We start from the raw sequence: 68,601 nt of genomic DNA, 5'->3' as shown, positions 1-68,601 counted from the left end.
GAGTGACTCTAGATCCAAGCCTCTGTATCTTGCAGCGCCTGACTCTCCTCCAAAGCCTCTTTCTCCAGTCCTACTTGACTATCGTCAAAAGCCTTTCTCCCCTGTCTTTCTAGACTCTAGTCCCAAGCCTCTCTCTCCTGTCCTGGTTGACTCTAGGACCAAGCCTAACTCTCCTCTTGTGCCTGAGTCTCATCCTAAGCACCTCTCTCCTTTCCTGCATGACTCTCCTCATAAGCCTCTCTCTCCTGTCCTGCCTGACTCTCGTCCGAAGTACCTCTCTCCTGTCCTTCCTGGCCCTCGTGCCAAGCCCCTCTCTCCTGTCCTGCTTGACTCTCGTCCCAAGTCTCTCTCTCCAAAACTGCCTGACTCTCTTCCCAAGCGTCTCTCTCCTTTTCAGCCTGACTCTTCTCTCCATCCAATCTCTCCTGTTATACACGAGTCTCCTCCAAAGCCCCTCTCTCCTGTCCTGCCTGACTCTCGTCCCAAGCTTCTCTCTCCTCTCCTGCCTGACTCAATCCTCAAAACTCTCTCTCCTCTCATGCGTTACTCTCGTCTAATGCCTCTCTCTCGTGTCCTGCCCGACTCTCGTCCCAAGCCTCTCTCCTGTCCTGCCTGACTCTCGTCCCAAGCCTCTCTCTCCTGTCCTACCTGACTCTCGTCCTAAGACTCTCTCTCCTTTCCAGCCTGACTCTCGTCCCAAGACTCTCTCTCCTGCCCTGCCTTACTCTCATCCCAAGCCTCTCTCTCCTGTCCTGCCTGACTCTCGTCCCAAGCCTCTCTCTCCTCTCCAACCTGACTCTCGTCCAAACGGTCTATTTCCTGTCCCGCCAGACTCTCGTCCCAAGCCTTTCTCTCCTGTCATGTCTGACTCCAGGACCAAGCTTCACTCTCCTCTCCTGCCTGAGTCTCATCTCAAGCCCCTCTCTCCTCTCCTGCCTGACTCTCGTCATAAGCCTCTGTCTCCTGCCTGTCCTGAATCTCGTCCCAATCACCTCTGTCCTGTCAGGCCTGACTCTCGTCCCAAGTCCCTCTCTCCTGTCCTTCATGGCTCTCGTGCCAAGCCCCTCTCTCCTGTCCTGCCTGACTCTCGTCCCATGTCTCTCTCTCCTGTCCTGCCTGACTCTCGTCCCAATCCTCTCTCTCCTGTCTTGCCCGACTCTCGTCCCAAGGCCTTATCTGTTGTCCTGCCTAACTCTCCTTCCAAGACCCTCTTTCCTGTCGTGCCTGCCTCTAGTCCCAAGACTTTCTCTCCTTTCCTACCTGACTCTCTCCTCAAGACTTTCTCTCCTCCCATGCCTGACTCTCGTCCCAAGCTTCTATCTCCTGTCTTGTCTGACTCTCGTCCCAAGCCTCTCTCTCCTGTGCTGCCTGACTCTCCTCCGAAACCCCTCTCTCCTGTCCTGCCTGATTCTTGTCAAAAACCCCTCTCTCATGCCCTGCCTGACTCTCATCCTAAGACTATCTCTACTGTTCTGCCTGACTCTCGTCCTAAGCTTTACTCTCCTGTCCTACCTGACTCTCGATCCAAGCCTCTGTATCTTGCCCTGACTGACTCTCTTCCCAAGACTCTTTTTCCTGTTCTACCTGACTCTCATCACAAGCTTGTCTCTCCTGTCTGGCCAGACTCTCGTACCAATTCTCTCTCTCTCCTGTCCCTTCTGACTCTCGTCCCAATTCTCTCTCTCCTGTCCTGCCTGACTCTCGTCCCAAGCTTCTATCTCCTGTCCTGACTGACTCTCTCCTCAAACCTCTCTCTCCTCTCATGCGTGACTCTCGTCCCAAGCCTCTCTCTCCTGTCCTGCCCGACTCTCGTCACAATTTCTCTCTCCAGCACAGCCTGACTTTCATCCCAAGACTCTCACTCCTGTACTCACTGACTCTTATCCCAAGCCTTTCTCTCCTGTCCTGCCCGAATCTCGTCTCAAGCCTCTCTCTCCTGTCCTGTTTGATTCTCGTTCCCTGTCTCTCTCTCCTGAACTGCCTGACTTTCGTCCCACGACTTTCACTCCTGTCCTGAATGAATATCATCCCAAGCCTCTGTCTTCAGAAGTGCAAGACTCTCGTCGCAAGCGTCTCTCTCCCTTTCAGCCTGACTCTTCACACCATCCGCTCTCTCCTGTTATACATGAGTCTCCTCAAAAGCCCCTCTCTCCTGTCCTGCCTGACTCTCGTTCCAATTCCCTCTATGCTGTCCTGCCTGACTCTCGAGTGAAGTCCCTCTCTCCTGTCCTGCTTGAATCTCGTCGCAAGCTTCTCTCTCTGTTCTGCCTGAATCTCTCCTCAAACCTCTCTCTCCTCTCATGCGTGATTCTCCTCATAAGCCTCTCTCTCCTGTCCGGCCAGAATCTCGTCCCAAGCCCATCTCTCCTGTCCTGCCTGACTCTCGTCCCAAGTCCCTCTCTCCTGTCCTTCCTGGCTCTCGTGCCAAGCTCCTCTCTCCTTTCCTGCCTACCTCTCGTCCCAAGTCTCTCTTTCATGAACTGCCTGACTCTCGTCCCAAGCGTCTCTCTCCTTTTCAGCTTGACTCTTCTCCCCATCCAATCTCTCCTGCTACATATGAGTCTCCTCCAAAGCCCCTCTATCCTGTCCTGCCTGACTCTCGTTCCAAGATTCTCTCTCCTGTCCTGCCTGACTCTCGTCTCAAATCCCTCTCTCCTGTTCTGCATGACTCTCGTGTGAAGCCCCTTTCTCCTGTTCTGCTTGACTCTCGTCCCATGCTTCTCTCTCCTCTCCAGCCTGACTATCGTCCCAAGCCTCTCTCTCCTGTCCTGCATGACTCTCGTCCCAAGTCCCTCTCTCCTTTCCTTCCTGGCCCCTGTGCCAAGCCCCTCTCTTTTGTCCTAACTGACTCTAGTCCCAAGTCTCTCTCTCGAGAACTGCCTAACTCTCGTCCCAAGCCTGACTATTCAGCCTGACTCATCTCCCCATCCAATCTCTCCTGTTAGCCCCTCTCTTCTGTCCTGCCTGACTCTCGTCCCAAGTTTCTCCTCCTCTCCTGAATGACTCACTCCTCAAACCTCTCTCTCCTTTAATGCGTTACTCTCGTCTAATGCCTCTCTCTCCTGTATTGCCCGACTCTCGTCCCAAGCCTCTATCTCCTGTCCTGCCTGACTCTCGTCCCATGTCTCTCTCCTGTCCTGCCCGACTCTCGTCCCAATCCTCTCTCTCCTGTCCTGCCTGAATCTCGTCCCAAGCCTTTCTCTCTAGTCCAGCCTGACTTTCGTCACAAGACTGACTCACATCCCAAGCCTTTTTCTCCTGTCCTGCCCTACTCTCGTCTCAAGCATCTCTCTCCTGTCCTCTTTCATTCTCGTTAACTGCTTCTCTCTCCTGAACTGCCTGACTTTCGTCCCACGACTTTCACTCCTTTCCTGACTGAAGCTCATCCCAAGCATTTCTCTTCAGAACTGCCTGACTCTCGTCCCAAGCGTCTCTCTCTCTTTCAGCATGACTCTTCTCCCCTTCCCCTCTCTCCTGTTTTACATGAATCTCCTCCAAAGCCCCTCTCTCCTGTCCTGCCTGACTCTCGTCCCAAATCCCTCTCTCCTGTCCTGCCTGACTCTAGTCCCAAATTCCTCTCTCCTGTCCTGCCTGACTCTCGTGTGAAGCCCCTCTCTATTCTCCTGCCTGACTCTCGTCCCAAGCTTCTCTCTATTGTTCTGCCTGACTCTCTCCTCAAACCGTTCTCTCCTCTCATGCGTGTCTCTTGTCCCAAGCCTCTCTCTCCTGTCCTGCCTGACTCTCTCTCCTGCCCTGCCTGACTCTCATCCAAAGCCTCTCTCTCCTGTCCTGCATGACTCTCGTCCCAAGACTCTCTCTACTCTCCAGCTTGACTCTCGTCACAAGCCTCTTTTTCCTGTCCCGCCAGACTCTCGTCCGAAGCCTCTCTCTCCTGTCCTTCCTGACTTTCGTCCCAAGTCCTTCTCTCCTGTCCTTCCTGGTTCTCGTGCCAAGCCCGTCTCTCGTGTCTAGCCTGACTCTCGTCCTAAGTCTCTCTCTCCAGAACTGCCTGACTCTCGTCCCAAGCCCCTCTCTCCCTTTCAGCATGACTCTTCTCCCCTTCCCATCTCTCCTGTTTTACATGAATCTCCTCCAAAGCCCCTCTCTCCTGTCCTGCCTGACTCTCGTCCCAATTCCCTCTCTCCTATCCTGCCTGACTCTCGTCCCAAATCCATCTCTCCTGTCCTGCCTGACTCTCATGTGAAACCCCTCTCTCCTCTCATACCTGACTCTCGTCCCAAGCTTCTCTCTATTCTGCCTGACTCTCTCCTCAAACCTCTCTCTCCTCTCATACGTGACTCTCGTCCCAAGCCTCGCTCTCCTGCCCTGCCTGACTCTCGTCCCAAGCCTCTCTCTCCTGCCCTGCGTTACTCTCATCCTAAGCTTCTCTCTCCTGTCCTGCCTGACTCTCGTCCCAAGCCTCTCTCTACTCTCCAGCCTGACTCTCGTCCCAAGCCTCTTTTTCCTGTCCCGCCAGACTCTCGTCCCAAGCCTCTCTCTCCTGTCCTTCCTTGTACCAAGTCCTTATCTCTCGTCTTTTCTGGCTCTCGTGCTAGGCCCGTCTCTCGTGTCTTGCCTGACTCTCGTCCCAAGTCTCCCTCTCGAGAACTACCTGATTCTCGTCCCAAGCGTGTCTCTCCTTTTCAGACTGACTCTTCTCCCCATCCCCTCTCTCCTCTTATACATGAGAGTCCTCCAAAGACCCTACTCCTGTCCTGCCTGACTCTCGTCCCAAGCTTCTCTCTCCTGTTCTGCCTGACTCTCTCCTCAAACCTCTCTCTCTTCTCATGCGTTACTCTCGTGTAGTGCCTCTCTCTCCTGTCTTGCCCGACTCTCATCCCAAGCCTCTCTCTCCTGTCCTGCCTGACTCTCGTCCCAAGCCTCTCTCTTTTGTCCTGCCTGACTCTCGTCCTAAGCCTCTCTCTCCTCTCCAGCCTGACTCTCGTCCCAAGACTCTCTCTCCTGCCCTGCCTGACTCTCATTCCAAGCCTCTCTCTCCTGTCTTCTGTCCTGCCTGACTCTAGTCCCAAGCCCCTCTCTCCAGTCAAGCCTGACTCTCCTCACAAGCCTCTCTCTAATGTTCTGCCTGACTCTTGTGCCAAGCCCTCTCCTGTCCCACCTGACTTTCGTCCCACGACTCTCAGTCCTCTCCTGACTGACTCTTATCCCAAGCCTCTCTCTCCTGACCTGCCTGAGCCTCGTCCCAAGCCTCTTTCTCCTATCATTACTGATTCTCGTCCGAAGCCTCACTCTCTGCTGTCCTGCCTGACTGTCTCATCAAGCCTATCTCTCCTTTCATGCCTGACTCTGGTCCCTAGCCTCCTCTCCAGCCCTGCCTGACTAGTCATAAGCCCCTCTCTCCAGTCCTGTCTGACTCTCCTCACAAGCCTCTCTCTCCTGTCCTGCCTGCTTGTCGTGCCAAGCCTCTCTCTCCTGTCCTACCCGACTCTCGTCCCAAGCCTCTTTCTCCTATCATGACTGACTCTCGTCCCAAGCCTCTTTCTCCTATCATGACTGACTCTCGTCCCAAGCCTCTCTCTCCTCTCCTGACTGACTCTCTCCTCAAGCATCTGTCTCCTCTCATGCCTGACTCTATTCCCTAGCCTCTCCCTCCAGTCCTGCCTGACTCTAGTGCCAAGCCCCTCTCTCCAGTCCTGTCTGACTCTCCTCCCAAGCCTCTCTCTCCTGTCCTGCCTGATTCTCGTGCCAAGCCTCTCTCTCCTGTCCTACCCGACTCTCGTCCCAAGCCTCTCTCTCCTGTCCTGCCTGACTCTCGTCCCAAGCCTCTTTCACCTGTTCTGCCTGAGACTCGTCCCAAGCCTCTCTCTCCTGTCCTGACTGACTCTCGTCCCAAGCCTCTCTCCTCTGTTCTGTCTGACTCTCGTCCCTACCCTCTCTCTCCTGTCCTGCCTGACTCTCGTCCCAAGCCACTCTCTCCTGTCCTGCCTGAGTCTAGTCCTAAGATTCACTCTCCTGTCCTGAGTGACTCTCGATCCAAGCCTCTGCATCTTGCAGTGCCTGTCTCTCCTCCAAAGCCTCTTTCTCCAGTCCTACCTGACTCTCGTCAAAAGCCTTTCTCTCCTGTCGTTCTAGACTCTCGTCCCAAGGCTCCCTCTCCTGTCCGGTCTGACTATCGTCCCAAACCTCACTCTCCTGTCCTACCTGACTCCCGACCTAAGCCTCTATCTCATGTCCACCCTAACTCTTCTCTCCATCCCTCTCTCCTGTTATGCCTGACCCTCCTCCCAAGCCCCTCTCCCCTGGAATGCCTGACTCTCGTCCCAATTCCATCTCTTCTGTCCTGCCTGACTATCTCCTCAAACCTCCCTCTCCTCTCATGCCTGACACTCGTCTTAAGCTTCTCTCTTCTGTCCTGCCCGTCTTTTGTCCCAAGCCTCTCTCTCCTGTCCTGCCCGACACTCGTCCCAAGCCTCTCTCTCCTGTCCTGCCTGTATCTCATCCCAAGCCTCTCTCTCTTATTCTTCATGATTCTAGTCCGAAGCTTCTCTCTCCTGTCCTGTGTGACTCTAATCACAATCCTCTCTCTCCTTTCCTGCCCGACTCTCGTCCCAAACCTCTCTCTCCTGTCTTGCCTGACTCTCTCCTCAAACCTCCCTCTCCTCTCATGCCTGACACTCGTCTTAAGCTTCTCTCTTCTGTCCTGCCCGTCTTTTGTCCCAAGCCTCTCTCTCCTGTCCTGCCTGACACTCGTTCCAAGCCTCTCTCTCCTGTCCTGCCTGTATCTCATCCCAAGCATCTCTCTCTTATTCTTCATGATTCTAGTCCGAAGCTTCTCTCTCCTGTCCTGTGTGACTCTTATCACAATCCTCTCTCTCCTTTCCTGCCCGACTCTCGTCCCAAACCTCTCTCTCCTGTCCGTGCCTGGCTCTCGTCAAAAGCCTCTCTCTCCTCTGCTGACTGAATCTCATCCCAAGCCTCTCTCTCCTATTCTGCCTGACTCTCGTCCAAAGCCTTGTTTTCCAGTCCTAACTCGAGTCCCAAGACCCTCTAAACAGCCCTGCCTGACTCTCGCACCAAGCCCCTCTCTCTTGTCCTGCCTGACTCTCGTCCTAAGCCTCTCTCTCCTTTCCTGCCTGACTCTCTCCTCAAGCCTCTCTCTCCTCTCATGCCTGACTCTCGTCCCAAGCCTCACTCTACTGTCCAGAACGACTCTTGTCCTAAGACTCTCACTCCTGTCCAGCCTAACTCTCGTCCCAAGCCTCTCTCTCCGGTCCTGCCAAACTCTCGTCCCATGCGTCACTCTCCTGTCCTGCCTGACTCTCGTCCCAAGTCCCTCTCTCATGTCCTGTCTGACTCTCGTAACAAGCCTCTCTCTCCTGTCCTGCCTGAGTCTCGTCCCAAGCTATTCTCTCGTGCCCTACTTGACTCTCGCCCCAAGCCTCTCTCTCCAGTTAAGCCTAATTCTCATCCCAAGCCTCTCTCTCCTGTCCTGCCTGACTCTCGTTCCAATTCCCTCTATCCTGTCCTGCCTGACTCTCGTGTGAAGCCCCTCTCTCCTGTCCTTGAATCCCTCCGCAAGCTTCTCTCTCCTGTTTTGACTGATTCTCGTCCCAGGACTCTCTCGCGTGCCCTGCCTGACTCTCATCCCAAGCCTCTCTCTCCTGTCCTCCCTAACTCTCGTCCTAAGCGTCTCTCTCCTCTCCAGTCTGACTCTCCTCCCAAGCCTCTTTTCTCCTGTCCCGAGAGACTCTAGTCCTATGCCTCTCTCTCCTGTCCTGCCTGACTCTAGGACCAAGCCTAACTCTCCTCTCCTGCCTGAGTCTCATCCCAAGCCTCTCTCTCCTTTCCTGCCTGACTCTCCTCATAAGCCTCTTTCTCCTGTCCGGCCTGAATCTCGTCCCAAGCCCATCTCTCCTGTCTTGCCTGACTCTCGTCCCAAGTCCCTCTTTCCTGTCCTTCCTGGCTCTCGTGCCAAGCCCCTCTCTCCTGTCCTGCCTGACTCTCGTGTGAAGCCCCTCTCTCCTGTCCTGCTTGAATCTCGTCGCAGGCTTCTCTCTCCTGTTCTGTCTGACTTTCTCCTCAAACCTCTCTCTCCTCTCATTCGTGACTCTCGTCCAAGGCCTCTCCCTCCTGTGCTGCCTGACTCTCGTCCCAAGACTCTCTCTCGTTGCCCTGACTGACTCTCATCCCAAGCCTCTCTCTCCTGTCCTGCCTGACTCTCGTCCCAAGCCTCTCTCTCCTCTCCAGCCTGACTCTCGTCCGAAGCCTCTTTTTCCTATCCCGCCAGACTCTCGTCCCAAGCCTCTCTCTCCTGTCATGCCTGACTCTCGGACCAAGCCTCACTCTCCTCTTCTGCCTGAGTCTCATCTCAAGCCCTTTTCTCCTTTCATGCCTGACTCTCGCCATGAGCCTCTATCTCCTGCCCGGCCTGAATCTCGTCCCAAGCCCCTCTTTCCTCTCCCGCCTGACTCTCGTCCGAAGCCCCTCTCTCCTGCCCTGACTGATTCTTGTCAAAAGCCCCTTTCTTATGTCCTGCTTGACTCTCATCCTAAGACTCTTTCTCCTGCTCTGCCTGACTCTCGTCCTAAACTTTACTCTCCTGTCCTGCATGACTCTCGATCCAATACTCTGGGTCTTGCCCTGACTGACTCTCGTCCCAAGACTCTTTTTCCTGTTCTACCTGACTCTCATCACGAGCTTGTCTCTCCTGTTTCGACAGACTCTCGTCACAAGGCTCTCTCGCCTGTCCTTCGTGACTCTCGTCCCAATTCTCTGTCTCCTGTCCTACCTGACTCTCGTCAAAAGCCTCTCTCTCCTCTGCTGACTGAATCTCATCCCAAGACTCTCTCTCCTGTCCTGACTGACTCTAGGACCAAGCCTCACTCTCCTATCCTGCCTAAGTCTCATCCCAAGCCCCTCTCTCCTCTCCTGCCTGACTCTCCTCATAAGCCTCTCTCTCCTGTCCGGCCTGAATCTCGTCCCAAGCCCATCTCTCCTGTCCTGCCTGACTCTCGGCCCAAGTCCCTCTCTCCTGTCCTTCCTGGCAATCGTGCCAAGCCCCTCTCTCCTGTCCTGCCTGGCTCTCGTCTCAAGTCTCTCTCTCCAGAACTGCCTGACTCTCGTCCGATGCGTCTCTCTCCTTTTCAGCCTGACTCTTCTTCCCATCCAATCTCTCCTTTTATACTTGATTTTCTTCCAGTGCCCCTCTCTCCTGTCCTTCCTGACTCTCGTCCCAATTCCCTCTCTCCTGTCCTGCCTGACTCTCGTCCCAAATCCCTCTTTCCTGTTCTTCCTGACTCTCGTTAGAAGCCTCTCTCTCCTGTCCTGCTTGACTCTCGTCCCAAGCTTCTGTCTCCTCTCCAGCCTAACTCTCGTCCCAAGCCTCCTTTTCCTTTCCCGCCAGACTCTAGTCCCAAGCCTCTCTCTCCTGTCCTGGTTGACTCTAGGACCAAGCCTCACTATTCTCTCCTGCCTGATTCTCATCCTAAGCCCCTCTCTCCTTTCCTGCATGACTCTCCTCATATGCCTCTTTCTCCTGTCCAGCCTTAATCTCGTTCCAAGCCCATCTCTCCTGTCCTGCCTGACTCTCGTCCCAAGTACCTCTCTCCTGTCCTTCCTGGAACTCGTGCCAAACCCCTCTCTCCTGTCCTGCCTAACTCTCGTCCCAAGTCTCTCTCTCCAGAACTGCCTGACTCTCGTACCAAGCGTCTCTCTCCTTTTCAGCCTGACTCTTCTCCCCATCCAATCTCTCCTGTTATACACGAGTCTCCTCCAAAGCCCCTCTCTCCTGTTCTGCCTGACTCTCGTCCCAAGCTTCTCTCTCCTCTCCTGCCTGACTCAATCCTCAAACCTCTCTCTCCTCTCATGCGTCACTCTAGTCTAATGCCTCTCTCTCCTGTCCTGCCCGACTCTCGTGTCAAGCCTCTCTCCTGTCCTGCCTGACTCTCGTCCCAAGCCTCTCTCTCCTGTCCTGCCTGACTCTCGTCCTAAGTCTCTCTTTCTTCTCCAGCCTGACACTCGTCCCAAGACTCTCTCTCCTGCCCTGCCTTACTCTCATCCCAAGCCTCTCTCTCCTGACTTGCCTGACTCTCGTCCCAAGCCTCTCTCTCCTCTCCAACCTGACTCTCGTCCAAACGGTCTTTTTCCTGTCCCGCCAGACTCTCGTCCCAAGCCTTTCTCTCCTGTCCTGTCTGACTCTAGGACCAAGCTTCACCCTCCTCTCCTGGCTGAGTCTCATCTCAAGCCCCTCTCTCCTTTCCTGCCTGACTCTCGTCATAAGCCTCTGTCTCCTGCCTGTCCTGAATCTCGTCCCAATCCCCTCTCTCCTGTCAGGACTGACTCTCGTCCCAAGTCCCTCTCTCCTGTCCTTCATGGCTCTCGTGCCAAGCCCCTCTCTCTTGTCCTGCCTGACTCTCGTCCCATGTCTTTCTCTCCTGTCCTGCCTGACTCTCGTCCCAATCCTCTCTCTCCTGTCTTGCGACTCTCGTCCCAAGGCCTTATATCTTGTCCTGCCTAACTCTCCTTTCAAGACCCTCATTCCTGTCGTGCCTGCCTCTAGTCCCAAGACTTTCTCTCCTTTCCTACCTGACTCTCTCTTCAAGAATTTCTCTCCTCCCATGCCTGACTCTCGTCCCAAGCCTCTATCTCCTGTCTTGTCTGACTCTCGTCTCAAACCTCTCTCTCCTGTCCTGCCTGACTCTTCACCCCATCCGCTCTCTCCTGTCCTGCCTGATTCTTGTCAAAAGCCCCTCTCTCATGCACTGCCTGATTCTCATCCTAAGACTCTCTCTCCTGTTCTGCTTGACTCTCGTCCTAAGCTTTACTCTCCTGTCCTACCTGACTCTCGATCCAAGCCTCTGTATCTTGCCCTGACTGACTTTCTTCCCAAGACTCTTTTTCCTGTTCTACCTGACTCTCATCACAATCTTGTCTCTCCTGTCTGGCCAGACTCTCGTACCAGTTCTCTCTCTCTCCTGTCCCTTCTGACTCTCGTCTCAATTCTCTCTCTCCTGTGATGCCTGACTCTCTTCCCAAGCTACTATCTCCTGTCCTGACTGGCTCTCTACTCAAACCTCTCTCTCCTCTCATGCGTGACTCTCGTCTCATGCCTCTCTCTCCTGTCCTGCCCGACTCTCGTCCCAAGCCTCTCTCTCCTGTCCTGCCTGACTCTCGACACAATTTCTCTCTCCAGTACAGCCTGACTTTAGTCCCAAGACTCTCACTCCTGTTCTCACTGACTCTTATCCCAAGCCTTTCTCTCCTGTCTTTCCCGAATCTCGTCTCAAGCCTCTCTCTCATGTCCTGTATGATTCTCGTTCCCTGTCTCTCTCTCCAGAACTACCTGACTTTCGTCCCACGACTTTCACTCCTGTCCTGACTGAATCTCATCCCAAGCCTCTGTCTTCAGAAGTGCAAGACTCTCGTCGCAAGCGTCTCTCTCCCTTTCAGCCTGACTCTTCACCCCATCCGCTCTCTCCTGTTATACATGAGTCTCCTCAAAAGCCCCTCTTTCCTGTCCAGCCTGACTCTCGTTCCAATTCTCTCTATCCTGCCCTGCCTGACTCTCGTGTGAAGCCCCTCTGTCCTGTCCTGCTTGAATCTCGTCGCAAGCTTCTCTCTCCTGTTCTGCCTGAATCTCTCCTCAAACCTCTCTCTCCTCTCATGCGTGACTCTCCTCATAAGCCTCTCTCTCCTGTCCGGCCAGAATCTCGTCCCAAGCCCATCTCTCCTGTTCTGCCTGACTCTCGTCCCAAGTCCCTCTCTCCTGTCCTTCCTGGCTCTCGTGCCAAGCTCCTCTCTCCTGTCCTGCCTAACTCTCGTCCCAAGTCTCTCTCTCCAGAACTGCCTGACTCTCGTCCAAAGCGTCTCTCCTTTTCAGCCTGACTCTTCTCCCCATCCAATCTCTCCTGCTATACATGAGTCTTCTCCAAAGCACCTCTATCCTGTCCTGCCTGACTCTCGTCCCAAGATTCTCTCTCCTGTCCTGCCTGACTCTCGTCCCAAATCCCTCTCTTCTGTTCTGCATGACTCTCGTGTGAAGCCCCTCTCTCCTGTTCAGCTTGACTCTCGTCCCATGCTTCTCTCTCCTCTCCAGCCTGACTATCGTCCCAAGCCTCTCTCTCCTGTCCTGCCTGACTCTCATCCCTAGTCCCTCTCCCCTTTCCTTCCTGGCCCTCGTGCCAAGCCCCTCTCTCCTGTCCTGCCTGACTCTAGTCCCAAGTCTCTCTCTCCAGAACTGCCTGACTCTCGTCCCAAGCCTGACTTTTCAGCCTGACTTTTCAACCTGACTCCTCTCTCCATCCAATCTCTCCAGTTAGCCCCTCTCTCCTGTCCTGCCTGACTCTCGTCCCAAGCTTCTTTCTCCTCTCCTGCCTGACTCACTCCTCAAACCTCTCTCTCTCTCATGCGTTACTCTCGTCTAATGCCTCTCTCCTGTCTTGCTCGACTCTCGTCCCAAGCCTCTCTCCTGTCCTGCCTGACTCTCGTCCCAAGCCTGTCTCTCCTGTCCTGCCTACTCTCGTCCCAAGCCTCTCTCTCCTCTCCACCCTAACTCTCGTCCCAAGACTTTCTCTCATGCCCTGCCTTACTCTCGTCCCAAGCCTCTCTCTCCTCTCCAGCCTTACTCTCGTCCCAAGGGTCTTTCTCCTGTCCCGCCAGACTTTCGTCCGAAGCCTCTCTCTACTGTCCTGTCTGACTCTAGGACCAAGCCTCAGTCTCCTCTCCTGCCTGGGTCCCATCTCAAACCCCTCTCTCCTCTCTTGCTTGACTCTCGTCAAAAGCCTCTGTCACCTGCCCGGCCTGAATCTCGTCCCAAGCCCCTCTCTCCTCTCCCGCCTGACTCTCGTCCCAAGTCCCTCTCTCCTGTCCTTCATGGCTCTCGTGCCAAGCCCTCTCTCTTGTCCTGCCTGACTCTCGTCCCAAGTCTCTCTCTCCTGTCCTGCTGACTCTCGTCCCAATCTCTCCTCTCCTGTCTTGCGACTCTCGTCCAAGGCCTTATCTCCTGTCCTGCCTAACTCTCATCCCAAGACTCTCTCTCCTGTCCTGCCTGATCTCTGTCCCAAGCCTCTTCTCTCCTGTCCTACTCCAACTCTCGTCTCCAAGCTTACTCTCTCATGTCTCCTGCTGCTGACTCTCGTCCCAAGCCTCTCCCTGTCTGCCTGGACTCGTCCCAAGCCTCTCTCTCCTGTCTGTACTCTCGTCCCAAGCCTCTCTCTCCTCACTATCTGTCAAGACTTCTCTCCCTTACCTTCACTCTTCCTCTCAGCTACTCTCGTCCAGGTCTTTCTCCTGTCGCCGACTTCGTCCCAAGCCTCTTCTCTGTCCTGCTGACTCTACCAAGCCTCTCTCCTCTCCTGCCTGACTCTCAACCCTCTCTCTCTTGCTTGACTCTCGTCAAGCCTCTTATCCTGCCGCTGAATCTCGTCCCAACCTCTCTCTCTTCCGCCTGACTCTCGTCCAAGTCTCTTCTCCTTCTGGCCTACTCTGTCAACCTCTCTCCTGTCCTGCCTGACTCTCGTCCAAGTCCCTTCTCCTGTCCTCCTGCTCTCGTCCAAGCTCTCTTCCTGTCCTGCTACTCTGCCAAGCTCTCTCTCAAACTGCCTGACTCTCGTCCAAGCTCTCTCCTTCGCCTGACTCTCTCCCCATCCTCTCTCCTGTATCTGATCTCTCCAAGACCTCTCTCCGTCTGCCTGACTCTCGTCCCAAGATCTCTCTCCTGTGTTGCCTTACTCTCGTCCCAAGCCCCTCTCTCCTGTCTGCATGATTCTTGTCAAAAGCCCCTCTCTCATGTCCTGCCTGACTCTCATCCTAAGACTCTCTCTCCTGTTCTCCCTGACTCTCGTCCTAAGCTTTACTCTCCTGTCCTCTTGACTCTCGATCCAAACCTCTGTATCTTGCCCTGGCTGACTCTCGTCCCAAGACTCTTTTTCCTGTTCTACCTTACTCTCATCACAAGCTTGTCTCTCCTGTCTGGCCAGACTCTCGTCCCAAGGCTCTCTCTCCTGTCCTTCTGACTTTCTTTTTTTTTTTTTTTTTTTTTTTTTTTTTTTTTTTTTTTTTTCCCCCCCCCCCCCCCCCCCCCCCCCCCCCCCCCCCCCCCCCCCCCAAGCCTCTCTCTCCTGTCCTGCCTGACTCTGTCAAAAGCTCTCTCTCCGTCCAGCCTGACTTTCGTCCAAGACTCTCACTCTATCCTGACTGACTCTATCCAAGCCTTTCTTCCTGTCTGCCCGAATCTCGTCCAAGCCTCTCTCTCCTGTCCTGTTTATTCTTGTCCCATGTCTCTCTCTCCTGAACTGCCTGACTTTCGTCCCAGACTTTCACTCCTGTCCTGATGACTCATCCAAGCTCTGTCTCCAGAACTGCCTGACTCTCGTCCCAACCGCCTATATCCTTATCACCTGACTCTTCTCCAACCCTTCTCTTTATACATGGTCTCCTCCAAAGCCCTTCTCTGTCTGCCTGACTCTCGTTCAATTCCCTCTTCCTGTCTTGCCTGACTGTTAAACCCTCTCCTGTCTGCTTGAACTCTCGTAGATTTTCTCTCCTTTCACTGAATCTCTCCTCAAACCTCTCTCTCCTCTCTGCTGACTCTCGTCCCAAGCCTCTCTCTCCTTCCTGCCTGACTCTCGTCCCAAGACTCTCTCTCTGCCCTGCCTGACTCTCATTCCAAGCATCTCTCTCCTGTCCTGCCTGACTCTAGTCCAAGCCTCCTCTCTCTCTGCTAGCTACTCATCCCAAGCCTCTCTCTCTTTCCTGCCTGACTCTCGTCCAAGCCTCTCTCTCTGTCCGCCTGATCTCGTCCCAAGCCTCTCTCTCCTGGCCTTCCTGACTCTCGTCCCAAGTCCTTCTCTCCTGTCCTTCCTGGCTCTCGTCCTAAGTCCGTGTCTCGTGTCTTGCCTGACTCTCGTCCCAAGTCTCCCTCTCGAGAACTTCATGACTCTCGTCCCAAGGGTGTCTCTCCTTTTCAGACTGACTCTTCTCCTCATCCCCTCTCTCCTCTTATACATGAGAGTCCTCCAAAGCCCCTACTCCTGTCCTGCCTGACTCTCGTCCCAAGCTTCTCTCTCCTGTTCTGCCTGACTCTCTCCTCAAACTTCTCTCTCTTCTCATACGTTATTCTCGTGTAATGCCTCTCTCTCCTGTCCTACCTGACTCTCGTCCCAAGCCTCTCTCTCTTGTCCTGCCTGATTCTCGTCCCAAGCCTCTCTCTCTCCAGCCTGAGTCTCGTCCCAAGACTCTCTCTCCTGCCCTTCCTGACTCTCATTCCAAGCCTCTCTCTCCTGTCTTCAGTCCTGCCTGACTCTAGTCCCAAGCCCCTCTCTCCAGTCAAGCCTGACTCTCCTCCCAAGCCTCTCTCTCATGTCCTGCATGACTCTCGTGCCAAGCCTCACTCTCCTGTCCCACCTGACTTTCGTCCCACGACTCTCAGTCCTATCCTGACTGACTCTCATCCCAAGCCTTTCTCTCCTGACCTGCCTGAGCCTCGTCCCAAGCCTCTTTCTCCTATCATTACTGATTCTCGTCCCAAGCCTCACTCTCTGCTGTCCGCCTAACTGTCTCATCAAGCCTCTCTCTCCTTTCATGCCTGACTCTGGTCCATAGCCTCCTTTCCAGCCCTGCCTGACTAGTCATAAGCCCCTCTCTCCAGTCCTGTCTGACTCTCCTCCCAAGCCTCTCTCTCCTGTCCTGCCTGATTGTCGTGCCAAGCCTCTCTCTCCTGTCCTACCCGACTCTCGTCCCAAGCCTCTTTCTCCTATCATGACTGACTCTCGTCCCAAGCCTCTTTCTCCTATCATGACTGACTCTCGTCCCAAGCCTCTCTCTCCTCTCCTGACTGACTCTCTCCTCAAGCATCTTTCTCCTCTCATGCCTGACTCTAGTCCCTAGCCTCTCCCTCCAGTCCTGCCTGACTCTAGTGCCAAGCCCCTCTCTCCAGTCCTGTCTGACTCTCCTCCCAAGCCTCTCTCAACTGTCCTGCCTGATTCTCGTGCCAAGCCTCTCTCTCCTGTCCTACCCGACTCTCGTCCCAAGCCTCTCTCTAGTGTCCTGCCTGACTCTCGTCCCAAGCCTCTTTCACCTGTCCTGCCTGAGACTCGTCCCAAGCCTCTCTCTCCTGTCCTGACTGACTCTCGTCCCAAGCCTCTCTCCTCTGTCCCGTCAGAGGCTCGACCCTAACCTCTCTCTCCTCTCATGCGTGACTCTCGTCCCAAACCTCTCTCTCCTGTCCTGCCTGAGTCTCGTCTCAAGACTCTCTCTCCTGCCCTGCCTGACTCATCCTAAGCCTCTCTCTCCTGTCCTGCCGGACTCTCGTCCCAAGTCTCTCTCTACTCTCCAGCCTGGCTGTCATAACAAGCCTCTTTTTCCTGTCCCGCCAGACTCTCGTCCTAAGCCTCTATCTCCTGGCTTTCCTGACTCTCGTCCCAAGTCCTTCTCTCCTGTCCTTCCTGGCTCTCGTGCTAAGCCCGTCTCTCGTGTCTTGCCTGACACTCGTCCCAAGTCTCCTTCTCGAGAAATCATGACTTCGTCCCAAGCATGCTTCCTTTTCAACTGCTCTTTCCCCATCCCCTCTCTCCTCTTATACATGAGAGTCCTCAAGCCCCTACTCCTGTCCAGCCTGACTCTCGTCCCAAGCTTCTCTGTCTGTTCTGCCTGGCACTCTCTCCCTCACACCTCTCTCTCTTCTCCATGCGTTACTCTCGTGTAATGTCTCTCTCTCCATTCCTACCTGACCTCTCGTCCCAGGCCTCTCTTCTTTTGTCCTGCCTGACTCTCGTCCGAAGCCTCTCTCTCCTCTCCCAGCCTGCCTCTCGTCCCAAGACTCTCTCTCTCATGCCCTGCCTGACTCTCATTCCAAGCCTCTCTCCTGTTCTTAAGTCCTGCCTGACTCTAGTCCCAAGCCCCTCTCTCCAGTCCTGCCTGACTCTTCTCCCAAGCCTCTCTCTCCTGTCCTGCCTGATTCTCTTGCCAAGCCTCTCTCTCCCGTCCTACCCGAATCTCGTCCCAAGCCTCTCTCTCCTGTCCTGTCTGACTCTCGTCTCAAGCCTCTTTCACCTGTCCTGCCTGAGACTCGTCTCAAGCCTCTCTCTCCTGTTCTGACTGATTCTCGTCCCAAGCCTCTCTCCTCTATCCTGTCTGACTCTCGTCCCTAACCTCTCCCTCCTCTCATGCGTGACTCTCGTCCCAAGCCTCTCTATCCTGTACTGCCTGACTCTCGTCCCAAGACTCTCTCTCCTGCCCTGCCTGACTCTCATCCTAGGCCTCTCTCTCCTGTCCTGCATGACTCTCGTACCAAGGCTCTCTCTACTCTCCAGCCTGACTCTCGTACCAAGCCTCTTTTTCTGTCCCGCCAGACTCTCGTCCCAAGCCTCTCTCTCCTGGCCTTCCTGACTCTCGTCCCAAGTCGTTCTCTCCTGTCCTTCCTGACTCTCGTGCTAAGTCCGTGTCTCGTGTCTTGCCTGACTCTCGTCCCAAGTCTCCCTCTCGAGAACTACATGACTCTCGTCCCAAGGGTGTCTCTCCTTTTCAGACTGACTCTTCTCCTCATCCCCTCTCTCCTCTTATACATGAGAGTCCTCCAAAGCCCCTACTCCTGTCCTGCCTGACTCTCGTCCCAAGCTTCTCTCTCCTGTTCTGCCTGACTCTCTCCTCAAACTTCTCTCTCTTCTCATACGTTATTCTCGTGTAATGCCTCTCTCTCCTGTCCTACCTGACTCTCGTCCCAAGCCTCTCTCTCTTGTCCTGCCTGATTCTCGTCCCAAGCCTCTCTCTCTCCAGCCTGAGTCTCGTCCCAAGACTCTCTCTCCTGCCCTTCCTGACTCTCATTCCAAGCCTCTCTCTCCTGTCTTCAGTCCTGCCTGACTCTAGTCCCAAGCCCCTCTCTCCAGTCAAGCCTGACTCTCCTCCCAAGCCTCTCTCTTTTGTCCTGCATGACTCTCGTGCCAAGCCTCACTCTCCTGTCCCACCTGACTTTCGTCCCACGACTCTCAGTCCTATCCTGACTGACTCTCATCCCAAGCCTTTCTCTCCTGACCTGCCTGAGCCTCGTCCCAACACTCTTTCTCCTATCATTACTGATTCTCGTCCCAAGCCTCACTCTCTGCTGTCCGCCTAAGTGTCTCATCAAGCCTCTCTCTCCTTTCATGCCTGACTCTGGTCCATAGCCTCCTTTCCAGCCCTGCCTGACTAGTCATAAGCCCCTCTCTCCAGTCCTGTCTGACTCTCCTCCCAAGCCTCTCTCTCCTGTCCTGCCTGATTGTCGTGCCAAGCCTCTCTCTCCTGTCCTACCCGACTCTCGTCCCAAGCCTCTTTCTCCTATCATGACTGACTCTCGTCCCAAGCCTCTTTCTCCTATCATGACTGACTCTCGTCCCAAGCCTCTCTCTCCTCTCCTGACTGACTCTCTCTTCAAGCATCTTTCTCCTCTCATGCCTGACTCTAGTCCCTAGCCTCTCCCTCCAGTCCTGCCTGACTCTAGTGCCAAGCCCCTCTCTCCAGTCCTGTCTGACTCTCCTCCCAAGCCTCTCTCTCCTGTCCTGCCTGATTCTCGTGCCAAGCCTCTCTCTCCTGTCCTACCCGACTCTCGTCCCAAGCCTCTCTCTAGTGTCCTGCCTGACTCTCGTCCCAAGCCTCTTTCACCTGTCCTGCCTGAGACTCGTCTCAAGCCTCCCTCTCCTGTCCTGACTGACTCTCGTCCCAAGCCTCTCTCCTCTGTTCTGTCTGACTTTCGTCCCTAACCTCTCTCTCCTCTTATGCGTGACTCTCGTCCCAAGCCTCCCTCTCCTGTCCTGCCTAACTCTCGTCCCAAGACTCTCTCTCCTGCCCTGCCTGACTCTCATCCTAGGCCTCTCTCTCCTGTCCTGCATGACTCTCGTCCCAAGACTCTCTCTACTCTCCAGCCTGACTCTCGTACCAAGCTTCTTTTTCTGTCCCGCCAGACTCTCGTCCCAAGCCTCTCTCTCCTGGCCTTCCTGACTCTCGTCCCAAGTCCTTCTCTCCTGTCCTTCCTGGCTCTCGTCCTAAGTCCGTGTCTCGTGTCTTGCCTGACTCTCGTCCCAAGTCTCCCTCTCGAGAACTTCATGACTCTCGTCCCAAGGGTGTCTCTCCTTTTCAGACTGACTCTTCTCCTCATCCCCTCTCTCCTCTTATACATGAGAGTCCTCCAAATCCCCTACTCCTGTCCTGCCTGACTCCCGTCCCAAGTATCTTTCTCCTGTTCTGCCTGACTCTCTCCTCAAACCTCTCTCTCTTCTCATACGTTACTCTCGTGTAATGCCTCTCTCTCCTGTCCTACCTGACTCTCGTCCCAAGCCCCTCTCTTTTGTCCTGCCTGACTCTCGTCCCAAGCCTCTCTCTCTCCAGCCTGAGTCTCGTCCCAAGACTCTCTCTCCTGCCCTTCCTGACTCTCATTCCAAGCCTCTCTCTCCTGTGTTCAGTCCTGCCTGACTCTAGTCCCAAGCCCCTCTCTCCAGTCAAGCCTGACTCTCCTCCCAAGCCTCTCTCTTTTGTCCTGCATGACTCTCGAGCCAAGCCTCACTCTCCTGTCCCACCTGACTTTCGTCCCACGACTCTCAGTCCTATCCTGACTGACTCTCATCACAAGCCTCTCTCTCATGACCTGCCTGAGCCTCGTCCCAAGCCTCTTCTCCTGACTCTCGTCCCAAGCTCTCTCTCCTGTTCTGCCTGACTCTCTCCTCAAACTTCTCTCTCTTCTCATACGTTACTCTCGTGTAATGCCTCTCTCTCCTGTCCTACCTGACTCTCGTCCCAAGCCTCTCTCTTTTGTCCTGCCTGACTCTCGTCCCAAGCCTCTCTCTCTCCAGCCTGAGTCTCGTCCCAAGACTCTCTCTCCTGCCCTTCCTGACTCTCATTCCAAGCCTCTCTCTCCTGTCTTCAGTCCTGCCTGACTCTAGTCCCAAGCCCCTCTCTCCAGTCAAGCCTGACTCTCCTCCCAAGCCTCTCTCTTTTGTCCTGCATGACTCTCGTGCCAAGCCTCACTCTCCTGTCCCACCTGACTTTCGTCCCACGACTCTCAGTCCTATCCTGACTGACTCTCATCCCAAGCCTCTCTCTCCTGACCTGCCTGAGCCTCGTCCCAAGCCTCTTTCTCCTATCATTACTGATTCTCGTCCCAAGCCTCACTCTCTGCTGTCTGCCTAAGTGTCTCATCAAGCCTCTCTCTCCTTTCATGCCTGACTCTGGTCCATAGCCTCCTTTCCAGCCCTGCCTGACTAGTCATAAGCCCCTCTCTCCACTCTTGTCTGACTCTCCTCCCAAGCCTCTCTCTCCTCTCTTGCCTGATTGTCGTGCCAAGCCTCTCTCTCCTGTCCTACCCGACTCTCATCCCAAGCCTCTTTCTCCTATCATGACTGACTCTCGTCCCAAGCCTCTTTCTCCTATCATGACTGACTCTCGTCCCAAACCTCTCTCTCCTCTCCTGACTGACTCTCTCTTCAAGCATCTTTCTCCTCTCTTGCCTGACTCTAGTCCCTAGCCTCTCCCTCCAGTCCTGCCTGACTATAGTGCCAAGCCCCTATCTCCAGTCCTGTCTGACTCTCCTCCCAAGCCTCTCTCTCCTGTCCTGCCTGATTCTCGTGCCAAGCCTCTCTCTCCTGTCCTACCCGACTCTCGTCCCAAGCCTCTCTCTAGTGTCCTGCCTGACTCTCGTCCCAAACCTCTTTCACCTGTCCTGCCTGAGACTTGCCCCAAGCCTCTCTCTCGTGTCCTGACTGACTCTCGTCCCAAGCCTCTCTCCTCTGTCCTGACTGACTCTCGTCCCTAACCTCTCTCTCGTCCCATGCGTGACTCTCGTCCCAAGCCTCTCTCTCCTGTCCTGCCTGGCTCTCGTCCCAAAACTCTCTCTCCTACCCTGCCTGACTCTCATCCTAAGCCTCTCTCTCCTGTCCTGCCTGACTCTCGTCCCAAGCCTCTTTCACCTGTCCTGCCTGAGACACGTCCTAAGCCTCTCTCTCGTGTCCTGACTGACTCTCGTCCCAAGCCTCTCTCCTCTGTCCTGTCTGACTCTCGTCCCTAATCTCTCTCTCATCTCATGCGTGACTCTCGTCTCAAGCCTCTCTCTCCTGTCCTGCCTGACTCTCGTCCCAAGACTCTCTCTCCTGCCCTGCCTGAATCCCCTCCTAAGCCTCTCTCTCCTGTCCTGCCTGACTCTCGTCCCAAGCCTCTCTCTACTCTTCAGCCTGGCTCTCATACCAAGCTTCTTTTTCCTGTCCCGCCAGACTCTCGTCCCAAGCCTCTCTCTCCTGGCCTTCCTGACTCTCGTCCCAAGTCCTTCTCTCTGTCCTTCCTGGCTCTCGTGCTAAGCCCGTCTCTCGTGTCTTGCCTGACTCTCGTCCCAAGTCTCCCTCTCGAGAACTACCTGACTCTCGTCCAATGCGTGTCTCTCCTTTTCAGACTGACTCTTCTCCCCATCCCCTCTCTCCTCTTATACATGAGAGTCCTCCAAATCCCCTACTCCTGTCCTGCCTGACTCTCGTCCCAAGCTTCTCTCTCCTGTTCTGCCTGACTCTCTCCTCAAACATCTCTCTCTTCTCATACGTTACTCTCTTGTAATGCCTCTATCTCCTGTCCTACCTGACTCTCGTCCCAAGACTCTCTCTTTATTCCTGCCTGACTCTCGTCCCAAGCCTCTCTCTCGTCTCCAGCCTGACTCTCGTCCCAAGACTCTCTCTCCTGCCCTTCCTGACTCTCATTCCAAGCATCTCTCTCCTGTCTTCAGTCCTGCCCTACTCTAGTCCCAAACCCCTCTCTCCAGTCAAGCCTGACTCTCCTCCCAAGCCTCTCTCTCCTGCCCTGCCTAACTCTCGTGCCAAGCCTCCCACTCCTGTCCCGCCTGACTTTCGTCCCACGACTCTCAGTCCTCTCCTGACTGACTCTCATCCCAAACCTCTCTCTCCTGACCTGCCTGAGCCTGGTCCCAAGCCTCTTTCTCCTATCATTACTGATTCTCGTCCCAAGCCTCACTCTCTGCTGTCCTGCCTGACTGTCTCATCAAACCTCTCTCTCCTTTCATGCCTGACTCTGGTCCATAGCCTCCTTTCCAGCCCTGCCTGACTAGTCATAAGCCCCTCTCTCCAGTCCTGTCTGACTCTCCTCCCAAGCCTCTCTCTCCTGTCCTGCCTGATTGTCGTGCAAAGCCTCTCTCTCCTGTCCTACCCGACTCTCGTCCCAAGCCTCTTTCTCCTATCATGACTGACTCTCGTCCCAAGCCTCTTTCTCCTACCATGACTGACTCTCGTCCCAAGCCTCTCTCTCCTCTCCTGACTGACTCTCTCTTCAAGCATCTTTCTCCTCTCATGCCTGACTCTAGTCCCTAGCCTCTCCCTCCAGTCCTGCCTGACTCTAGTGCCAAGCCCCTCTCTCCAGTCCTGTCTGACTCTCCTCCCAAGTCTCTCTCCTGTCCTGCTTGAGTCTCGTGCCAAGCCTCTCTCCTGTCCTACCCGACTCTCGTCCCAAGCCTCTCTCTCATGCCCTGCCAGACTCTCGTCCCAAGCCTCTTTCACCTGTCCTGCCTGAGACTCGTCCCAAGCCTCTCTCTCCTGTCCTGACTGACTCTCGTCCCAAGCCTCTCTCCTCTGTCCTGTCTGACTCTCGTCCCAAACCTCTCTCTCATCTCATGCGTGAATCTCGTCCCAAGCCTCTCTCTCCTGTCCTCCCTGACTCTCGTCCCAAGACTCTCTCTCCTACCCTGCCTGACTCTCATCCTAAGCCTCTCTCTCCTGTCCTGCCTGACTCTCGTCCTAAGCCTCTCTCTACTCTACAGCCTGGCTCTCATACCAAGGCTCTTTTTCCTGTCCCGCCAGACTCTCGTCCCAAGCCTCTCTCTCCTGGCCGTCCTGACTCTCGTCCCAAGTCCTCTCCTGTCCTTCCTGGCTCTCGTGCTAAGCCCGTCTCTCGTGACTTGCCTGACTCTCGTCCCAAGTCTCACTCTCGAGAACTACCTGACTCTCGTCCCAAGCGTGTCTCTCCTTTTCAGACTGACTCTTCTCCCCATCCCCTCTCTCCTCTTATACATGAGAGTCCTCCAAAGCCCCTACTCCTGTCCTGCCTGACACTCTTCCCAAGCTTCTCTCTCCTGTTCTGCCTGACTCTCTCCTCAAAACTCTCTCTCTTCTCATGCGTTACTCTCGTGTAATGCCTCTCTCTCCTCTCCTACCTGACTCTCGTCCCAAGCCTCTCTCTTTTGTCCTGCCTGACTCTCGTCCCAAGCCTCTCTCTCCTCTCCAGCCTGACTCTCGTCTCATGACTCTCTCTCCTGCCCTGCCTGACTCTCATTCCAAGCCTCTCTCTCCTGTCTTCAGTCCTGCCTGACTCTAGTCCCAAACCCCTCTCTCCAGTCAAGCCTGACTCTCCTCCCAAGCCTCTCTCTCCTGTACTGCCTGACTCTCGTGCCAAGCCTCACTCTCCTGTCCCGCCTGACTTTCGTCGCACGACTCTCATCCCTCTCCTGACTGACTCTCATCCCAAGCCTCTGTCTCCTGACCTGCCTGAGCCTCGTCCCAACACTCTTTCTCCTATCATTACTGATTCTCGTCCCAAGCCTCACTCTCTGCTGTCTGCCTGACTGTCTCATCAAGCCTCTCTCTCCTTTCATGCCTGACTCTGGTCCCTAGCCTCCTTTCCAGCCCTGCCTGACTAGTCATAAGCCCCTCTCTCCAGTCCTGTCTGACTCTCCTCCCAAGCCTCTCTCTCCTGTCCTGCCTGATTGTCGTGCCAAGCCTCTCTCTCCTGTCCTACCCGACTCTCGTCCCAAGCCTCTTTCTCCTATCATGACTGACTCTCGTCCCAAGCCTCTTTCTCCTATCATGACTGACTCTCGTCCCAAGCCTCTCTCTCCTCTCCTGACTGACTCTCTCCTCAAGCATCTTTCTCCTCTCATGCCTGACTCTAGTCCCTAGCCTCTCCTTCCAGTCCTGACTGACTCTAGTGCCAAGCCCCTCTCTCCAGTCCTGTCTGACTCTCCTCCCAATCCTCTCTCTCCTGTCCTGCCTGATTCTCGTGCCAAGCCTCTCTCTCCTCTCCTACCCGACTCTCGTCCCAAGCCTCTCTCTCCTGTCCTGCCTGACTCTCGTCCCAAGCCTCTTTCACCTGTCTTGCCTGAGACTCGTCCTAAGCCTCTCTCTCCTGTCCTGACTGACTCTCGTCCTAAGCCTCTCTCCTCTGTCCTGTCTGACTCTCGTCCCTAACCTCTCTCTCCTCACATGCGTGACTCTCGTCCCAAGCCTCTCTCTCCTGTCCTGCCTGACTCTCGTCCCAAGACTCTCTCTCCTGCCCTGCCTGACTCTCATCCTAAGCCTCTCTCTCCTGTCCTGCCTGACTCTCGTCCCAAGACTCTCTCTCCTGCCCTGCCTGACTCTCATCCTAAGCCTCTCTCTCCTGTCCTTCCTGACTCTCGTCCCAAGCCTCTCTCTCCTGGCTTTCCTGACTCTCGTCCCAAGTCCTCTCCTGTCCTTTCTGGCTCTCGTGCTAAGCCCGTCTCTCGTGTCTTGCCTGACTCTCGTCCCAAGTCTCCCTCTCGAGAACTACCTGACTCTCGTTCCAAGCGTGTCTCTCCTTTTCAGACTGACTCTTCTCCCCATCCCCTCTCTCCTCTTGTACATGAGAGTCCTCCAAAGCCCCTACTCCTGTCATGCCTGACTCTCGTCCCAAGCTTCTCTCTCCTGTTCTGCCTGACTCTCTCCTCAAACCTCTCTCTCTTCTCATGCGTTACTCTCGTGTAATGCCTCTCTCTCCTCTCCTACCTGACTCTCGTCCCAAGCCTCTCTCTTTTTTCCTGCCTGACTCTCGTCCCAAGCCTCTCTCTCCTCTCCAGCCTGACTCTCGTCCCAAGACTCTCTCTCCTGCCCTGCCTGACTCTCATTCCAAGCCTCTCTCTCCTGTCTTCAGTCCTAACTGATTCTAGTCCCAAACCCCTCTCTCCAGTCAAGCCTGACTCTCCTCCCAAGCCTCTCTCTCCTGTCCTGCCTGACTCTCGTGCCAAGCCTCACTCTCCTGTCTCGCCTGACTTTCGTCCCACGACTCTCAGTCCTCTCCTGACTGACTCTCATCCCAAGCTTCTCTCTCTTGACCTGTCTGAGCCTCGTCCCAAGCTTCTTTCTCCTATCATTACTGATTCTCGTCCCAAGCCTCACTCTCTGCTGTCTGCCTAAGTGTCTCATCAAGCCTCTCTCTCCTTTCATGCCTGACTCTGGTCCATAGCCTCCTTTCCAGCCCTGCCTGACTAGTCATAAGCCCCTCTCTCCAGTCCTGTCTGACTCTCCTCCCAAGCCTCTCTCTCCTCTCCTGCCTGATTGTCGTGCCAAGCCTCTCTCTCCTGTCCTACCCGACTCTCATCCCAAGCCTCTTTCTCCTATCATGACTGACTCTCGTCCCAAACCTCTCTCTCCTCTCCTGACTGACTCTCTCTTCAAGCATCTTTCTCCTCTCTTGCCTGACTCTAGTCCCTTGCCTCTCCCTCCAGTCCTGCCTGACTCTAGTGCCAAGCCCCTATCTCCAGTCCTGTCTGACTCTCCTCCCAAGCCCCTCTCTCCTGTCCTGCCTGATTCTCGTGCCAAGCCTCTCTCTCCTGTCCTACCCGACTCTCGTCCCAAGCCTCTCTCTAGTGTCCTGCCTGACTCTCGTCCCAAGCCTCTTTCACCTGTCCTGCCTGAGACTTGTCCCAAGCCTCTCTCTCGTGTCCTGACTGACTCTCGTCCCAAGCCTCTCTCCTCTGTCCTGACTGACTCTCGTCCCTAACCTCTCTCTCGTCTCATGCGTGACTCTCGTCCCAAGCCTCTCTCTCCTGTCCTGCCTGACTCTCGTCCCAAGACTCTCTCTCCTGAACTGCCTGACTCTCATCCTAAGCCTCTCTCTCCTGTCCTGCCTGACTCTCGTCCCAAGCCTCTTTCACCTGTCCTGCCTGAGACACGTTCCAAGCCTCTCTCTTGTGTCCTGACTGACTCTCGTCCCAAGCCTCTCTCCTCTGTCCTGTCTGACTCTCGTCCCTAATCTCTCTCTCATCTCATGCGTGACTCTCGTCTCAAGCCTCTCTCTCCTGTCCTGCCTGACTCTCGTCCAAAGACTCTCTCTCCTGCCCTGCCTGACTCTCATCCTAAGCCTCTCTCTCCTGTCCTGCCTGACTCTCGTCCCAAGCCCCTCTCTACTCTTCAGCCTGGCTCTCATACCAAGCCTCTTTTTCTTGTCCCGCCAGACTCTCGTCCCAAGCCTCTCTCTCCTGGCCTTCCTGACTCTCGTCCCAAGTCCTTCTCTCCTGTCCTTCCTGGCTCTCGTGCTAAGCCCGTCTCTCGTGTCTTGCCTGACTCTCGTCCCAAGTCTCCCTCTCGAGAACTACCTGACTCTCGTCCCACGCGTGTCTCTCCTTTTCAGACTGACTCTTCTCCCCATCCCCTCTCTCCTCTTATACATGAGAGTCCTCCAAATCCCCTACTCCTGTCCTGCCTGACTCTCGTCCCAAGACTCTCTCTCCTGCACTTCCTGACTCTCATTCCAAGCATCTCTCAACTGTCTTCAGTCCTGCCTTACTCTAGTCCCAAACCCCTCTCTCCAGTCAAGCCTGACTCTCCTCCCAAGCCTCTCTCTCCTGCCCTGCCTAACTCTCGTGCCAAGCCTCCCACTCCTGTCCCGCCTGACTTTCGTCCCACGACTCTCAGTCCTCTCCTGACTGACTCTCATCCCAAACCTCTCTCTCCTGACCTGCCTGAGCCTGGTCCCAAGCCTCTTTCTCCTATCATTACTGATTCTCGACCCAAGCCTCACTCTCTGCTGTCCTGCCTGACTGTCTCATCAAACCTCTCTCTCCTTTCATGCCTGACTCTGGTACATAGCCTCCTTTCCAGCCCTGCCTGACTAGTCATAAGCCCCTCTCTCCAGTCCTGTCTGACTCTCCTCCCAAGCCTCTCTCTCCTCTCCTGCCTGATTTTCGTGCAAAGCCTCTCTCTCCTGTCCTACCCGACTCTCGTCCCAAGCCTCTTTCTCCTATCATGACTGACTCTCGTCCCAAGCCTCTTTCTCCTATCATGACTGACTCTCGTCCCAAGCCTCTCTCTCCCCTCCTGACTGACTCTCTCTTCAAGCATCTTTCTCCTCTCATGCCTGACTCTAGTCCCTAGCCTCTCCCTCCAGTCCTGCCTGACTCTAGTGCCAAGCCCCTCTCTCCAGTCCTGTCTGACTCTCCTCCCAAGTCTCTCTCCTGTCCTGCTTGATTCTCGTGCCAAGCCTCTCTCTCCTGTCCTACCCGACTCTCGTCCCAAGCCTCTCTCTCATGCCCTGCCAGACTCTCGTCCCAAGCCTCTTTCACCTGTCCTGCCTGAGACTCGTCCCAAGCCTCTCTCTCCTGTCCTGACTGACTCTCGTCCCAAGCCTCTCTCCTCTGTCCTGTCTGACTCTCGTCCCAAACCTCTCTCTCATCTCATGCGTGAATCTCGTCCCAAGCCTCTCTCTCCTGTCCTCCCTGACTCTCGTCCCAAGACTCTCTCTCCTACCCTGCCTGACTCTCATCCTAAGCCTCTCTCTCCTGTCCTGCCTGACTCTCGTCCTAAGCCTCTCTCTACTCTCCAGCCTGGCTCTCATACCAAGCCTCTTTTTACTGTCCCGCCAGACTCTCGTCCCAAGCCTCTCTCTCCTGGCCTTCCTGACTCTCGTCCCAAGTCATCTCCTGTCCTTCCTGGCTCTCGTGCTAAGCCCGTCTCTCGTGACTTGCCTGACTCTCGTCCCAAGTCTCACTCTCGAGAACTACCTGACTCTCGTCCCAAGCGTGTCTCTCCTTTTCAGACTGACTCTTCTCCCCATCCCCTCTCTCCTCTTATACATGAGAGTCCTCCAAAGCCCCTACTCCTGTCCTGCCTGACACTCGTCCCAAGCTTCTCTCTCCTGTTCTGCCTGACTCTCTCCTCAAACCTCTCTCTCTTCTCATGCGTTACTCTCGTGTAATGCCTCTCTCTCCTCTCCTACCTGACTCTCGTCCTAAGCCTCTCTCCTCTGTCCTGTCTGACTCTCGTCCCTAACCTCTCTCTCCTCTCATGCGTGACTCTCGTCCCAAGCCTCTCTCTCCTGTCCTGCCTGACTCTCGTCCCAAGACTCTCTCTCCTGCCCTGCCTGACTCATCCTAAGCCTCTCTCTCCTGTCCTGCCTGACTCTCGTCCCAAGACTCTCTCTCCTGCCCTGCCTGACTCTCATCCTAAGCCTCTCTCTCCTGTCCTTCCTGACTCTCGTCCCAAGCCTCTCTCTCCTGGCTTTCCTGACTCTCGTCCCAAGTCCTCTCCTGTCCTTCCTGGCTCTCGTGCTAAGCCCGTCTCTCGTGTATTGCCTGACTCTCGTCCCAAGTCTCCCTCTCGAGAACTACCTGACTCTCGTTCCAAGCGTGTCTCTCCTTTTCAGACTGACTCTTCTCCCCATCCCCTCTCTCCTCTTGTACATGAGAGTCCTCCAAAGCCCCTACTCCTGTCATGCCTGACTCTCGTCCCAAGCTTCTCTCTCCTGTTCTGCCTGATTCTCTCCTCAAACCTCTCTCTCTTCTCATGCGTTACTCTCGTGTAATGCCTCTCTCTCCTCTCCTACCTGACTCTCGTCCCAAGCCTCTCTCTTTTTTCCTGCCTGACTCTCGTCCCAAGCCTCTCTCTCCTCTCCAGCCTGACTCTTGTCCCAAGACTCTCTCTCCTGCCCTGCCTGACTCTCATTCCAAGCCTCTCTCTCCTGTCTTCAGTCCTGCCTGACTCTAGTCCCAAACCCCTCTCTCCAGTCAAGCCTGACTCTCCTCCCAAGCCTCTCTCTCCTGTCCTGCCTGACTCTCGTGCCAAGCCTCACTCTCCTGTCCCGCCTGACTTTCGTCCCACGACTCTCAGTCCTCTCCTGACTGACTCTCATCCCAAGCTTCTCTCTCTTGACTTGCCTGAGCCTCGTCCCAAGCTTCTTTCTCCTATCATTACTGATTCTCGTCCCAAGCCTCACTCTCTGCTGTCTGCCTGACTGTCTCATCAAGCCTCTCTCTCCTTTCATGCCTGACTCTGGTCCATAGCCTCCTTTCCAGCCCTGCCTGACTAGTCATAAGCCCCTCTCTCCAGTCCTGTCTGACTCTCCTCCCAAGCCTCTCTCTCCTCTCCTACCTGATTGTCGTGCCAAGCCTCTCTCTCCTGTCCTACCCGACTCTCGTCCCAAGCCTCTTTCTCCTATCATGACTGACTCTCGTCCCAAGCCTCTTTCTCCTATCATGACTGACTCTCGTCCCAAGCCTCTCTCTCCTCTCCTGACTGACTCTCCTCAAGCATCTTTCTCCTCTCATGCCTGACTCTAGTCCCTAGCCTCTCCCTCCAGTCCTGCCTGACTCATGTGCCAAGCCCCTCTCTCCAGTCCTGTCTGACTCTCCTCCCAATCCTCTCTCTCCTGTCCTGCCTGATTCTCGTGCCAAGCCTCTCTCTCCTCTCCTACCCGACTCTCGTCCCAAGCCTCTCTCTCCTGTCCTGCCTGACTCTCGTCCCAAGCCTCTTTCACCTGTCCTGCCTGAGACTCGTCCTAAGCCTCTCTCTCGTGTCCTGACTGACTCTCGTCCCAAGCCTCTCTCCTCTGTCCTGTCTGACTCTCGTCCCTAACCTCTCTCTCCTCTCGTGCGTGACTCTCGTCCCAAGCCTCTCTCTCCAGTCCTGCCTGACTCTCGTCCGAAGACTCTCTCTCCTGTCCTGCCTGACTCTCGTCCCAAGCCTCTCTTTACTCTCCAGCCTGGCTCTCATACCAAGCCTCTTTTTCCTGTCCCGCCCGACTCTCGTCCCAAGCGTCTCTCTCCTGGCCTTCCTGACTCTCGTCCAGAGTCCTTCTCTCCTGTCCTTCCTGGCTCTCGTGCTAAGCCCGTCTCTCGTGTCTTGCCTGACTCTCGTCCCAAGTGTCCCTTTCGAGAACTACCTGACTCTCGTTCCAAGTGTGTCTCTCCTTTTCAGACTGACTCGTCTCCCCATCCCCTCTCTCCTCTTATACATGAGAGTCCTCCAAAGCCCCTACTCCTGTCCTGCCTGACTCTCGTTCCAAGCTTCTCTCTCCTGTTCTGCCTGACTCTCTCCTCAAACCTCTCTCTCTTCTCATGCGTTACTCTCGTGTAATGCCTCTCTCTCATGTCCTACCTGACTCTCGTCCCAAACCTCTCTCTTTTGTCCTGCCTGACTCTCGTCCCAAGCCTCTCTCTCCTCTCCAGCCTGATTCTCGTCCCAAGACTCTCTCTCCTGCCCTGCCTGACTCTCATTCCAAGCCTCTCTCTCCTGTCTTCAATCCTGCCTGACTCTAGTCCCAAACCCCTCTCTCCAGTCAAGCCTGACTCTCCTCCCAAGCCTCTCTCTCCTGTCCTGCCTAACTCTCGTGCCAAGCCTCCCTCTCCTGTCCCGCCTGACTTTCGTCCCACGACTCTCAGTCCTCTCCTGACTGACTCTCATCCCAAGCCTCTCTCTCCTGACCTGCCTGAGCCTCGTCCCAAGCGTCTATCTCCTATCATGACTGACTCTCGTCCCAAGCCTCTCTCTCCTCTCCTGACTGACTCTCTCCTCAAGCATCTTTCTCCTCTCATGCCTGACTCTAGTCCCTAGCCTCTCCCTCCAGTCCTGCCTGACTCTAGTGCCAAGCCCCTCTCTCCAGTCCTGTCTGACTCTCCTCCCAAGCTTCTCTCTCCTGTCCTGCCTGATTCTCGTGCCAAGCCTCTCTCTCCTGTCCTACCCGACTCTCGTCCCAAGCCTCTCTCTCCTGTCCTGCCTGACTCTCGTCCCAAGCCTCTTTCACCTGTCCTTCCTGAGACTCGTCCCAAGCCTCTCTCTCCTGTCCTGACTGACTCTCGTCCCAAGCCTCTTCCCTCTGTCCTGTCTGACTCGTCCCTACCCTCTTTCTCCTGTCGTGCCTGACTCTCGTCCCAAGCCACTCTCTCCTGTCCTGCCTAAGTCTCGTCCTAAGCTTCACTCTCCTGTCCTGAGTGACTCTCGATCGAAGCCTCTATATCTTGCTGTGCCTGACTCTCGTCCAGAGCCTCTTTCTCCAGTCCTACCTGACTCTCCTCAAAAACCTTTCTCCTGTCTTTCTAGACTCTCGTCCCAAGGCTCTCTCTCCTGTCCGGTCTGACTCTCGTCCCAAGCCTCACTCTCCTGTCCTAGCTGACTCTCGTCCTAAGCCTCTATCTCATGCCCAGCCTAAATCTTCTCTCCACCCCTCTCTCCTGTTATGCCTGACCCTCCTCCCAAGCCCCTCTCCCCTGGAATGCCTGACTCTCATCCCAACTCCATCTCTTCTGTCCTGCCTGACTCTAATTTCAAGCCCCTCTCTCCTGTCCAGCCTGACTCTCATCCCAAGCTTCTCTCTCCTGTCGTGCCTGACTCTAAACTCAAAACTCCCTCTCCTTTCATGCCTGACACTCGTCTTAAGCTTCTCTCTTCTGTCCTGCCCGTCTTTTGTCCCAACCCTCTCTCTCCTGTCCTGCCTGACTCTCGTCCCAAGCCTCTCTCTCTTGTCCTGCCTCTATCTCATCCCAAACCTCTCTCTCTTGTTCTGTATGATTCTAGTCCGAAGCTTCTCTCTCCTGTCCTGTGTGACTCTTGTCACAAGCCTCTCTCTTCTTTCCTGCCCGACTCTCGTCCCAAACCTCTCTCTCCTGTCCGTGCCTGGCTCTCGTCAAAAGAATTCTCTCTCCTCTGCTGACTGAATCTTCTCCCAAGCCTCTCTCTCCTATCCTTCCTGACTCTCGTCCCAAGCCTTGTTCTCCAGTCCTAACTCGAGTCCCAAGACCCTCTAAACAGCCCTGCCTTACCAAGCCCCTCTCTCTTGTCCTGCCTGACTCTCGTCCTAAGCCTCTCTCTCCTTTCCTGCCTGACTCTCTCCTCAAGCCTCTCTCTCCTCTCATGCCTGACTCTCGTCCCAAGCCTCACTCTATTGTCCAGAACAACTCTTGTCCTAAGCCTCTCACTCCTGTCCAGCCTAACTCTCGTTCCAAGCCTCTCTCTCCGGTCCTGCCAAACTCTCGTCCCAATCGTCACTCTCCTGTCCTACCTGACTCTCGTCCCAAGTCCCTCTCTCATGTCCTGCCTGACTCTAGTTCCAAGCCTCTCTCTCTTGTCGTGCCTGAGTCTCGTCCCAAGCTATTCTCTCGTGCCCTACTTGACTCTCGCCAAAAGCCTCTCTCTCCAGTTAAGCCTAACTCTCATCCCAAGCCTCTCTCTCCTGTCCTGCATGACTTTCGTCCCAAGCATCTTTTTCGTGTGGTGCATTACTCTCGTGCCAAGCCTATCTCTCCCGTTCTGCCTAACTCTCGTACCAATTCTCTCTCTACTCTCCTGCCTGACTCTCGTCCCAAACCCCTCTCTCCTGTCCTGCCTAACTCTCTTCCCAATCCTCTCTCTCCTGTCCTCCCTGACTCTCGTCCCAAGCCTCTTTCTCCTGTGTTACCTGACTTTTGTCACAAACATTTCTCTCCTATCCAGCCTTAATCTTGTCCCAAGCCTCCCTTTCCTGTCCAGCCTGAATCTCGACCTTTCCTGCCTGACTCTTGTCCCAAGACTCTCTCTCCTGTCCGGCCTGACTCTCGTCCTAAGCATCACTCTCCTGTCCTGCCTGACTCTCCTCCACACTCTTTCTCCTGTCCTACCTGACTCTCGTCACAAGCCTGTCTCTCCTGTCTGACCAGACTCTCGTCCCAAGGCTCTTTCTCCTGTCCGTCCTGACTCTCGTTCCAAGCCTCACTCTCCTGTCCTGCCTGACTCTCGTCCCAAGCCTCTCTCCCTCCTGTCCAGTCTAACTCTTCTCCCCAGCCCATCTCTCCTGTTATGCCTGACTCTCCTACCAAACCCCTCTCTCCTGTCCTTCCTGATTTTCGTCTTAATTCCCTCTCTCCTGTCCTGCGTGACTCTCGTGTCAAGCCCCTCTCTCCTTTCCTGCCTGACTCTCGTCCCAAGCTTTTCCCTCCTGTCCTGCCTGACTCTCGCCTCAAACCTCCCTCTCCTCTCCTGCGTGACTCTCGTCTTAAGCCTCTTTCTCCTGTACTGCCCGACTCTCGTCCCAAGCCTCCCTATCCTGTCCTGCCTGACTCGTGTCCCAAGCCTCTCTCTCCTTTCCTCTCACTCCTGTCGTAACTGACTCTCATCCCAAGGCTTTCTCTCCCGTCCTGCCCGACTCTCGTCTCAAGCCTTTCTCTCCTATCCTGTCTGACTCTCGTCCCCTGCATCTCTCTCTTGTCCTGCCTGACTTTCGTCCTCACGACTTTTACTCTAGTCCTAAATGACTCTCATCCCAAGCCTCCGGACCTGCCTGACTCTCGTCCTAAGCCTCTCTCTCCTCTCCTGCCTGAATCTCATCCCAAGCTTGTCTCCCGTGTCCTCGTGACTCTAGTCCGAAGCCTCTTTATCCTGTCCTTTGTTACTCTCTTCACAAGCCTCTCTCTCTCTCTCTCCTTTCCTACCCGACTCTCGTCCCAAACCTCTCTTTCCTGTCCTGTCTGACTGTCGTCTTTAGCCTCTCTCACCTGTCCTGACTGACTCTCGTCCCAAGCCCCTCTCTACTCTGCTGCCTGAATCTTATCACAATCTTCTCTCTCCTGTCCTGCCTGACGCTCGTCCTAAGATTCTCTATCTAGTCCTGCCTAACTCTAGTCCCAAGCCCATCCCTCCAGTCCTGCCTGAATCTCGTCCCAAGCCCCTCTCTAATGTCCTGCTTGACTCTCTCCTCAAGCCTCTCTCTCCTTTCATGCCTGACTCTCGTCCCAAGCCTCACTCTACTGTCCTGCCCGAATCTCGTCCCAAGCCTCTCTCTCCTGTCCTGCCTAACTCTCGTCCCAAGTGTCTCTCTCCTGTCCTGCCTGACTCTCGTCCCAAGCCCCTCTCTCCTGTTCTGCCTGAATCTCGTCCCAAGCCCCTCTTTCCTGACTAGTGAGTCTAGTGCGAAGCCTCTTTACCCTTTCCTTTACGGCTCTCGTCACAAGCCTCTCTCTCCTGTCCTGCCTGACCCTCGTCCCAAGCCTAACTCTCTTTTCCTGCCTGACGTTCTCTTTAAGCCTCTCCTTCCATTCCTGCCTGACTCTCGTCCCAAGCCTCTATCTCCTTTCTTGCCTAACACTCGTCCAAAGCCCATCTGTCCTGTCATGCTTGACTCTCGTCCCAAGCCTCTCTCTCTCCTGTCCTGCCTGACTCTCGTCCTAAGCCTCTCTCTACTGTCCTGCCCGACTCTCGTCCTTAGCCTCACTCTCCTCTCCTGCCTGACTCTCGTCCGAAGCCTCTCTCTCCTGTCCTACCTGACTCTCGACCGAAGCCACTCTCTCCTGTCCTGCCTGAATCTCGTCTCAGGCGTCTCTCTCCTGTCCTTCCCGACTCTCGCCAAAAACCTCTCTCTCCTCTACTGCTTAACTCTCGTCCTAAGCCTCTCCTGTCCTGCATGACCCTCGTCCCAAACCACTCTCTCCTCTCCTGCCTGAATATCATCCCAAGACTCTCTCTCTTGTTCTAACTGACTCTCGTTCCAATCCTCTCTCTCCTGTCCTGCCCGACCATCGTCCCAAGTCCATCTCTCCAGTCCTCCCTTACTCTCGTTTCAAGTTCCCCTCTCCTATCCTGCCTGACTCTCGTCCCAAGCCTCTCTCTCCTTTCCTGCCTGACTCTCTCCTCAAGCCTTTCTCTCATCTCATGCCTGACTCTTGTCCCAAGCATCTCTCTCCTGTCCTGCCTGACTCTCGTCCAAAGCCTCTCTCTACTGTCCTTACTGACTCTCGTACCAAGTCTCTCTCTCCTCTCCTGCCTGACTCTCGTCCCAAGCCCCAATATCCTGTCCTGCCTGACTTTCGTCGAAAGCCTCTCCCTTCCATTCTGCCTGAATATCGTGCTAAGCCTCTCTCTCCTGTCCTGCCTCACTCTTGTCCCAAACCTCTCTCTCTCCTCTCCTGCCTGACTATCGCAACAAGCCTCTCTCCCCTGTCCTGCCTGACTTTCGTCCAAAGCCTCTCTCTCCACTCCTGCCTGAATCTCGTCCCATGCCTCTCTCAACTCTCTTGCCTGACTCTCGTCCCAAGCCCCTCTCTCTCGACCTACTTGACTCACGTTCCAAGCCTATACCTGCTGTCCTACCTGACTTTCGTCCCAAGCCTCTCCCTCCGATCTTGCCTGACTCTCGTCATAAGCCTCTATCTCTAGTCATTCCTGTCTCTCTTTTCAAGCATCTCTCCTGTCCTAGCTGACTTCTCCCAAGTCTTTCTCTTGTGTCCTGCCTGACTCTCATCCCAAACCTCTCTCTCCTTTCCTGCCTGACTGTCGTCCCAAGCCTCTCTCTCCTCTCCAGCCTGACTCTCGTCCCAAGCCTATTTTTCCTGTCCCGCCAGACTCTCGACTCAAGACTCTCTCTCCTTTCCTGCCTGACTCTAGGACCAAGCCTCACTCTCCTCTCCTGCCTGAGTCTCATCCCAAGCCCCTCTCTCCTTTCCTGCCACACTCTCGTCATAAGCCTCTCTCTCCTGTCCGGCCTGATTCTCGTCCCAAGCCCCTCTCTCCTGTCCTACCTGACTCTCGTCCCAAGTCCCTCTCTCCTGTCATGCCTGGCTCTCGTGCCAAGCCCCTCTCTGCTGTCCTGCCTGACTCTCGTCCCAAGTCTCTCTCTCCTGTCCTGCCTGACTCTCTTCCCAATCCTCTCTCTCCTGTCTTGCCCGACTCTCGTCCCAAGCCCCTCTCTCCTGTCCTGCCTAACTCTCCTTCCAAGACCCTCTTTCCTGTTGTGCCTGCCTCTCGTCCCAAGCCTTTCTCTCCTTTCCTGCCTGACTCTCTCCTCAAGCCTTTCTCTCATCTCATGCCTGACTCTCGTCACAAGCCTCTATCTCCTGTCTTGTCTGACTTTCGTCCCAAGCCTCTCTCTCCTGTGCTGCCTGACTCTCGTCCGAAGCCCCTCTCTCCTCTCCTGCCTGACTCTTTTCAAAAGCCCCTCTCTTATGTCCTGCCTGACTCTCATACTAAGACTCTCTGACCTGTTCTGCCTGACTCTCGTAATAAGCTTTACTCTCCTGTCCTACCTGACTCTCGATCCAAGAATCTGTATCTTGCCCTGCCTGAATGTCGTCCCAAGCATCATTCTCCTGTTCTACCTGACTCTCGTCACAAGCCTGTCTCTCCTGTCTGGCCACACTCTCGTCGCGAGGCTCTCTATCCTGTCCTTCCTGACTCTCGTCCCAATTCCCTCTTTCCTGTAATACCTGACTCTCGTCACAAGCTTCTCTCTCCTCTCCTGACTGACTCTCTCCTCAAACCTCTCTCTCCTCAAACCTCTCTCTTCTCTCATTCGTGACTCTCGTCTCATGCTTCTCTCTCCTGTCCTGGCCGAACCTCGTCCGAAGCCTCTCTCTCCTGTCCTGCCTGACTCTCGTCCCAAGCCTCTCTCTCCTGTCCTGCCTGACTTTCGTCCCATGACTCTCACTCCTGTCCTGACTGACACTCATCCCAAGCCTTTCTCTCCTGTCCTGCCGGACTCTCGTCTCAAGGGTCTCTCTCCTGTCCTGTCTGATTTTCGTTCCCTGCCTCTCTCTCCTGGACTGCCTGACTTTCGTCCCACGACTTTCACTCCTGTCCTGAATGACTCTCATCCCAAGCCTCTCTTTCCAGAACTGCCTGACTCTCGTCCCAAGCGTCTATATCCTTTTCAGCCTGACTCTTCTCCCAATCCCCTCTCTCCTGTTATACATGAGTCTCCTCCAAAGCCCCCACTCTCCTGTCCTGCCTGACTCTCGTCCCAATTCCCTCTCTCCTGCCCTGCCTGACTCTCGTGTGAAGCGCCTCTCTCCTGTCCTGCTTGACTCTCGTCGCAAGCTTCTCTCTCCTGTTCTGCCTAAGTCTCTCCTCAAACCTCTCTCTCCTCTCATGCGTGACTCTCGTCCCAAGCCTCTCTCTCCTGTCTTGCCTGACTTTCCTGTGAAGCCCCTCTCTCCTGTCCTGCCTGACTCAAGTCACAAGCTTCTCTCTCCTGTTCTGTCTGACTCTCTCCTCAAACCTCTCTCTCCTCTCGTGCCTGACTCTCGTCTCAAGACTCTCTCTCCTGCCCTGCCTGACTCTCATTCCAAGCCTCTCTCTCCTGTCCTGACTGACTTTCATCCCAAGCCTCTCTCTCCTGTCCAGCCTGACTCTCGTCACAAGCCTCTCTCTCCTCTGCTGCCTAAATCTCATCCCAAGCCTTTCTCTCCTGTCTTTCCTGACTCTAGTCCAAAGCCTCTCTCTCCAGTTCTCCCTGACTCTAGTCCCAGTCCCCTATCTCCAGTCCTGCCTGACTCTCGTCCCAATCCCCTCTAACGTGTCCTGCCTGACTCTTCCTAAGCCTCTCTCTGCTTTCTTATCTAACTCTCGTCCCAAGCCTCTCTTTCCTTTCTGTGTGACTCTCATCTTAAGCTTCTCCCTCCTGTCCTGCATGATTCTCGTTCCAAGCCTCTCTCTCCTGTACTGCCTGACTCTGGTCCCGAGCTTCTCTTTCCTGTCCTGCCTGACTCTCGTCCAAAGTCTTTCTCTCGTGTCCTGCCTGACTCTTGTCCCAAGCCTCTTTCTCCTGTGTTGGTTGACTCTCGTCCCAAATCTCTCTCTCCTGTCCGGCCTTTATCTTGCCCCAAGCCTCCCTTTCCTGTCCCTAGCCTCTCTCTCCTCTCTAGCCTTAATCTTGTCCAAAGCCTCCCTTTTCTGTCCTGCCTGACTCTCGTTCCAAGCCTCTTTCTCCAGTCCTACCTGACTCTCGTCACAAGCCTGTCTCTCCTGTCTGGCCAAACTCTCGTTCCAAGGCTCTCTCTCCTGTCCGGCCTGACTCTCCTCCAAAGCTTTACTCTCCTGTACTGCCTGACTCTCGTCACAAGCCTCTCTCTTCTGTCCTGCCTAACTTTTCTCCCCAGCCCCTCTCTCCTGTTATGCCTGACTCTCTGCCAAAGCCCATCTCTCCTGTCCTGCCTGACTCTCGTCCCAAGTCTCTCCTGTCCTGCCTGACTCTCGTCCCAAGCCTCTCCCTCCGGACCTGCCTGACTCTCGTCCCAAACCTCTCTCTCCTGTCCTGCCTGACTCTTGTCCCAAGCCTCCATCTTCTGTCCTGCCTGACTCTCGTCCAAAAGCTCTCTCTCCTCTCCTGCATGACTCTAGTCCGAAGCCTCTTTCTCCTGTCCTGTCTGACTTTCGTCAATAGCCTCTCTCTCCTTTCCTGCCCGACTCTCGTCCCAAGCCTCTTTCTCCTGTCCTGCCTGACTCTCGTCCTAAGCCTCTCTCTCCTCTGCTGCCTGAATCTCATCCCAAGCCTCTCTCCTGTCCTCCCTGACTCTCGTCCGAAGCCTCTCTCTCCATTCCTGCCGGACTCTAGTCCTAAGCCCCTCTATCCAATCATGCCTGATTCTCGTCCCAAGCCCCTCTCTCCTGTCCTGCCTGACTCTCGTCGCAAGTCTCTCTCTCCTGTCCTGTCTGACTCTCCTCCCAAGCCTCTCTTTCCTGTCCTGTCTGACTCTCGTCACAAGCCTCTCTCTCCTGTCCTGCCCGACTCTCGTCCCAAGCCTCTCTCTACTGTCCTGCCTGATTCTCGTCTCAAGCCTCTCTCTCCTCTACTGCCTGAATCTCATCACAAGCCTCTCTCTCCTGTCCTGCCTGACTCTCGTAAGAAGCCTCTCTCTCAACTCCTGCCTGACTCTAGTCCTAAGCCTCTCTATCCAGTCCTGCCTGATTCCCGTCCCAAGCCCCTCTCTCCTGTCCTGTGTGACTCTCGTCCCAAGCCTCTCTTTCCTGTCCTGTCTGACTGTCGTCTTAAGCCTCTCTCTCCTGTCCTGGCCGACTCTCGTCCCAAGCCTCTCTCTCCTGTCCTGTCTGACTCTCGTCCCAAGCCTCTATCTCTTGTCCTGCCTGACTTTCGTCCCAAGACTCTCAGTCCTCTCCTGACTGACCCTCATCCCAAGCCTCTCTCTACTGACCTGCCTGAGTCTCGTCCCAAGCATCTCTCTCCTGTCCTGCCTGACTCTCGTCCTAAGACTGTCTCTCTATCTTCCAGCCTGAATCTCGTCGCAAGCCTCTATCTCCTGTCTCGTCTGACTCTCGTCCAAAGCCTGTATATTTTCCTTCCACCCTGACTCTCGTCCTAAGCCTCTCTCTCCTGACCTGCCTGTCTCTCATCCCAAGCCTCTCTTTCATGTCCTGCCTAACTTTCGTCCCAAGCATCTCTCTCCTGTCCAGCCTTACTCTCACCCCAAGCCTCGCTCTCCATTCCTGCCTGACTCTCGTCCGAAACCTCTTTTTCCTGTGCTGCCTTACTCTCGTCCCAAGCTTTTCTCTCCCGTTCTGCCTGAGTCTCGTACCAAGTCTCTCTCTACTCTCCTGCCTGACTCTCGTCCTAAGACCCTCTCTCCTGTCCTGCCTGACTCTCGTCCCAAGTCTCTCTCTCCTGTCCTGCTTGACTCTCGTCCCAAGCCTCTCTCTCCTGTCCAGCCTTAATCTTGTCCCAAGCCTCCCTTTCCTGTCCGGCCTGACTCTCGTCCCAAGTCTCTCTCTCTCCTCTCCTACTTGACTCTCGTCCCAAGACTCTCTCCTGTCCTGCATGACTCTCGTCCCAAGCCTCTCCCTCCGGATGTGCCTGACTCTCGTCCCAAGGCTCTCTCTCCTGTCCTCTCTAACTCTCGTCCGCAGCTTTTCTCTCCTGTCCGGCCTGACTCCCGTCCCAAGCCTCTCTCTCCTGTCCTGCCCGACTCTTCTCCCGAGCCCCTCTCTCCTGTTATGCCTGACTCTCCTCCCAAGCCCCTCTCTCCTGTCCTTCCTGACTCTCGTCCCAATGCCCTCTCTCCTGTCCTGCCTGACTACCGTGTCAAGCCCCTGTCTCCTGTCCTGCCTGAAACTCGTCCCAAGCTTCTCTCTCCTGTCCTGCCTGACTCTCTCCTCAAGCCTCTCTCTCCTCTCTTGCGTGATTCTCGTCCCAAGTCTCTCCCTCCTGTTCTGCCCGATTTTCGTAACAAGCCTGTCTCTCCAGTCCTGCCTGACTCTCGTCCCAAGCCTCTCTCTCCTCTCCTGACTGACTTTCGTCCAACGACTCTAACTCCTTTCCTAACTACCTCTCATTCCAAGGCTTTCTCTAATGTCCTGCCCATCTCTCGTTTCAAGCCTCTCTCTCCTGTCCTGTCTGACTTTCGTCCCCTGTCTCTCTGTCCTGTCCTACCTGACTTTCGTCCAACAACTTTCGCTCCTGTCGTGACTGACTTTCATCCAAAGCCTCTCTCTTCTGTCCTGCCTGAATCTCGTCCCAAGCATATCTCTCCTCTCCTGCCTGAATCTCATCCAAAGCCTCTCTCTCCTGTCCTGTCTGACTCTCATCGCAAGCCACTCTCTCCTTTCCTGCCAGACTCTTGTCCCAAGCCTCTTTCTCCTCTCCTGCCTTACTCTCATCCTAATGCCCTCTCAACTGTCCTGCATGACTCTAGTCCCAGTCTCCTCTCCCTAGTCCTGCCTGACTTTCGTCCCAAGCCCCTCTCACCTGTCCTGCCTGACTCGTCCCTAGCCTCTCTCTCCTTTCCTGTCTAACTTTCGTCCCAAACCTCTCTTTCCTGTCCTGTGTGAATCTCGTCTTAAGCTTCTCTGTCCTGTCCTGCATGATTCTCGTTCCAAGCCTCTCTCTCCTGTACTGCCTGACTCTCGTCCCGAGCTTCTCTCTCCTGTCCTGCCTGACTCTTGTCCCAAGCCTCTTTCTCCTGTGTTGCCTGACTCTCGTACCAAGCCTCTCTCTCCTTTCTAGCCTTAATCTTGTCCCAAGCCTCGCTTTCCTGTCCTGCCTGACTCTCGTTCCAAGCCTCTTTCTCCAGTCCTACCTGACTGTCGTCACAAGAATCTATCTCCTGTCTGGCCAAACTCTCGTTCCAAGCCTCTTTCTCCAGTCCTACCTGACTGTCGTCACACGAATCTGTCTCCTGTCTGGCCATACTCTCGTTCCAAGGCTCTCTCTACTGTCCGGCCTGACTCTCCTCCAAAGCTTTACTCTCCTGTCCTGCCTGACTCTCGTCCCAAGCCACTCTCTCCTGTCCTGCCTGATTTTTCTCCCCAGCCCCTTTCTCCTGTTATGCCTGACTCTCCGCCAAAGCCCATCTCTCCTGTCCTGCCTGACTCTCGTCCCAAGTCTCTCCTGTCCTGCCTGACTCTCGTCCCAAGCCTCTCCCTCCGGACCTGCCTGACTCTCGTACCAAGCCTCTCTCTCCTGTCCTGCCTGACTCTAGTCCGAAGCCTCTCTCTCCTGTCCTGCCTGAGCCTCGTCACAAGCCTCTATCTCCTTTCCTACCCGACTCTTGTCCCAAGTCTCTTTCTCCTCTCCTGCCTGACTCTCGTACCAATCCTCTCTCTCCTATCATGTCTGACTCTCGTCCCAAGCCACTCTCTCTTCAGCTGCCTGAATCTCATCCCAAGCCCCTCTCTACTGTCCTGCCTGACTCTCGTCCAAAGCGTCTCTCTCCAGTCCTGCCTGACTCTAGTCCCAAGCCCCACTCTCCAGTCCTGCCTGACTCTCGTCCTAAGTCCCTCTCTCATGTCGTGCCTGACTGTCGTGTCAAGCCCCTCTCTCCTGTCCTGCCTGACACTCGTCCCAAGCTTTTTTCTCCTGTCTTGCCTGACTCTCTCCTCAGACTACTCTCTCCTCTCATGCCTGACTCTCGTCCCAAGTCTCCCTCTCCTGTCCTGACCGATTCTCGTCCAAATCCTCTCTCTCCTGTCCTGACTGACTTTCATCCCAAGCCTCTCTCTCCTGTCCAGCCTGACTATTGTCACAAGCCTCTCTCTCCTCTGCTGCCTAAATCTCATCCCAAGCCTTTCTCTCCTGTCTTTCCTGACTCTAGTCCAAAGCCTCTCTCTCCAGTTCTCCCTGACTCTAGTCCCAGTCCCCTCTCTCCAGTCCTGCCTGACTCTCGTCCCAGTCCCCTCTAACGTGTCCTGCCTGACTCTTCCTAAGCCTCTCTCTGCTTTCTTATCTAACTCTCGTCCCAAGCCTCTCTTTCCTTTCCTGTGTGACTCTCATCTTAAGCTTCTCCCTCCTGTCCTGCATGATTCTCGTTCCAAGCCTCTCTCTCCTGTACTGCCTGACTCTGGTCCCGAGCTTCTCTTTCCTGTCCTGCCTGACTCTCGTCCAAAGTCTCTCTCTCGTGTCCTGCCTGACTCTTGTCCCAAGCCTCTTTCTCCTGTATTGGTTGACTCTCGTCCCAAATCTCTCTCTCCTGTCCGGCCTTTATCTTGCCCCAAGCCTCCCTTTCCTGTCCCTAGCCTCTCTCTCCTCTCTAGCCTTAATCTTGTCCCAAGCCTCCCTTTTCTATCCTGACTGACTCTCGTTCCAAGCCTCTTTCTCCAGTCCTACCTGACTCTCGTCACAAGCCTGTCTCTCCTGTCTGGCCAAACTCTCGTTCCAAGGCTCTCTCTCATGTCCGGCCTGACTCTCCTCCAAAGCTTTACTCTCCTGTACTGCCTGACTCTCGTCACAAGCCTCTCTCTTCTGTCCTGCCTAACTTTTCTCCCAAGCCCCTCTCTCCTGTTATGCCTGACTCTCTGCCAAAGCCCATCTCTCCTGTCCTGCCTGACTCTCGTCCCAAGTCTCTCCTGTCCTGCCTGACTCTCGTCCCAAGCCTCTCCCTACGGACCTGCCTGACTCTCGTCCCAAACCTCTCTCTCCTGTCCTGCCTGACTCTCGTCCCAAGCCTCTCTCCTCTGTCCATCCTGACTCTCGTCCCAAACCTCTTTCTCCGGTTCAGCCTGGCTCTCATCCCAAGCCTCTCTCTCCAGTCCTGCCTGACTCTCTTCCCAAGACTCTTTTTCCTGGGATGCCTGACTCTCGTCCCAAGCCTATCTCTTCCGTTCTGCCTGACTCTCGTCCCAAGCCCCTATCTTCTGTCCTGTCTGCCTCTCGTCCCAAGTCTCTCTCTCCTCTCCTGCCTGACTCTCGTCCCAAGCCTCTTTCTCCTGTGTTGGTTGACTCTCGTCCCAAATCTCTCTCTCCTGTCCGGCCTTTATCTTGCCCCAAGCCTCCCTTTCCTGTCCTGCCTGACTCTCGTACCAAGCCTCTCTCTCCTCTCCTGCCTGACTCTTGTCCCAAGACTTTCTCGCCCGTCCTGCCTGACTCTCGTCCTAAGCTTCGCTCTCCTGTCCTGGCTGACTCTCGATCCAAGCCTCTGTGTCTTGCCCTGACTGACTCTCGGCCCAATCCTCTTTCTCCTGTCCTACCTCACTCTCGTCAAAAGCCTGTCTCTACTGTCTGGCAAGACGCTCGTCACAAGGCTCTCTCTCCTTTCCGGCATGACTCTCGTCCCAAGCCTCACTCTCCTGTCCTACCTGACTCGTCCCAAGCCTCTCACTCCTGTCCAGCCTAACTCTTCTCCCCAGCCCCTCTATTCTGTTATGCCTGACTCCCCTACTAAGCCCCTCTCTCTAGTCCTGCCTGACCCTCGTCCCAATTCCCTCTCTCCTGTCCTGCCTGACTCTCGTGTCAAGCCCCTCTCTCCTTTCCTACCTGACACTCGTCCTAAGCTTTTCTCTCCTGTCCTGCCATACTCTCTCCTCAAACCTGTCTCTCCTCTCATGCGTGACTCTCGTCCCAAGTCTCTCTCTCCTGTCCTGCCCGACTCTCGTCCCAAGACTCTTTCTCCAGTCCTGCCTGACTCTCGTCCCAAGCCTCTCTCTCCTGTCCTGCCAGACTTTCCTCCCACGACCCTCACTCCTTCCCTGACTGACTATCATCCAAAGCCTTTCTCTCCTGTACTACCCAACTCACGTCTCAAGCCTCTGTCTCCTGTCCTGTCTGACTCTCGTCCCTTGCCTCTCTCTCCTGTAAACCTGACTCTCGTCCAAAAACCTTCGCTCCCGTCTTGACTGACTTTCATGCCAAGTCTCTATCTTCGGACCTCCCTGACTATCGAACCAAGCCTCTCTCTTCTGTCCTGCCTGACTCACGTCCAAAGCCTCTCTCTCCTCTCCTGCGTGACTCTAGTCCGAAGTCTCTATCTCCTGAACTATCTGACTCTCGTCCCAAGCCTCTCTCTCCTCTGCTGCCTAAATCTCATCCTAAGCCTCTCTCTCCATTCCTGCCTGACTCTAGTCCTAAGCCCCTCTATCCAGTCTTGCCTAATTCTCGTCCCAAGCCCCTCTCTTCTGTCCTACCCGACTCTCGTAACAAGTCTCTCTCTCCTGTCCTGTCTGACTCTCGTCCCAAGCCTCTCTCTCATGTCCTGCATGACTCTCGTCCCAAGATTCTCTCTCTTGTCCTGCCTAACTTTCGTCCAGGACTCTCACCCCTCTCTTGAATGACCCTCATCCCAAGACTCTCTCTCCTGACCTGCCCGAGTCTCGTCCCAAGCCTCTCTCTCCTGTCCTGCCTGACTCTCGTCCCAAGACTGTCTCTCTACCTTGCGGCCTGAATCTCGTCCCAAGCCTCTATCTCCTCTCTCCCCTGACTCTCGTCCCAGGCCTGTCTCTTTTCCGTCCACCATGACTCTCTTCCCAAGCCTCTCTCTCCTGTTCTGCCTGACTCTGGTCCCGAGCTTCACTCTCCTGTCCAGCCTGACTCTCGTCCCTCGCTTTACTCTCCTGTCCTGCCTGACTCCCGACCCAAGCCTCTCTCTCCTGCCCTGCCTGACTCTCGTCCCAAGCCTATCTTTTCTCTCCTGACTGACTTTCGTCCAACGACTCTCACTCCTTTCCTGACTGATTTTCATCCCAAGCCTTTCTCTCCTGTCATGCCCGACTCTCGTTTGGAGCATCTCTCTTCTGTCCTGTCTGATTCTCGTCGCTTGCCTCCCTCTCCTGTCGTGACTGATTTTCATGAAAAGCCTCTCTCTCCGGACATTGGCTGACTCTCGTCCCAAGCCTCTCTCTTCTGTCTTGCCTGACTCTCGTCCCAAGCATCTCTCTCCTGTCCTGCCTGACTCCAGTACAAAGCCCCTCTCTCCTTTCCTGTCTGACTCTCCTCACAAGCCTCTCTCTCCTTTCCTGCCCAACTCTCGTCACAAGCCTCTCTCTCCTTTCCTGCCCGACTCTCGTCCCAAGCCTCTCTCTCCTCTCCTGCCTGACTCTCGTCCCAAGCCTCTCTCTCCTGTCCTGTCTCACTCTCGCCCCAAGCCTCTCTCTCCTTTCCTGCCCAACTCTCGTCACAAGCCTCTCTCTCCTTTCCTGCCCGACTCTCGTCCCAAGCCTCTCTCTCCTCTCCTGCCTGACTCTCGTCCCAAGCCTCTCTCTCCTGTCCTGTCTCACTCTCGCCCCAAGCCTCTCTCTCCTCTGCTGCCTGAATCTCATTCCAAATCCCTCTGTACTGTCCTGCCTGACTCTCGTCCAAAGCCTCTCTCTACATTCCTGCTTGACTCTAGTCCCAAGCCCCTCTCTCCAGTCCTGCCTGACTCTCGTCCCAAGCCCCTCTCTCGTGTCCTGCCTGACTCTCGTCCCAAATCTCTGTCTCCTGTCCTGTCTGACTCGCGTCCCAAGTCTCTCTTTCCTATACTGTCTGACTCTCGTCTTAAGCCTCTCTCTCCTGTCCTGCCTGACTCTAGTTCCAAGACTCTCTCTCCTGTACTGCCTGACTCTGGTCCCGAGCCTCTTTCTCCTGTCCTGCCTGACTCTCGTTCCAAGCCTCTCTCTCCTGTCCTGTCTGACTCTCGCCCCAAGCCTCTCTCTCTTGTCGTGCCTGACTTTCGTTCCACGACTCTCAGTCCTCTCCTGACCTACTCTCATCCCAAGACTCTCTCTCCTGACCTTCCTGAATCTAGTCCCAAGCCTCTCTTTCTTGTCCTATTTGACTCTTGTCCCAAGCCTCTTTCTCCTGTCCTGCCTGACTGTCCTCCCAAGGATCTCTTTCCAGTCCTGCCTGAGGCTCGTCCGAAGCCTACATCTCCTATCCTGTTTGACTCTAGTCCCAAGCCTCTCACTCTTGTCATGTCTGACTCTCGTCCCCTGCCTCTCTCTCCTGTCCTATTTGACTTTCGTCCATTAACTTTCACTAAAGCCCTGAATAACTTTCATCCAAAGCCTCTCTCTCCGGACATGGCTTACTGTCGTTCCAACCCTCTCTTTTCTCTCCTGCCTGACTATAATCCTAAGCATCTCTCTCCTCTTCCGCCTGAATCTCATCCCAAGCCTCTCTCTCCTGTGCTGCGTGACTCTAGTCCGAAGCCTCTATCTCCTTTCCTGCCCGACTCTCAACCCAAGCCTCTCTCTCATCTCCTGCCTGACTCTCGTCCCAAGCCCCTCTCTCCTGTCCTGCCTGGTTCTAGTCCCAGGCCTCTTCTACTCAGCTGCCTTAATTTCGTCCCATGCCTCTCTCTCCTATCCTGCCTGTCTCTAGTCCAAAGGCTCTCCCTCCAGTCCTGCCTGACTCTAGTCCCAGTCCCCTCTCTATAGTACTACCTGACTCACATCCCAAGCCCCTCTCTCCTGCCCTGACTGACTCTCGTCGCAAGCCTCTCTCTCCTTTCCTGTATAACTCTCGTCCCAAGCCTCTCTTTCCTGTCCTGTCTGACTCTCGTCTTAAGCCTCTCTCTCCTGTCCTGCCTGATTCTCGTCCCAAGCCTCTCTTTCCTGTCCTGTCTGACTCTCGTCTTAAGCCTCTCTCTCCTGTCCTGCCTGATTCTCGTTCCAAGCCTCACTCTCCTGTACCGCCTGACTCTGGTCACGAGACTCTCTCTCTCTCTCTCCTGTCCTGCCTGACTCTCGTCCCAGGTCTCTCTCTCCTGTCTTGCCTGACTCTCGTCCGAAGCCTCTTTCTCCTGTGTTGCCTGACTCTTGTCCAAGCCTCTCTCTCATGTGCAGCCTTAATCTTGTCCCAAGCCTCCCTTTCCTGTCCTACCTAACTCTCGTCCCAAGCCTCTTTCTCCACTCCTACATGACTCGACACAATTCTGTCTATCCTATCTGGCCAGACTGTCGTTCCAAGGATCTCTCTCCTGTCCGGCCTGACTCTCGTCCAAAGCTTTACTCTCCTGTCCTGCCTAACTCTCGTCCCAAGCCTCTTTCTCCTGTCCTGCCCGACTCTCGTCCCAAGTCTCTCTCTCCTATCCTGCCGGACTCTCCTCCCAAGCCCCTATCTCCTGTCCTGCCGAACTCTCGTCCCAGGACTCTCACTCCTGTCCTGAGTGACTCTCATCCCAGGCCTTTCTCTCGTGTAACGACCAACTCTCGTCCCAAGCCTCTCTCTCCGGACATGCCTGACTCTCGTCCCAAGCCTCTTTCTCCTGTCCTGCCTGACCCTGGTCCCGAGCCTCTCTCTCCTGCCCGGCATGACTCTCGTTCCTCGCTTTACTCTCCTGTCCTGCCTGACTCTCGTCCCAAGCCTCTCTCTCCTGTCCTGCCTGACTCTCGTCCCAAGCCTCTCTCTCCTCTCCTGACTGACTTTCGTCCAACGACTCTCATTCCTTTCCTGACTGACTTTCATCCCAAGCCTTTCTCTCCTGTCCAATCCAACTCTCCTTTGAAGACTCTCTCTCCTGTCCAGTCTGACTCTCGTCCCCTGCCTCTCTTTCCTCTCCTGCCTGACTTTCGGCAAACAACTTTCGCTCCTTTCCTGACTGACCTTCATCCAAGGCTTGTCTCTCCGGACCTGGCTGACTCTCGTCCCAAACCCCTTTCTTCTGTCCTTCCTGACTCTCGTCCCAAACCTCTTTCTCCAGTCCTACATGACTCTCGTCACAATTCTGTCTCTCTTGTCTGGCCAGACTCTCGTTCCAAGGCTCTCTCTCCTGTCCGGCCTGACTCTCGTCCAAACCTTTACTCTCCTGTCCTGCCTGACTCTTGTCCCAAGCCTCTCTCTCCTGTCCTGCCCGACTCTCGTCCCAAGTCTCTCTCTCCTATCCTGCAGGACTCTCCTCCCAAGCCCCTCTCTCCTGTCCTGCCGAACTCTTGTCCCACGACTCTCACTCCTGTCCTGAGTGACTCTCATCCCAAGTCTTTCTCTCCTGTCCCGCCCGCCTCTAGTCCCAAGCCTTGCCAGACTCTCGTCCCAAGCCTCTCTCTCCTGTCCTGCCTGACCCGCGTCCCAAGCCTCTCTCTCTTGTCCTTTCTAACTCTCGTCCGAAGCCTCTCTCTCATGTCCTGTCTGACTCTCGTCCCGAGCCTCTCTCTCCTGTCCTTCCTGACTCTCGTCCCAAGCCACTCGTTCCTGTCCTGCCCGACTCTGGTCCCGAGGCTCTCTCTCCTATCCTGCCTGACTCTCGTCCAAAGCTTCTCTCTCCTGTCGTGTCTAACTCTCATCCCAAGCCTCTCTCCCCTTTCCTGCCTGACTCTCGTCCCAAGCCTCTCTCTCCTGTCCTGCATGACTGTGGTCCCGAGCCTCACTCTCCTGTCCAGCCTGACTCTCGTCCCTCGCTTTACTCTCCTGTCCTACCTGACTCCCGTGCCAAGAATATCTCTCCTCTCCGGACTGACTTTCGTCCAATGACTCTCACTCCTTTCCTGACTGACTTTCATCCCAAGCCTTTCTCTCCTGTCCTGCCCGACTCTCGTTTGAAGCCTCTCTCTCCTGTCCTGTCTGACTCTCGTCCCCTGCCTCTCTCTCCTGTCCTACCTGACTTTCGTCCAACGACTTTCGCTACTGTCGTAACTGACTTTCATGCAAAGTCTCTCTCTCCGGACCTGGCTGACTCTAGTCCAAAGCCTCTCTTCTGTCATGCCTGACTCTCATCCCAATCATCTCTCTCCTCTCCTGCCTGAATCTCATCCTAAGCATCTCTCTCCTGTCCTGTCTGATTTTAGTACGAAGCCTCTCTCTCTCCTGTCCGGTCTGACTCTTGTCACAAGCCTCTCTCTCCTTTCCTGCCTGATTCTCGTCCCAAAAGAATCTCTACTGTACTGCCTGACTCTCGACACAAGCCTCTCTCTCCTGTCATGCCCGACTCTCGTCCCAAGCCTCTCTCTCCTGTCCTGCCAGACACTCGTCCCAAGCTTCTCTCTCTTCTCCTGCCTAACTTTCGTCCAGGACTCTCACCAGTCTCCTGAATGACCCTCATCCCAAGCCTCTCTTTCCAAACCTGCCTGAGTCTCGTCCCAAGCCTCTCTCTCCTGTCCTGCCTGACTCTCGTCCTAAACCTGTCTCTCTACCTCCCGGCCTGAATCTCGTCCCAAGCCTCTATCTCCTCTCTCGCCTGACTCTCGTCCCAGGCCTGTCTATTTTCCGTCCACCATGACTCTCTTCCCAAGCCTCTCTCCTGTGCTGCCTGACTCTCGTCCCGAGCCTCTCTATCCTGTCCAGCCTGACTCTCATCCCAAGCCTCTCTCTCCATTCCTGCTTGACTCTCTTCCCAAGCCTCTTTTTCCTGTGCTGCCTGACTCTCGTCCAAAGCCTATCTCTCCCGTTCTGCCTGACTCTCGTACCATGTCTCTCTCTACTCTCCTGCCTGACTTTCGCCCTAAGACCCTCTCTCCTGTCCTGCCTGACTCACGTCCCAAGTCTCTCTCTCCTGTCCAGCCTTAATCTGTCCCAAGCCTCCCTTTCCTGTCCTACCTGACTCTCGTCCCAAGCCTCTCCCTCCTCTCCTACATGACTCTCGTCACAAGACTCTCTCTCTCCTGTTCTGCCTGATTCTCGTCCTAAGCTTCACTCTCCTCTCCTGCTTGACTCTCGATCCAAGCCTCTGTATCTTGCCCTGCCTGACTCTCGTCCTAAGCCTCTTTCTCCAGTCCTACCAACTCTCGTCACAAGCCTGTCTCTCTTGTCTTTCTAGACTGTCCTCCCAAGGTTCTCTCTCCTGACCAGCTTAACTCTCGTCCCTCGCTTTACTCTCCGGTCCTGCCTGACTCTCGTCACAAGCCTCTCTCTCCTGTCCTGCCCGCCTCTTCTCCCCAGCCCCTATCTCCTGTTATGCCTGAATCTCCTCCCGAGCTTCTCTCTCCTCTCCAGCCTGACTATCTCCTCAAAGCTCTCTCTCCTCTCATACGTGACTCCCGTCCCAAGCCTCTCTCTCTCTCCTGTCCTGCCGGACTCTACTTCCAAGCCCCTCTCTCCTGTCCTGCCGAACTCTCGTCCCACGACTCTCACTCCTATCCTGAGTGACTCTCATCCCAAGCCTTTCTCTCCTGTCCCGCCCGACTCTCGTCCCAAGCCTCTCTCTCTGGACCTGCCTGACTCTCGTCCCAAGCCTCTCTCTCCTGTCCTTCCTGACTCGCGTCCCAAGTCTCTCTCCTGTCCTTTCTAACTCTCATCCGAAGCCTCTCTCTCCTGTCCTGTCTGACTCTCGTCCCAAGCCTCTCTCTCCTATCCTGCCTGACTCTCGTCCCAAGCCACTCTTTCCTGTCCTGCCTGACTCTCGTCCCGAGACTCTCTCTCCTATCCTGCCTGACTCTCGTCCCAAACTTCTCCTGCCCGCCTCTTCTCCCCAGCCCCTATCTCCTGTTATGCCTGAATCTCCTCCCGAGCTTCTCTCTCCTCTCCAGCCTGACTATCTCCTCAAAGCTCTCTCTCCTCTCATACGTGACTCCCGTCCCAAGCCTCTCTCTCTCCTGTCCTGCCGGACTCTACTTCCAAGCCCCTCTCTCCTGTCCTGCCGAACTATCGTCCCACGACTCTCACTCCTATCCTGAGTGACTCTCATCCCAAGCCTTTCTCTCCTGTCCCGCCCGACTCTCGTCCCAAGCCTCTCTCTCTGGACCTGCCTGACTCTCGTCCCAAGCCTCTCTCTCCTGTCCTTCCTGACTCGCGTCCCAAGTCTCTCTCCTGTCCTTTCTAACTCTCATCCGAAGCCTCTCTCTCCTGTCGTGTCTGACCCTCATCCCAAGTCTCTCTCTCCTATCCTGCCTCACTCTCGTCCCAAGCCTCTCTCTCCTGTCCTGCCTGACTCTGGTCCCGAGCCTCACTCTCCTGTCCGGCCTGTCTCTCGTCCCTCGCTTTACTCTCCTGTCCTGCCTGACTCCCGTCCGAAGCCTCTCTCTCCTGTCCTGCCTGACTCTCGTCCCAAGCCTCTCTCTCCTCTCCTGACTGACTTTCGTACAACGACTCTCACTCCTTTCCTGACTGTCTTTCATCCCAAGACTTTCTCTCCTGTCCTGCCCGACTCTCGTTTGAAGTGTTTCTCTCCTGTCCTGTCTTACTGTCGTCCCCTGCCTCTCCCTCCTGTCCTACCTGACTTTGGTCTAACAACTTTCGCTCCTGTCGTCACTTTCATGCAAAGACTCTCTCTCCGGACGTGGCTGACTCTCGTCCCAAGCCTCTCTCTTCTGTCCTGCCTGACCCTCGTTCCAAGCATCTCTCTCCTCTCCTATCTGCATCTCATCCCAAGCCTCTCTATCCTGTCCTGCCTGACACTAGTACGAAGCCTCTCTCTCCTCTCCTGCCTGACTCTCGTCCCAAGCCTCTCTCTCCTGTCCTCTCTGACTCTCGTCCCAAGCCTCTCTCTCCTCTGCTGCTTAATCTCATCCCAAGCCTTTCTCTCCTGTCCTGCCCGACTCTCGTTTGAAGCCTCTCTCTTCTGTCCTGTCTGATTCTCGTCCTTGCTTTCCTCTCCTATCGTGACTGATTTTCATGGAAAGCCTCTCTCTCCGGACCTAGCTGACTCTCGTCCCAAGCCTCTCTCTTCTGTCTTGCCTGACTCTCGTACCAAGCATCTCTCTCCTGTCCTGACTGACTCTAGTACGAAGCCTCTCTCTCCTGTCCTGCCTGACTCTAGTACGAAGCCTCTCTCTCCTGTCCTCTCTGACTCTCGTCACAAGCCTCTCTCTCATTTCCTGCCCGACTCTCGTCCCAAGCACCTCTCTCCACTCCTGCCTGACTCTCGTCCCAAGCCTCTCTCTCCTGTCCTGTCTCACTCTCGTCCCAAGCCTCTCTCTCCAGTCCTGCCTGACTCTCGTTACAAGCCCCTCTCTTGTGTCCTGCCTAACTCTCGTCCCAAATCTCTCTCTCCTGTTCTGTCTGACTCCCGTCCCAAGCATATCTTTCCTGTCCTGTCTGTCTCTCGTCTTAATCATCTCTCTCCTGTCCTGCCTGACTCTCGTTCCAAGCCTTTCTCTCCTGTACTGCCTGACTCCGGTCCCAAGCCTCTTTCTCCTGTCCTCTCTTGACTCTCGTCCCAAGCCTCTCTCTCCTATCCTGTCTGAATCTCGCCCCAAGCCTCTCTCTCTTCTCGTGCTTGACTTTCGTTCCACGACTCTCAGTCCTCTCCTGACTGACTCTCATTCCAAGCCTCTCTCTTCTGACCTTCCTGTGTCTTGTCAAAAGTCTCTTTTTCTTGTCCTACTTAACTCTTTTCTAAAGCATCTCTCTCCTGTCCTGCCTGACTCTCCTCCCAAGGCTCTCTCTCCTGTCCTGCCTGAGGCTCGTCCGAAGACTGTATCTCATACCCTGTTTGACTCTAGTCCCAAACCTCTCTCTCTTGTCCTGTCTGACTCTCGCCCCCTGCCTCTCTCTCCTGTCCTATCTGACTTTCGTCCAACAACTTTCGCTCCTGTCCTCAATGACTTTCATCCCAAACCTCTCTCTCCGGACCTGGCTGACTGTCGCTCCAACACTCTCTCTTATTTCCTGCCTGACTATAGTCCCAAGCCTCTCTCTTCTCTTCTTCCTGAATCTCATCACAAGCCTGTCTCTCCTGTCCTGCGTGATTTTAGTCCGAAGCCTCTCTCTCCTGTCCTGTCTGACTCTCGTCACAAGCCACTCTCTCCTGTACTGCCCTACTGTCAACCCAAGCCTCTCTCTCGACTCCTACCTGACTCTCGTCCCAAGCCTTTCTCTCCTCTGCTGCCTTAATCTCATCCCAAGGCTCTATCTCCTGTCCTGCCTGACTCTAGTCCAAAGCCTCTCTCTCCAGTCCCGCCTGACTCTAGTCCCAGTCCCCTCTTTCCAGTCCTGCCTGACTCTCGTCCCAAGCCCCTCTCTCCTGTCTCGCCTGACTCTCATCCCAAGCCTCTCTCTCCTTTCCTGAATAACTCGTGTCCCAAACCTCTCTTTTCTGTCCTGTCTGACTCTCGTCTTAAGCCTCTCTCTCCTGTCCTGCCTGATTCTTGTTCCAAACCTCTCTCTCCTGTACTGCCTGACTCTGGTCCCGAGACTCTTTCTCCTATCCTGCCTGACTCTCGTCCCAAGTCTCTCTCTCCTGTCCTGCCTGACTCTCGTCCCAAGCCTCTTTCTCCTGTGTTGCCTGACTCTCGTCCCAAGCCTCTCTCTCCTGTCCTGTATAACTCGTGTCCCAAGCCTCTCTTCCCTGTCCTCTCTCACTCTCGTCTTAAGCCTCTTTCTCCTGTCCTGTCTGATTCTTGTTCCAAACCTCTCTCTCCTGTACTGCCTGACTCTGGTCCCGAGACTCTTTCTCCTATCCTGCCTGACTCTCGTCCCAAGTCTCTCTCTCCTGTCCTGTCTGACTCTCGTCCCAAGCCTCTTTCTCCTGTGTTGCCTGACTCTCGTCCGAAGCCTCTCTCTCCTGTCCAGCCTTAATTTTGTCCCAAGCCTCCCTTTCCTGTCGTACCTGACTCTCGTCCCAAGCCTCTTTCTCCAGTCCTAAATAACTCTCGTCACAATTCTGTCTCTCCTGTCTGGCCAGACTGTCGTTCCAAGGCTCTCTCTCCTGTCCGGCCTGACTCGTCCAAAGCTTTACTCTCCTCTCCTGCCTGACTCTTGTCCCAAGCCTCTCTCTCCTGTCCTGCCCGACTCTCGTCCCAAGTCTCTCTCTCCTGTCCTGCCGGACTCTCCTCCCAAAACCCCTATCTCCCGTCCTGCCGAACTCTCGTCCCACGACTCTCACTCCTGTCCTGAGTGACTCTCATCCCAAGTCTTTCTCTCCTGTCCCGCCCGACTCTCGTCCCAAGCCTCTCTCTCCAGACCTGCCAGACTCTCATCCCAAGCCTCTCTTTCCTGTCCTGCCTGACTCGCGTCCAAAGCCTCTCTCTCTTGTCCTTTCTAACTCTCGTCCGAAGCCTCTTTCTCCTGTCCTGTCTGACTCTCGTCCCGAGTCTCTCTCTCCTGTCCATCCTGACTCTCGTCCCAAGCCACTCGTTCCTGTCCTGCCCGACTCTGGTCCCGAGGCTCTCTCTCCTATCTTGCCTGACTCTCGTCCAAAGCTTCTCTCTCCTGTCGTGTCTGACTCTCATCCCAAGCCTCTCTCTCCTGTCCTGCCTGAATCTCGTCCCAAGCCTCTCTCTCCTGTTCTGCCTGACTCTCATCCCAAGCCTCTCTCTCCTGCCCTGCCTGACTCTCGTCCCAAGTCTCTCTTTCCTCTCCTGACTGACTTTCGTCCAACGACTCTCACTCCTTTCCTGACTGATTTCTATCCCAAGTCTTTCTCTCCTGTCCTGCCCAACTCTCGTTTGAAGCCTCTCTCTTCTGTCCTGTCTGATTCTCGTCCTTGCCTTCCTCTCCTGTCGTGACTGATTTTCATGGAAAGCCTCCTTCTCCGGACCTGGCTGAGTCTCGTCCCAAGCCTCTCTCTTCTGTCTTGCCTGACTCTCGTCCCAAGCATCTCTCTTCTATCCTGCCTGACTCCAGTACGAAGCCTCTCTCTCCTGTCCTCTCTGACTCTCGTCACAAGCCTCTCTTTCCTCTCCTGCCTGACTCTCCTCCCAAGGCTCTCTTTCCTGTCCTGCCTGAGGCTCGTCCGAAGCCTATATCTCCTATATCTCGTCTATATCTCCTATATCTCCTATATCTCGGCCAAAGCTTCTCTCTCCTGTCGTGTCTGACTCTCGTCCCAAGCCCCTCTCTCCTCTCCTGCCTGACTCTCGTCCCAAGCCTCTCTCTCTTGTCCTGTCACACTCTCGTCCCAAGCCTCTCTCTCCTCTGCTTCCTGAATCTTATCCCAAATCCCTCTGTACTGTCCTGCCTGACTCTCGTCCAAAGCCTCTCTCTACATTCCTGTTTGACTCTAGATCCCAAGCCCCTCTCTCCAATCCTGCCTGACTCTCGTCCCAAGCCCCTCTCTCGTGTCCTGCCTGACTCTCGTCCCAAATCTCTCTTTCCTGTCCTGTCTGACTCGCGTCCCAAGCCTGTCTTTCCTATCTTGTCTGACTCTCGTCTTGAGCCTCTCTCTTCTGTCCTGCCTGACTCTCGTTCCAAGCCTCCCTCTCCTGTACTAGCTGACTCTGGTCCCGAGCCTCTTTCTCCTGTCCTGCCTGACTTTCGTTCCAAGCCTCTCTCTCCTTTCCTGTCTGACTCTCGCCCCAAGCCTCTCTCTCTTGTCGTGCCTGACTTTCGTTCCACGACTCTCAGTCCTCTCCTTACCTACTCTCATCCCAAGCCTCTCTCTCCTGACCTTCCTGAATCTAGTCCCAAGCCTCTCTTTCTTGTCCTACTTGACTCTTGTCCCAAGCCTCTCTTTCCTGTCCTGCCTGACTCTCCTCCCAAGGCTCTCTTTCTTGTCCTGCCTGAGGTTCGTCTGAAGCCTATATCTCCTATCCTGTTTGACTCTAGTCCCAAGGCTCTCTCTCTTGTCCTGTCTCACTCTCCTCCCCTGCCTCTCTCTCCTGTCCTATTTGACTTTCGTCCATTAACTTTCAATAAAGCCCTGAATAACTTTCATCCCAAGCCTCTCTCTCCGGACTTGGCTTACTGTAGTTCCAACCCTCTCTTGTCTTTCCTGCCTGACTATAGTCCCAAGCCTCTCTCTCCTCTTCCGCCTGAATCTCATCCCAAGCCTCTCTCTCCTGTGCTGCGTGACTCTAGTCCGAAGCCTCTCTCTCCTGTCATGCCTGACTCTAGTCACAAGCCTCTCTCCTTTCCTGCCCGACTCTCAACCTAAGCCTCTCTCTGATCTCCTGCCTGACTCTCGTCCCAAGCCTCTCTCTCCTCTCCTACCTGGCTCTAGTCCCAGGCCTCTTTTCCTCTGCTGCCTTAATTTCGTCACAAGCCTCTCTCTCCTGCCCTGCCTTACTCTAGTCCAAAGCCTCTCCCTCCAGTCCTGCCTGACTCCAGTCACAGTCCCCTCTCTCCAGTCCTGCCTGACTCTAGTCCCAAGCCCCTCTCTCCTGTTCTGACTGACTCTCGTCGCAAGCCTTTCTCTCCTTTACTGTATAACTCTCGTCCCAAGCCTCTCTTTCCTGTCCTGTCTGACTCTCGTCTTAAGACTCTCTCTCCTCTCCTGCCTGACTCTCGTTCCAAGCCTCTCTCTCCTGTACCGCCTGACTCTCGTCCCAAACTTCTTTCTCCTGTGTTGCCTGACTCTTGTCCCAAGCCTCTCTCTCATGTGCAGCCTTAATCTTGTCCCAAGCCTCCCTTTCCTGTCCTACCTAACTCTCGCCCCAAGCCTCTTTCTCCACTCCAACATGACTCTCGAGACAATTCTGTCTCGCCTATCTGGCCAGATTGTCGTTCCAAGGATCTCTCTCCTGTCCGGCCTGACTCTCGTCCAAAGCTTTACTCTCCTGTCCTGCCTAACTCTCGTCCCAAGCCTCTTTCTCCTGTCCTGCCCGACTCTCGTCCCTAGTCTCTCTCTCTTGTCCTGCCGGACTCTCCTCCCAAGCCCCTCTCTCTTGTCCTGCCGAACTCTCGTCCCACGACTCTCACTCCTGTCCTGAGTGACTCTCATCCCAGGCCTTTCTCTCCTGTAACGCCCGACTCTCGTCCCAAGCCTCTCTCTCCGGACATGCCTGACTCTCGTCCCAAGCCTCTTTCTCCTGTCCTGCCTGACCCTGGTCCCGACCCTCTCTCTCCTGTCCGGCATGACTCTCGTCCATCGCTTTACTCTCCTGTCCTGCCTGACTCCCGTCCCAAGCCTTTCTCTCCTGTCCTGCTTGACTCTTGTCCCAAGCCTATCTCTCCTCTCCTGACTGACTTTCGTCTAACGTCTCTAATTCCTTTCCTGACTGAATTTCATCCCAAGAATTTTTCTCCTGTCCAGTCAAACTCTCCTTTGAAGACTCTCTCTCCTGTCCAGTCTGACACTCGTCCCCTGCCTCTCTCTCCTCTCCTACCTGAATTTCGGCAAACAACTTTCGCTCCTTTCGTGACTGGCCTTCATCCAAGGCCTCTCTCTCTGGACCTGGCTGACTCTCGTCACAAACCCCTTTCTTCTGTCCTTCCTGACTCTCGTTCCAAGCCTCTTTCTCCAGTCCTACATGACTCTCGTCACAATCCTGTCTCTCCTGTCTGGACAGACTCTCTCTCAAGGCTCTCTCTCCTCTCCGGCCTGACTCTCGTCCAAAACTTTTCTCTCCTGTCCTGCCTGACTCTCGTCCCCAGCCTCTCTTTCCTGTCCTGCCCGACTCTCGTCCCAAGTCTCTCTCTCCTGTCCTGCCGGACTCTCCTCCCAAGCCCCTCTCTCCTGTCCTGCCGAACTCTTGTCCCACGACTCTCACTCCTGATCTGAGTGACTCTCATCCCAAGTCTTTCTCTCCTGTCCCGCCCGACTCTCGTCCCAAGCATTGCCAGACTCTCGTCCCAAGCCTCTCTCTCCTGTCCTGCCTGACTCGCGTCCCAAGCCTCTCTCTCTTGTCCTTTCTAACTCTCGTCCGAAGCCTCTCTATCATGTCCTGTCTGACTCTCGTCCCGAGCCTCTTTCTCCTGTCCTTCCTGACCTTCGTCCCAAGCCACTCGTTCCTGTCCTGCCCGACTCTGGTCCCGAGGCTCTCTCTCCTATCCTGCCTGACTCTCGTCCAAAGCTTCTCTCTCCTGTCGTGTCTGACTCTCATCCCAAGCCTCTCTCTCCTGTCCTGCCTGAATCTCATCCCAAGCCTCTCTCTCCTGTTCTGCCTGACTCTTGTCCCGAGCCTCACTCTCCCGTCCGATCTGACTCTCGTCCCTCGCTTTACTCTCCTGTCCTGCCTGACTCCCGTCCCAAGCCTCTCTCTCCTGTCCTGCCTGACTCTCGTCCCAAGTCTCTCTTTCCTCTCCTGACTGACTTTCGTCCAACGACTCTCACTCCTTTCCTGACTGATTTTCATCCCAAGCCTTTCTCTCCTGTCCTGCGCGACTCTCCTTTGAAGCCTCTCTCTTCTGTCCTGTCTGATTCTCGTCCTTGCTTTCCTCTCTTGTCGTGACTGATTTTCATGGAGAGCCTCTCTCTTCGGACCTGGCTAACTCTCGTCCCAAGCCTCTCTCTATAGTCTTGCCTGACTCTCGTCCCAAGCATGTCTCTCCTGTCCTGCCTGACTCTAGTACGAAGCCTCTATCTCCTGTCCTGCCTGACTCTAGTACGAAGCCTCTCTCTCCTGTCCTCTCTGACTCTCGTCACAATCCTTTCTCTCCTTTCCTGACCGACTCTCGTCCCAAGCCCATCTCTCCTCTCCTGCCTGACTCTCGTCCCAAGCCTCTCTCTCCTGTCCTGTCTCACTCTCGTCCCAAGCCTCTCTCTCCTGTCCTGTCTCACTCTCGTCCCAAGCCTCTCTCTCCAGTCCTGCCTGACTCTCGTTACAAGCCCCTCTCTCGTGTCCTGCCTAACTCTCGTCCCAAATCTCTCTCTCCTATTCTGTCTGGCTCCCGTCCCTAGCATCTCTTTCCTGTCCTGTCTGTCTCCCGTCTTAAGCCTCTCTCTCCTTTCCTGCCTGACTCTCGTTCCAAGCCTTTCTCTCCTGTACTGCCTGACTCCGGTCCCAAGCCTCTTTCTCCTGTCCACTCTTGACTTTCGTCCCAAGGATCTCTCTCCTATCCTGTCTGAATCTCGCACCAAGCCTCTTAATCTTGTCGTGCTTGACTTTCGTTCCACGACTCTCAGTCCTCTCCTGACTGACTATAATCCCAAGCCTCTCTCTTCTGACCTTCATGACTCTTGTCAAAAGCCTCTCTTTCTTGTCCTACTTAACTCTTTTCTAAACATCTCTCTCCTGTCCTACCTGACTCTCCTCCCAAGGCTCTCTCTCCTGTCCTGCCTGAGGCTCGTCCGAAGCCTGTATCTCATACCCTGTTTGACTCTAGTCCCAAGCCTCTCTCTCTCTCTCTTGTCCTATCTGACTCTCGCAGCCTGCCTCTCTCTCCTGTCCTATCTGACTTTCGTCCAACAACTTTCGCTCCTGTCCTCAATGACTTTCATCCCAAACATCTCTCTCCGAACCTGGCTGACTGTCGCTCCAACCCTCTCTCTTATTTCCTGCCTGACTATAGTCCCAAGCCTCTCTCTCCTCTTCTTCCTGAATCTCATCCAAAGCCTCTCTCTCCTGTACTGCGTGATTTTAGTCCGAAGCCTCTCTCTCTTGTCCTGTCTGACTCTCGTCACAAGCCATGCTCTCCTTTCCTGCACGACTCTCAACCCAAGCCTCTCTCTCATCTCCTACCTGACTCTCGTCCCAAGCCTCTCTCTCCTCTGCTGCCTTAATCTCATCCCAAAGCTCTATCTCCTGTCCTGCCTGACTCTAGTCTAAAGCCTCTCTCTCCAGTCCCGCCCGACTCTAGTCCCAGTCCCCTCTCTCCAGTCCTACCTGACTCTCGTCCCAAGCCCCTCTCTCCTGTCTCGCCTGACTCTCGTCCCAAGCCTCTCTCTCCTTTCCTGTATAACTCGTGTCCCAAACCTCTCTTTCCTGTCCTGTCTCACTCTCGTCTTAACCCTCTCTCTCCTGTCCTGCCTGATTCTCCTTCCAAACCTCTCTCTCCTGTACTGCCTGACTCTGGTCACGAGACTCTTTCTCCGATCCTGCCTGACTCTCGTCCCAAGTCTCTCTCTCCTGTCCTGCCTGACTCTCGTCCCAAGCCTCTTTCTCCTGTGTTGCCTGACTCTCGTCCCAAGCCTCTCTCTCCTGTCCTGTATAACTCGTGTCCCAAGCCTCTTTTCCCTGTCCTGTCTGACTCTCGTCTTAAGCCTCTTTCTCCTGTCCAGCCTGATTCTTGTTCCAAACCTCTCTCTCCTGTACTGCCTGACTCTGGTCCCGAGACTCTTTCTCCTATCCTGCCTGACTCTCGTCGTAAGTCTCTCTCTCTCCTGTCCTGCCTGACTCTCGTCCCAAGCCTCTTTCTCCTGTGTTGCCTGACTCCCATCCCAAGCCTCTCTCTCATGTCCAGCCTTAATTTTGTCCCAAGCCTCCCTTTCTTGTCGTACCTGACTCTCGTCCCAAGCCTCTTTCTCCAGTCCTACATAACTCTCGTCACAATTCTGTCTCTCCTGTCTGGCCAGACTGTCGTTCCAAGGCTCTCTCTCCTGTCCGGCCTGACTTTCGTCCAAAGCTTTACTCTCCTGTCCTGCCTGACTCTCGTCCCAAGCCTCTCTCTCCTGTCCTGCCTGACTCTCGTCCCAAGTCTCTCTCTCCTGTCCTGCCGGACTCCCCTCCCAAGCCCCTCTCACCTGTCCTGCCGAACTCTCGTTCCAAGACTCTCACTCCTGTTCTGAGTGACTCTCATCCCAAGTCTTTCTCTCCTGGCCCGCCAGACTCTCGTCTCAAGACTCTCTCTCCAGTCCTGCCTGACTCGCGTCCAAAGCCTCTCTCTCTTGTCCTTTCTAACTCTCGTCCGAAGCCTCTCTATCATGTCCTGTCTGACTCTCGTCCCGAGCCTCTCTCTCCTGTCCATCCTGACTCTCGTCCCAAGCCACTCGTTCCTGTCCTGCCCGACTCTGGTCCCGAGGCTCTCTCTCCTATCCTGCCTGACTCTCGTCCAAAGCTTCTCTCTCCTGTCGTGTATGACTCTCATCCCAAGCCTCTCTCTCCTGTCCTGCCTGACTCTCGTCCCAAGCCTCTCTCTCCTGTTCTGCCTGACTCTGGTCCCGAGCCTCACTCTCCTTCCGGCCTGACTCTCGTCCCTCGCTTTACTCTCCTGTCCTGCCTGACTCCCTTCCCAAGCCTCTCTCTCATGCCCTGCCTGACTTTAGTCCCAAGCCTCTCTTTCCTCTCCTGACTGACTTTCGTCCAACGACTCTCACTCCTCTCCTGACTGATTTTCATTCCAAGCCTTTCTCTCCTGTCCTGCGCGACTCTCGTTTGACGCCTCTCTCTCCTGTCCTGTCTGATTCTCGTCCTTTGCCTCCCTCTCCTGTCATGAATGATTTTCATGGATAGCCTCTCTCTCCGGACCTGGCTAACTCTCGTCCCAAGCCTCTCTCTTCTGTCTTGCCTGACTCTCGTCCCAAGCATCTCTCTCCTGTCCTGCCTGACTCCAGTACGAAGCCTCTCTCTCCTGTCCTGCCTGACTCTAGTACGAAGCCTCTCTCTCCTGTCCTCTCTGACTCTCGTCAGAAGCCTCTCTCTCCTTTCCTGCCCGACTCTCGTCCCAAGCCTCTCTCTCCTCTCCTGCCTGACTCCTGTCCCAAGCCTCTCTCTCCTGTCCTGTCTCACTCTCGTCCCAAGCCTCTCTCTCCTCTGCTGCCTGAATCTCATCCCAAATCCCTCTGTACTGTCCTGCCTGACTCTCGTCCAAAGCCTCTCTCTACATTCCTGCTTGACTCTAGTCCCAAGCCCCTCTCTCCAGTCTTGCCTAACTCTCGTCCCAAGCCCCTCTCTCGTGTCCTGCCTGACTCTCGTTCCAAATCTCTCTCTCCTGTCCTGTCTGACTCGCGTCCCAAGCCTCTCTTTCCTATCCTGACTGACTCTCGTCTTAAGCTTCTCTCTTCTGTCCTGCCTGACTCTCGTTCCAAGACTCTCTCTCATGTACTGCCTGACTCTGGTCCCGAGCCTCTTTCTCCTGTCCTGCCTGACTCTCGTTCCAAGCCTCTATCTCCTGTCCTGTCTGACTCTCGCCCCAAGCCTCTCCCTCTTGTCGTGCCTCACTTTCGTTCCACGACTCTCAGTCCTCTCCTGACCTACTCTCATCCCAAGCCTTTCTCTCCTGACCTTCCTGAATCTAGTCCCAAGCCTCTCTTTCTTGTCCTACTTGACTCTTGTCCGAAGCTTCTCTCTCCTGTCCTGCCTGACTCTCCTCCCAAGGCTCTCTCTCCTGTCCTGCCTGAGGCTCGTCGGAAGCCTATATCTCCTATCCTGTTTGACTCAAGTCCGAAGCCTCTCTCTCTTGTCCTGTCTGACTCTCGTCCCCTGCCTCTCTCTCCTGTCCTATTTGACTTTCGTCCATTAACTTTCACTAAAGCCCTGAATGACTTTCATCCCAAGCCTCTCTTTCCGGACTTGGCTGAATGTCGTTCCAACACTCTCTTTTCTTTCCTGCCTGACTATGGTCCCAAACCTCTCTCTCCTCTTCCGCCTGAATCTCATCCCAAGCCTCTCTCTCCTGTCCTGCGTGACTCTAGTCCGAAGCCTCTCTCTCCTGTCCTGTCTGACTCTCGTCACAAGCCTCTCTCCTTTCCTGCCCGACTCTCAACCCAAGTCTCTCTCTCCTGTCCTGCCGGACTCCTCCCAAGCCCCTATCTTCTGTCCTGCCGAACTCTCGTCCCACGACTCTCACTCCTGTCCTGAGTGACTCTCATCCCAGGCCTTTCTCTCCTGTCCCGCCGGACTCTCGTCCCAAGCCTCTCTCTCCGGACATGCCTGACTCTCGTCCCAAGCCCCTTTCTTCTGTACGGCCTAAATCGCGTCCCAAGCCTCTCTTTTCCTTTCTAACTCTAAGTCCGAAGCCATTCTCTCCTGTCCTGTCTGACTCTCGTCCCAAGCCTCTCTCTCCTGTCCTGCCTGACCTTCGTCCCAAGCCACTCTCTCCTGTCCTGCCTAACTCTGGGCCCGAGGCTCTCTCTCCCATCCTGCCTGACTCTCGTCCCAAGCTTCTCTCTCCTGTCGTGTCTGACTCTCATTCCAAGCCTCTCGCTCCTGTCCTGCCTGACTCTCGTCCCAAGCCTCTTTCTCCTGTCCTGCTGACCCTGGTCCCGACCCTCTCTCTCCTGTCCGGCATGACTCTCGTCCCTCGCTTTACTCTCCTGTCCTGCCTGACTCCCGTCTCAAGCCTGCTCTTGTCCCAAGCCTCTCTCTCCTGTCCTGCCTGACTCTCTTCCCAAGCCTCTCTCTCTCCTGTCCTGCCTGACTCTGGTACCGAGCCTCTCCCTCCTGTCCTGCTGACTCTCGTCCCAAACCTCTCTTTCCTGTCCTGCCTGACTCTTGTCCCAAGCCTCTCTCTCCTGTCCTTCCTGACTCTCATCCCAAGCCTCTCTCTCCTCTCCTGCCTGACTCTCGTCCGAAGCCTCTTTTTCCTGTGCTGCCTGACTCTCATCCCAAGCCCCTCTCTCCAGTCCTGCCTGACTCTCGTCCCAAATCTCTCTCTCCTATCCTGTCTGACTCCCGTGCCAAGCCTCTCTTTCCTGTCCTGTCTGACTCTCGTCCAAAGCCTCTTTCTCAATTCCTGCCTGACTTTAGACCCAGGCCCCGCTCTCAAGTCCTGCATGCCTCTCGTCCCAAGCCTCTCTCTCTCCTGCCTTGCCTCTCTCTCGTCCCAAATCTCTCTCTCCTGTCCTGTATAACTCTCGTCCCAAGCATCTCTTTTCTATCCTGTCTGACTCTCGTCTTAAGTCTCTCTCTCCTGTTCTGCCTGAATCTCGTTCCAAGCCTCTCTATCCTGTACTACCTGACTCTGGTCCGAGCCTCTCCTGTCCTCTCTGACTCTCGTCCCAAGCTTCTCTCTCCTACCCTGTCTGACTCTCGACAGAAGCCTCTCTCTCTTGTCGTGCTTGACTTTCGTCCCACGACTCTCAGTCCTCAACTGACTGACTCTCATCACAAGCCTCCCTTTCCTGTCTCGCCTGACTCTCGTCCTAAGGCTCTCTCTCCTCTCCTGCCATCTCTGTTCCCGAGCCTCTCTCTCCTGTCTGGAGGGACTCTCGTCCCAAGCTTCTTTCTCCGGTCTTGCCTGACTCTAGTTCCAAGCCTCGTATCCTGTCCTGCCTGACTCTCGTCCCATGCCTCTCTATCCTGTCCTGCCTGACTCTCGTTCCAAGCCTCTCTCTCCAGCCTCGCCTGACTCTCGTCCCATGCCTGCCTCTTTACTTTCCGGCCTCAATCTCGTCCCTAGCCTCTCTCTCCTGTCTCGCCTGACTCTCGTCCCAATCCTGTCTCTCATCCTTCCGGCCTGACTCTCGTCCTAAGCCTCTCTCTCCTGTCCTGCCTGACTCTCGTCCCAAGCCTCTCTTTCCTGTCCTCTGTTACTCTCGTCCCAAGGCTCTCTCTCCTGTCCAACAAAACTCAATCTCATCCGGTCTCTCTATCTTGTCCTGTCTGACCCTAGTCCCAAGCCTCTCTCTCTTGTTCTGCCTCACTCTTGTCCCCTGTCTCTCTCTCCTGTCCTACCTGACTTTCGACCAACAACTTTCGCTCCTGTCCTGACTGACTTTCATCCCAAGCCTCTCACTCCGGACCTGACTGACTATCGTCCCAACCATCTCTCTTCTGCTCCTGCCTGACTCTCGTCCCAAGCCTCTCACTCATCTCCTCACTGAATCTCATCCCAAGCCTCTCTCTCCTGTCCTGCGTGACTCTCGTCCGAAGCCTCTCTCTCATGTCCCGTCTGACTCTCGTCACATGCCTCTCTCTCGTTTCCTGCCCGACTCTCGTCCCAAGCCTCTCTCTCCTCTCCTGCCTGACTCCTGTCCGAAGCCTCTTTTTCCTGTGCTGCCTGAATCTCGTCCCAAGCCTATCTCTCCCGTTCTGCCTGACTCTCGTACCAAGTCTCTCTCTACTCTCTTGCCTGACTCTCGTCCTAAGCGCCTCTCTTTTTTTCTGCCTGACTCTCGTCCCAAGCCTCACTCTCCTGTCCAACCTGACTTTCGTCCAACAGCTTTCGCTCCTGTCCTGACTGACTTTCATCGCAAGCCTCTCTCTCCGGATCTGGCTAACTCTCGTCCCAACCCTTTCTCTTCTGTCAAGCCTGACCCTCGTCAAAAGTCTCCCTCTTCTCTTCTGCCTGAATCCCATCCCAAGCCTCTCTCTCCTGTCCTGCGTGACTCTAGTCCGAAGCCTCTCTCTCCTTTCCTGTCTGACTCTCGTCACAATCCTTTCCTGCCCGAATCTCGTCCCAAGCCTCTCTCACCTCTCCTGCCTGACTCTCGTCCTAAGCCTCTCTCTCCTGTCCTGCCTGACTCTCGTTCCAAACCTCTCTCTCCTGTGCTGCCTTAATCTCATCCCAAGCCTCTCTCTCCTATCCTGCCTGACATTCGTCCAAAGCCTCTCTCTCCATTCCTGTCTGACTTTAGTCCCAGGCCCCTCTCTCAAGTCCTGCCTGACTCTCGTCCCAAAACTCTCTCTCCTGTCCTGCCTGTCTCTCGTCTCAAATCTCTCTCTCCTGTCCTGTATAACTCTCGTCCCAAGCCTCTCTTTCCTGTCCTGTCTAACTCTCGTCTTAAGCCTCTCTCTCCTGTTCTACCTAATTCTCGTTCCAAGCCTGTCTCTCCTGTACTACCTGACTCTGGTCCGAGCCTCTCTCTCCTGTCCTGTCTGACTCTCGCCAGAAGCCTCTCTCTCTTATCGTGCTTGACTTTCGTCCCACGACTCTCAGTCCTCAACTGACTTACTCTCATCACAAGCCTCCCTTTCCTGTCCCGCCTAACTCTCGTCCTAAGGCTCTCTCTCCTCTCCTGCCATCTCTGTTCCCGAGCCTCTCTCTCCTGTCCGGAACGAGTCTCGTCCCATGCCTCGTCTCCTGTCCTGCCTGACTCTCGTCCCATGCCTCTCTATCCTGTCCTGCCTGACTCTGGTCCCAAGCCTCTCTCTCCTGTCTCGCCTGACTCTCGTCCCATGCCTGTCTCTCTACCTTCCGGCCTCAATCTCGTCCCAAGCCTCTCTCTCCTGTCACGCCTAGCTCGCGTCCCACTCCTGTCTCTCATCCTTCCGGCCTGACTCTCGTCCTAAGCCTCTCTCTCCTGTCCTACCTGACTCTCGTCCCAAGCCTCTCTTTCCTGTCCTCCCTGACTCTCGTCCCAAGCCTCTCTCTCCTGTACAACATGACTCAATCTCATCCGGCCTCTCTGTCCTGTCCTGTCTGACTCTAATCCCAAGCCTCTCTCTCTTGTCCTGCCTCACTCTTGTCATCTGTCTCTCTCTCCTGTCCTACTTGACTTTCGTCCAACAACTTTCGCTCCTGTCCTGACTGACTTTCATCCCAAGCCTCTCTCTCCGAACCTGACTGACTCTCGTCCCAATCCTCTCCCTTCTGTCCTGCCTGACTCTCGTCCCAAGCCTCTCCCTCATCTCCTCATTGAATCTCATCCCAAGACTCTCTCTCCTGTCCTGCGTGGCTTTCGTCCGAAGCCTCTCTCTCCTGTCCCGTCTGACTCTCGTCACAAGCCTCTCTCTCGTTTCCTGCCTGACTCTCGTCCCAAGCCTCTCTCTCCTCTCTTGCATGACTCTCGTCCCAAGCCTCTCTCTCCTGTCCTGCCTGACTCTCGTGACAAGCCTCTCTCTCCTCTCCTCCCTGACTCTCGTCCAAAGCCTCTCTCTACAGTCCTGCCTGACTCTAGTCCAAGGCCCCTCTCTCCAGGCCTGCCTGACTCTCGTCACAAGCTCCTCTCTCCTGTCATGCCTGACTTTCGTCCCACGACTCTCAGTCCTCTCCTGACTGACTTTCATCCCAAGCCTCTCTCTCCTGTCATGCCTGACTCACGTCCCAAGCCTCTATCTCCTGTCTCGCCTGACTCGCGTCCCAAGCCTGTCTCTCTACCTTCCGGCCTGACTCTCTTCCCAAGCCTCTCTCTCCTGTCCTGCCTGACTCTCGTCCCAAGCCTCTCTCTCCTGTCCTCTCTAACCCTCGTCTCAAGCCTCTATCCCCTGTCCAGCCTGACTCTCATACCAAGCCTCTGTCTCTCCTGTCTCGCATGACTCTCGTCCCAAGCCTCTTTTTCCTGTGCTGCCTGACTCTCTTCCCAAGCCTATATCTCCCGTTCTACCTGACTCTCGTACCAAGTCTCTCTCTACTCTCCTACCTGACTCTCGTCCTAACTCCCTCTCTCCTGTCCTGCCTGACTCTCATCCCATGTCTCTCTCTCCTGTTCTGAATGATTCTCGTCCTAAGCCTCTTTCTCCTGTGTTCCCTGACTCTCGTCCCATGCCTCTCTCTCCTGTCCAGCCTTAATCTTGTCCCAAGCCCCCCTTTCCTATCATGCCTGACTCTCGTCCCATGCCTCTCTCTCCTCTCCTGCCTTACTATCGTCCCAAGAATCTCTCTCCTTTCCTGCCTGACTCTCGTACTACGCTTCACTCTCCTATAAACCTGACTCTCGATCCAAGCCTCTGTATCTTCCCATGATTAACTCTAGTCCCAAGCCTCTTTCTCCTGTTCTACCTGACTCTTGTCACAAGCCTCTCTCTCCTTTCCAGTCTGACTCTCGTCCCAAGCCTCTGTCTCCTGTCCTGCCTGACTCTGGTCCCGAGCCTCTCTCTCCTGTCCTGCTGACTCTCGTCCCAAACCTCTCTCTCCTGTCCTGACTGACTCTCCTCCTAAGCCTATCTCTCCTTTCCAGTCTGACTCTCGTCCCAAGCCTCTGTGTCCTGTCCGGAATGACTCTCGTCTCAAGCCTCTCTATCCTGTCCTCCCTGACTCTCGTCAACAGCCTCTCTCTCCTGTCTGGCAAGACTTTCGTCCCAAGGCTCTCTCTCCGGTTCGACCTGAATATCGACCCAAGCCTCACGCTCCTGTCCTGCCTGACTCGTTTTAAGCGCCTCTCTCCTGCCCTGCCTGACTCTCGTCCCAAGCTTCTCTCTCCTGTCCCGACTGACTCTCGTCCCAAGCTTCTCTCTCCTGTCCTGCCTGACTCTCTCCTCAAACCTCTCTCTCCTCTCATGCGTGACTCTCGTCCCAAGCCTCTCTCTCCTGTCCTGCCTAACTCTCGTCCCAAACCTCTCTCTTCTGTCATACCTGACTTTCGTCGCACGACCCTCACTCCTTTCATGACTGACTATCATCCCAAGCCTTTCTCTGCAGTCCTGCCCAAGTCTCGTCTCAAGCCTCTCTCTCCTGTCCTGTCTGACTCTCGTCCCTTGCCTCTCTCTACTGTCCTACCTGACTTTCGTCCAATACCTTTCGCCCCTGTCCTGGCTGACTTTTCATCATAAAGACTCTCTCTTCGGACCTGCCTGACTCTCGTCCCAAGCCACTCTCTTCTGTCCTGCCTGACTCTCGTCCCAAGCCTCTCCTTTCCTGTCCGACTCTCGTACCCAAGACTCTCACTTCTCTCCTGCATGTCTCTCGTCCCAAGGCTCTCCCTCCTGTACTGTCTGACTCTTGTCCCAAGCCTCTCTCTCTCTTGTCCTGTCTGATTCTCGTCCCTATCTTCTCTCTCTTGTCATGCCTGACTCTCGTAGCAAGTCTCTCTCTACTCTCCTGCATGACTCTCGTCCTAAGCCCCTCTCTTCTTTTCTGCCTGACTCTCGTCCCAAGCCTCACTCTCCTGTCCTACCTGACATTCGTCCAACAAATTTCGCTCCTGTCCTGACTGACTTTCATCCCAAGCCTCTCTGCGGATCTGGCTGACAATCGTCCCAACCCTCTCTCTTCTGTCAAGCCTGACCCTCCTCCCAAGACTCCATCTCCTCATCTACCTGAATCCCATCCCAAGACCCTCTCTCCTAGACTGCCTGACTCTCGTCCCAAGCTTCTCTCTCCTGTGCTGCCTGACTCTCTCCTCAAACCTATCTCTCCTCTCATGCGTGACTCTCGTCCCAAGACTCTCTCTCCTGTCCTACCTAACTCTCGTCCCTCGCCTTTCTCTTCTGCCATGCCTGACTTTCGTCGGACGACCCTCACTCCCTCTCCTGACTATCATCCCAAGCCTTTCTCTCCTGTCCTGCCCAAACTCTGGTCTCAAGCCTCTCTCCTGTCCTGTCTGACTCTCGTCCCCTGCCTATCTCTCCTATCCTACCTGACTTTCGTTCAATACCTTTCTCTCCTGTCCTGGCTGACTTTCATCATAAAGAGTCTCTCTCCGGAACTACCTGACTCTCGTCCCAAGCCATT

This window comes from Panulirus ornatus, chromosome 16, assembly GCF_036320965.1.
Source record: "Panulirus ornatus isolate Po-2019 chromosome 16, ASM3632096v1, whole genome shotgun sequence".
Classification (NCBI taxonomy): Eukaryota; Metazoa; Arthropoda; class Malacostraca; order Decapoda; family Palinuridae; genus Panulirus; species Panulirus ornatus.
Note: the sequence above shows the minus strand (reverse complement) of the source record.